The sequence below is a fragment of the Malaclemys terrapin genome, chromosome 4 (genome assembly GCF_027887155.1).
Source record: "Malaclemys terrapin pileata isolate rMalTer1 chromosome 4, rMalTer1.hap1, whole genome shotgun sequence".
NCBI classification, from domain to species: domain Eukaryota; kingdom Metazoa; phylum Chordata; order Testudines; family Emydidae; genus Malaclemys; species Malaclemys terrapin.
In genome coordinates this window covers 149,067,554-149,139,642 of record NC_071508.1, presented here as the reverse complement: position 1 = coordinate 149,139,642, position 72,089 = coordinate 149,067,554, and positions in this window count along the sequence as shown.

Below are 72,089 nucleotides of genomic sequence, written 5' to 3'. Positions count from 1 at the left end.
GGTAGGGGAACCCAGGCCCACCCACTACTCCGGGTTCCAGTCCAGCAGTTCATGGCTTTCCTTTCCCAGCCCTCACTGCTCCTTCCCTGGGCTGCTTCCTACCACTCCCGGTTCCCCTCCTTGCTCTGGCTGTACTAGCTCCAAACCCTCCTCCCTCTTCCCAGGCAGTGACTGCAGCCTTCAAACACTTCTCCCTCTTCCCGGGAAGTGACTGCCCTTTCCCAGCAACAGCTACATTCTGTTGCCAGCTTTCTGGCTTTATAGGTCCCACCTGTTCTTGCCCAGATGAACCTGCTTTCAATTAGCTCCCTATTCCCTGGCTTCTCCTCCAGCTGCAGCCTGTGGAAATAATTGGCCTACGGGCCATCTTAACCCCTGTCAATCCCGTGTGGGCTGGACACCCCATTAAAGGGAGTCAACAAGCATGTGGACAAAGGGGATTCAGCTGATATAGTGCACTTGGACGCACCAAAGGCTCTTAAGCAAAGTATGCAGTCATGGGATAAGAAGGAAGGTCCTTTCATGGATCACTAATTGGTTAAAAGGCAGGAAACAAATGGTAGGAATAAATGGTCAGTTTTCACAGTGGACAGAAAGTAAATAGTGGGTCCCCCAATGATCTGTACTGGGACCAGTAGTGTTCAGCATATTCATAGATGATCTGGAAAAAGGGATGAACAGTGAGGTGAAGACGATACACGTTATTCAAGATAAGAATATAAAAATGGCCATATGGGGTCAGACCAATGGTCCATCTAGCCCAGTATCCTGTCTTCCAACAGTGGCCAGTGCCAGGTACCCCAGAGGGAATGAACAGAACAGGTAATCATCAAGTGATCCATCCCTTGTCGCCCATTCCCAGCTTCTTGCAAACAGAGGCTAGGGCCACCATCCCTGCCCATCATGGCTAATAGCCATTGATAGACCTATCCTCTATGAATTTATCTAGTTTTTTTTTTAACCCAGGCACTGTCTCTTACTATGTGTACGTACATTGCCTAGAGCGACAGGGCCCTGATCTCCGCTGGGGCTGCTAAGTGTTACTGCAATAAATGAATGATAATAGAATAAATCTGAACAAGGAATATGTACATTTTAAAATATAATATGCTATTCATAGCCTATGAACTAGAATCTACTTTGCTGAGGCCAGGTAAATCTCGGCTGCATAATTTTCATTTACACAAGGGAGATAAGTCAAGCAAACTCTGCAGGTAGATTTATTTTCCCTTTGCCATGCAAATATGGATTCCTGACAAATATTTATAAAAGGACGCAGTCCTATAGATGGCGCCACAATGTATAAAAACTTAGATTACGGCTGCTAAATCACTACTGTAGCACTAGGAAACTTGAGAAAGAAAATCCAAGGGTTAGGATGAGGTCACCAAGCATTTGCACTCAGTTAAAGGAAATCAATGTGTCTTATGGATAAGTGTTTAAGATGCGTCTCTGTGAAACACAAGCCTCTTGTGTGGTATGCAAAGTAACTTCCAGATGCACAATGATTAGCCTGGCTTCTTTACCCACCTGTCTGTTGGATCCATAAGGGTCTTGACTCTGGCTTTGGCTGCAGTGATATGGCTGATACATTCAGGATTCAGACCCATAAAGGGAACATTTTGTGGGCTAGCTAGCTCTGCTCTGTGATGGGGATGACTGCTCCTTGTGGCCAGCATTAAACATATTGGTAAAGAGAGCAATGGGCTCCATTATTCATATGAACCAGCACCAGTGGGGTTTTGGGGTGTGTTTGTGTCTCTTAGGGTGCGTAAGGACAATGGAAACCCAATATGGTACAAGTTACTTCTACCATGCAAAGCTTTGGGATATTGGCAGATCTGTAGAGAGGCCAGGTGACTGTGCTTGACTCCAGACAGTGCCATCAAACATTCCATCCCTCATGTCCCATTATTTGAAGAAGGCACCTTTGCTGATACTACCGTCTCCCAGCTGAGATATTCCATTGAAATGTGAACAAAGTAGTCCACATTCCTAATCCTTTTATTGGTTTACAGGAAGAGATAGAGCTAAATCCTGAGCAAAATTCATTGGGGTCCTCCAGAAAATCAGAATTAATGTGATTAATTAATCTCACTGTTCCACGAATTACCATGTTTAAAGCAGATGATGAGAAGTGTAATGACACTATTTACTTGTCTATAGATTGTATTATAAAAATCACAGTGATACCTGCTATTAAACAGTGCTTTGCCTAACTGTTACAATAGTCTGTCTTTTTAATTGTGGCTTGAATTGTAATGATTTATCATTTTGATTTCTTTTTAATTCCACTCTTTGCCTGTTAATGCAACTCTGGAAAGTTTGATTAGAGGCTGAACCAAGTTCCCTTTTGTGCCTAGCTCTTTGCTAACCAGGTGCTCTAGTCTAGGGAGATAATGGGGGTGGAGACCAGGGAGAGTTATTTATAGACAGCCTGAATAATGGTCATGTGACCCGCTGCACCACAATGTTTAGTGGGCTTGTTCAGGTTATTTATTGCTGTCTTTCTCTAAGGCTGAGATTGGCCCTCAGCCATACTTGGCTGTGCAAGGGAGTAAGACCTTCCCAGGCCTTTTCTCCCTAACACTGCAGAGTAAAGGCTGCTCAGTTTGCAGCTCCAAGGGTTGCTTACTTGTTAATCCCTCTTGGGAACAAATGAAGGGGGTGTGGGATGAGCTCTGTCCCCACCCCTGCTATTCCTGTCTGCCGAACTATCTGACCAAGTGCACACTGGGAAGAAGTTACACCCTGAGAAGGGGTGAAATAAATTACTCCTGTGTCAGAGCAAGGAGGGAATAAGCAGGAGTCATGGTTGAGGCAAAATTCCTTCTCACAGCTCCTCCTGGGGTGGGGCAGGTACACGGTAGACTAGGCCTAGTGGCTCAGTCTATGCCTCAGTGCAGCGCTCTGTCCACATTCAGTGGTGGCTGGGCCACATACAGAGGTTGATGAGCCTCTTCCATTCTTGTCTAACAGAGCTGGGTCTTTTAGCTCCAACAATAGAGGCACAGCAGTACAGGTATCCCGTGTTTCCAAATGGCACCACGGAGTATACAGGCCATGGAACAGCTGGAAAAGAGATGGCAGTGGCCTAAAACATGGGGAACACCATGATGAGGAGAATGTGCCAAATGTTAACACAGAGGTGAAATACAATTGATACCATGGAAAGCTTCTAAGGATGTCTTAAAACTAAGACAAGAACAGAAGGAATCCTTATAAGAGCCCAGGAGGTTGTGTGGAGAGGACTTCTCATCATCTCTGGTATGGAGCCACAGTAGCAGAAGTGGTGGTGTTAGCACAAAAAGTCCTCGGAGCCAGTTCATGAGCAACATCCTCAGCTTGCGTAAATCAGCCTGGCCCTACCAGCGGGCCCACACACTCTCTCTCTCTCTGTCTAGACCACTGTAGTTGAATGACTGGACAGAGTTTTACAGGGTAAATTGTGTGGTCTGCTTGCGCTTGGAATCTTCCTCTCTCCAAAGTGTGAGAAAGGCATCTTGACATGGCCATGAGGGACAGCCAGGAAAAAAGTATCATACTTGCTTATAGAAATGAAATGATTTAGTGGGACACTGCAAGTAGTAACTCCAGCACACACAGATAGGACTCAAACTTCCTATAACATTCCTCCATAATCAGGCTCAACAACATAAATATCCTAGATCCCAAGGCCAGAAGGGATCACTGTGATCATCTAGTCTGACCTCCTGTATAACACAGTGCAGAGATCTTCCCCAAAATACTTTCTAGAGCAGATCTTTTAGAAAAACATTTGATCTTTATTTAAAAATTGTCAGTGATGGAGAATCCACCGTGACCCTTGCTAAGTTGTTCCAAGGGTTAATTACTCTCTCTCTTAAAAATGTACACCGTATTCCCAGTCTGAATTTGTCTAGCTTCAACTTCTAGACATCGGATAGTGTTTGTTATTCATTTCTCTGCTAGATTGAAAAGTTCATATTAAATATTTGCTCCCCATATAGGTATTATTAGACTGCAATCAAGTCATCCCTTAACCTTCTCTTTGTTAAAATAAATAGAACAAGCTCTTTGAGTCTATCACTATCAGGCATGTTTTCTAATCCTTCAATCATTCTGGTAGCTCTTCTCTGAACCCTCTCCAATTTATCAACATCCTCCTTGAATTGTGTGCCCCAGAACTGGACACAGGATTCCAGTAGCGGTCACACCAGTGCCAAATACAGAGGTAAGAGAACCTCCCTATTCCTACTCAAGCTTCTCCTGATTATGCATCCCAGGGTTACCCACAGTGTTGCACTGGGAGATCATGTCCATCTTATTATCCATCATGACCCGCCAAGCTTTTCAGAGTCACTGCTTCCCAGGATAGAATCCCCCATCCTGTAACTATGGCCAACAGTCTTTTATTCCTAATATATGATATCAAAACAAGATGACATCTTCGCACTAGGATAAAGATGCAGTGTCACCTATTGGGGGTGGTGCTGCCTGGATTGATCATTACAGTAACTTAGAGTTGATGGCTGGATCCTGCTGAGACCAGCGTTATGCTGACCAGGAAGAAGAGCTGAGCAGGAGAGCATTTCTCTGGGCCTCTCAACCAGGTATGTTTGCACCAGATTTTACCAGGCTACAACAATGACTAGTAGTAAAATAGCCACTGAAATGTATCCAAATTTCTCTGAACTGTGATATCCCATATTTGCTTAGAACTCTGAAATTCTTTGCCAGAGGATGTTGTGACGGCAAAGACTATAACAGGGTTCAAAAAAGAACCAGATAAATTCATGGAGGATAGGACCATCAATGGCTATTAGCCAGGATGGGCAGGGACAGTGTCCTTAGCTTCTGTTTGCCAGAAGCTGGGAATGGTTAACAGGGGATGGATCACTTGATGATTCCCTGTTCTGTTCATTCCCTCTGGGGCAGCTGGCATTGGCCACTGTCGGAAGACAGGATACTGGGCTAGATGGACCTTTGGTCTGATCCAGTATGGCCACTGTTATGTAGAAAGCTGAGAAAACTGATGCACTCCATTAGTAACACTGCAGCGCAGTAGGAAATGATGAGCCATTCAATAAACAAGTAATCCTTGCAATACATTGGGTCAAAGGCAAAGAACACTTCATATTTGTGCAAATCCAGAGGCATTTGCAACTTTTGCATTAATTGGATTTTTTAATGGGTTGTAAAACTGACTCGATCTGTGAAGTACTCGATAATTACAGGGGATTATGGCCATGTTTTGAAGAGCTGATGCAGGAAGAACTTGAGCGAAGCAAACCCTGCTTTGGCCTAATTAACAGTGTGGGTCTGAATCTCCTTTCACACCAGTTTTACCCTGGAGCACGTCAAGGGAGTGACTCCTGATTTACACCAGCAGGTGTAAACGTGAGAAGGGAACCAGGCCCAATGGCTCTTTTTTAACTCTATTTTTAATGGTTATTAATAACATCTTTCGTTTCAGTCCCAACCCCCTCTAATGGAACTTGCCAGGGCTGACCCTTTGCAGAATGGCTTTGCTCCTCTGTGCAGTGAGGAAAATTTGAACTTTCCCTAAAGCACCAGTCAGCTGAAATAACAAACAAACCTAGACATAACCACACATTTACCAAACTCTCCCAAAAGATGCAATTATTGTTCACTCTTCTTCCAACACTATGGCTCTGGCCTCGCAGCTTGGCTTTCCCGTGCAGGAGAAATCAGCAATGAGCATATTGTAATTGTAACTTCATTTACATGTGTATATAAGTCCTGGAGCAGCGGTGGGCAAACAGCACCCAAAAAATCCCGTCTTTCTAGAATCTCAGCCCAACTCCAATGCCCAGGCCACAGGGAGGAACTCTACTTCAAGAATTCACAGAGACCAGTGCAAAAGGCAAACTTTCATATTGCTCTCATTGATCCCTCTTTCTAGAAGCTGCCTCTCCAGAGAGCCTTGCCAAAGAAAACTGACATCAACAGAGCATGTCTTTTGAAGAGGGAATGGTCACTTGCAACCTAAGAAAAAAAACGTGGATGACTAAATGTAACAGCGCCACCTGGTGACACCTGCAGTTGTCCCACGAGAGAGGAAAGGGACAGATTCTATCTGTCTGTTCTGGCCCTTTGCACCACTCCGATGGCACAAAGGAGCTGGAATCTGACCCTAAGTGCACCTCTAAGGGCAGGTTTCACTACGTGGGGGGTCAATTTAAGATACGCAAATTCATCTACGCGAATAGTGTAGCTGAATTCGACGTATCGCAGCCGACTTACTCCGCTGTGAGGACGGCGGCAAAATCGACCTCCGTGACTCCCCGTCGACGGCGCTTACTCCTACCTCCGCTGGTGGAGTAAGAGCATCGATTCGGGGATCGATTGCCGCGTCCCGACGAGACGCGATAATTCGATCCCCGAGAGATCGATTTCTACCCGCCGATTCAGGTGGGTAGTGTAGACCTAGCCTAAGAATTCCCTTGGTGTTGGTTCCCAGCTGATGAAAAGCCATCATAGAGGGCAGCTGCACTGTGCCAGTTCTCAGCAGGTCCCTCAAGGACCATAGCCAGCTGGTGAAAGTAAAAACTGCCTCTAGGCTGCTCTAATCTATGACAGAGCTAAGGTTGGAGCAAATGTGGCTGGTGAATCAAGGAGCCATAATCACGTTCTGGATAATATGCCCTCCTGCACATACTGGATCTTGATGCAGGAGAGTACATGGCCAAAGTGTTTATAGAAGTGCAGGACAAATTTTCTGTTTACATGCTTTACTAATTGTTAGCTTTAGGCAGGAAATGGTTGTATTAACAGAGTTTCAAACAAGTTAAGTGTATAAACATGCATGCAAAATATGTGCACACAACTGCGACAATTGAATGTGCAAACTGTGAAATGTTATCCACACATATGCCGGATTAGCTATTTATGTGTGCAATTGCTGGATTTTAGTGTGCACACACCTTAATTACGCGAGCAAATTAGGGGCATAATTGCACATGCAAGTGTGCATACCTCTTTTTTCCCCCCAGGACTTTACAAACACACTGGTGTTAGCATTGGTGAGAAAGGCAGACGGCAGCTGGGGTTAGATTTCGTTTTTCTTCATTTTTAGGAATAACGATAAGCAAACTTGTAATAATGGGTAGGCTGGGCCCAGATCCTCCAGTGCAACCAAGGAATGATCTGTGCAGCTATCTAGAGATGGTGCCAGAGTGGTCCCACAGTATAAACTGAAACAGTATCAGAGTTCTCTAACAAGGGCTTGCGGCCAACATGCAGTACATACTGTTGCTGTTGCGGGCGACCGTTAGTGTTAGGGATTGCCTAGCCATGCAATCTTTCATCTGGCCATGCCATTGGGAGCTAGCAGCTATGACAGGGGGTGTGATCAAAGCAGTAGGGTAGCTCTCTAGCACTGGAAGGTCCCACCACACTAGAGCGAGCATTCCACGGCCCCCTATCCCAGCTTCCGGTTTGCTTTGTGCTGCTGCATTATCTCTACATAAGAATTTGTTTTTCTTAACTAGCACTTAGGATGAGATTATAAAAAGCCAAACTGAATCCTGTGCCTATTACTTAGACCTCAGGCCTGTTCCCTTCCCTGCTCTGAAATTCTGCCTCCGACGGATGGCTATTGAAAAGTTTGGGGTTCCCAGGTTGTTGTTGTTTTCCCCCCTCCGATTCTGTTTGAGGTTTCTATGTTTCACTTTAAAGCTTAGGCACGGATCTGCCGAGGGGTTATTTTGTGGTTTTTTTTTTTTGTAATAAATTCATTTTATTTTGTTTTCCTAAATCTAGGGCTGAAAAACGAAGATGGAGATTATAAAGCTGGATTTTTCTCAGGAGAGGATTATATTTTTTGTCGTTGCTCGTTGTCGGAACAGATTGGAACACTGTACATTGCGGGACTCAATTGAAAATGGCCCACATCTGCGCCCTAGTGAAATTGCTTTCTATTGCTGAGTGGCTTTTGTCTGGAGCGCCGTGACTCCCTCTACCTCACTTCGCACGCAGTGTGCTGCGCTTCCAGCCACTCCAGCTGCATCAGTGTTTGGGAAGTGCAGCGTCCACGGAGGAGTCATTTATTAAAAGCTCATTCCAGAGAGCTTTCAGATCTGGAAACCTATTTAAAAAAAAGTTTGGAGATAAAACAGAGCTAGTGCCTGCTCTCTAGCTGAACCTGAGCGATCAGATGAAAGATATATCCTGGCACTCTTGCTGATGAGGGTCACTGAAATTACTACCCTGGTGACCGGAAAAAAAACAGCGGGAAGAACTATTCTTTAATTTCCTTCAGTTCAAGTGGGTTGAGGGGACACAGGCCCTATATTTATTCACAGCAACTGGAACAACTCAGCTATGAAGCTCATATTTTTCTTTTCAGAATGAAAGGGAAAGTAGAGGAATGACTTTCACACCATAAAGACTGGTAGCAAACTTTGAAACAAAGGCGTGAGAGCAAGAATCTATCTCCTGATATAGATATTGATATATATATTGATATCTCCTAGGTTCCTGGCCTCTCTGTCTTTGCTCAAGCTGTCAGGACACTTGGCCTGTCATGCCAGCAACAGTACTTAGATCTTCCTGGAGTGGCTTTAAAGCTGCAAATCACTGCTGGGTTTGGTAATCAGTTGTTAGACTGGGATTTTGAAGGTGGACCATACAAATTAAAGGGAGAATACGAGAAGTTTTTCTGCCCTGGTTGCACCTAGGGATTGGCCAAAACATGTTGAGTTGAGACTTCAAAAGAGCCATCTTACAATTGCTGGTTCTAGCCTTTAGAAATTAACGAGCTATGGTCCCTTTTAACTGCATCCCCGTTAACCAAAACTGAGCTGAACTTCACCCAACTCTGGGGTTACACGCCACCGGATTTACCGTGCCTCTCCTCTGGCACCCACTTGTTTCATGGACTGTGTTCTGGGTAATAACAGGAGAGGACACCATGTTTCTAAACTGGTGCTTTGTTAAGAGAACTAGTTACAGCGGTGCTGCAGCTGCAACCAGCTTCCTACCCACATGCACACAGATTGACTTCCTCTTGCCTCTTCCAAACTCTTCCTCACTGCAACCTGTGCTCCTTCCTCCAAGTTCCATGCAGGTTGCTACACTTCTTACGTCATGCCAGGACCAAATGCCAAGAAGTGCAGCATGGAATTTTCAAAAGCTCTTAGCATTCGCCTAATTTTGCTCCGGTTGAAGTCACTGGTTAAACTCCCATGGACTTCACTGGGAGCAGAATTAGGCCAGTGTTGCATGTATCTGGAAATCCCACCCTCAGAGAAGGCCAGCCTTGGGGAGCAGACATCACTGCACTCAGGGTTCCACAAGCTTGGCTTGCAGCTGTCATTTCTGGGTTGGTGGCCTTGGGGAAGATGTTTTTAACTGGAGCATTAGTTCAATGGGCTTTGAAAGCTGTGCCCCAATCATCCAAGCCTCCAGTTATCCAAAGGTTTCAAGACCTCTCCAGAAATGAGGATAATCCATGCTCTGGTATACGTTCTGTAGCTGTGTGATGTGTAGTTTGCTAGGAGTTTCAGATGAGCCCATTACTCCCTTGGATGCATGTACAGTAACGGGCTTGATATCCTGGGGTGGCGGGTGGGGGGGGTGTCTCTCATCTCGCTCTCTCGCACTAATAATTATATGAGAACTCTTAACAAGAGGTTAATGGCATTTGTAAGTGGATATTTCTGCAAAGGTGGATAAAGCCAATTTGACTAAGTCACTGTTTCCCCACTCTATAGAGAACTCAAGCACGTACAAGGATTAGAGAAGTAGTTAACTGGCATTTTAAATCCCAGGCTAAGGGCAGTTTAATTTAAAGGTAATTTTGGTGTGTTGTACAGCAATAACAAACAGGAGACGAGCCCAAGAGCCCATGTCTCTTGCTGTTTTCTATGAAGGCTGGGGAAGGAAATTCTCATTTGGTTACTGGGTAGAAGCGACGTGCAGAGCAAGGCACAAGAGCAAGACATAAATCCCTAGCTGCGCCAAGTAGCACGTGACACCCTACAGGGCCCCTGGAATGCTGGGCCAGTCCCAAGGCACAGGTTAGAGTGGCCAAGAGGTTGCTGGGCCAGCTTTAACAGCACGTGGGGATTGCCATGGTTCAGGGAAGCCTTGGCCACACGCTCCTTCCCCCAGCTGTGTCCCCTATCATAGAATATCAGGGTTGGAAGAGACCTCAGGAGGTCATCTAGTGCAACCTCCTGCTCAAAGCAGGACCAACACCAACTATGCGGTTGCCAGGGAGGAGTGGGGAAGGAAATCACACTAGGCAGGAGAGATTCTCCGAAAGACACATGCACCAGGTCCATGGCCATGTTGCCCACAGGGCTGGGTGTTTGACCCCTTTGCATTAGGTGGTGAGGGATAGCTCAGTGGTTTGAGCATTGGCCTGTTAAACTCAGGGTTATGAGTTCAATCCTTGAGGTGGCCATTTAGGGATCTGGGGAAAAAATCTGTCAGGGCTGGTATTTGGTCCTGCTGTGAAGGCAGAGGACTGGATTCAATGACTCTTCAAGGTCCCTTCCAGTTCTTATTTAAAAAAAAAAACACACCTGTAAGGGATATGAACTCTTGCGGCATAAACAATAGGATAGAGGAACAAACCTCCCCTCGGGACAGCTTACTCTACAATTATCCACTAAGGGGGGGTCTTTTCACCTTGCTCTGAAGCATCTCATAGCAGCTACGGCCAAAGTCAGGCCATTGGACTAGATATCCCACTGGGCTGATCTTGTACAGAAGCTCCTATGTTGCTATTGAGGAATCCAAAAAATTCAACCCATGAACAAAACATAATGTACTTGGCTAATTGCTCTGCACTTAAACCACAGGTGGGATGCCTTCCTAGAACCAGTCTGGGATGGGTTTATGCCTCAAAACAGTAGGATTGACCTTATAATTGACATTTTCACTCTTTTAAAAAGTGTCATTCAGGAGCTGCTACTTCTCAAATGGCACCGAGACCACGACTGCACATGTTGCTGAACCAGACTCCCAAGAACTGGTCCCACATTTGTTCTCCAATAGAAGACCGGTGTCCAGCCCAGCACATTAACCTCCAGTGGACAATGGGTCTTCTGATTCTAGCCACTCCATAGAAGCAGCACTAGGAGTTGTGTTTTCAGTTTAAAAACTCCAGGCTTCAGTAAACTGTATTTGGTCAGACTTTATATTAACATTCTGTTTCTAAAGGTGGAGGGATAGCTCAGTGGTTTGAGCTCTTGGTCTGCTAAACCCAGGATTGTGAGTTTAATCCTTAAAGGGGCCACTTAGGGATCTGGGGCAAAATCAGTACTTGGTCTTGCTAGTGAAGGCAGGGGGCTGGACTCCATGACCCTTCAGGATCCCTTCCAGTTCTACAAGATAGGTAGGTCTCAATTAATTTATTATTAAGAGATGTTTTCATATATGGTTAATTTATTATTATGGATTCCAACATGTGTATGCATGGGGATCTATAACCCCTTCTGCTGATGCACTTCTAACTACCTATAATAAATAATCATGTCTATAATATTTATCAATATTTCTATCAGTAAATAGAACTTTCATATAATGTATGACACAGTGTTTGTCCTTAGCTCACTGGTTATGATAATAAGGGCTTCAAATTTCTTCTTATGACACCAATTGAAGAAAAAAGTAAAGTGTCAGAAAAAGGTCTCTGCCTATCAATCACTATGTTTATTGCTTCCAGTCCAGAAAGCCATCTGACCGTTGTTGGCGATGGTCACATGCCCACAGCATGGAAGCCCCCATATGCATATTTACAGTGTCCAACAACGTATGATGGACACAAGGGCATTTTGAAAAGCTGCAAATCATTTCCACGCTGCTTTAATATTGCCAGGCAGCAAGTGGCATGGATCATGCAACACAGAGGCCTTCAAACAAGGTTTTGCATTATTTAGGGGTCTCACAGAATTTCTGTGTGTTACTTGCATGAGCCCTGAAGTTTCAGACAGCATATTTATCTAATACTTTCTGCAACTTCTGGATTTGAACTGATATGCCTTTGAATATATTGATGAGTTGGATTTTCTGTGGTATTGTTATTGTGGGTTTTTAATCTGTTTGTTTGTTTTTGCTGGGGGGATACTATTGGTTAACAAAATTCCCAAACTTTAAATATAATTAGAGATATAGCTATGACACATATGCATTTGTGAATGACTTCATAAGGATTCCTAGTTAAGGTTGGTTATTGCAATGCATATGGTACATTTCATATCAATGCCTTCATCAACTGAAAATGGGACTACAAGAGTAATAAAATATTTCTGTAAGTTGACTGAAATGGTCATTTCCATCCTCTTAACAATCAGTGGGTTTTTTTAATTGTAATTTTCTTGTTAAGTATTTTGTTTAAGGGTTTTATCATTTACTCTGGGACCCTTAACTGCTAATTGCCAGAGGTCTTTTTGGGAGGGAATTTATTATGTATATAAGCAGGCCTGAAATTTGAAATCCAGCTGGCGTACTAAACATTTCTAGGCTGGCTGTACAAAGTGTTGCAGCTGCTTATTTACTGTCAAACCCAAGACATAAAAAACTTACTCCTGATTAGAATGTAGCGTCAATCCAACGCTGAGGAAGTAAACTGGATTATGTTGCAAGTCAGGCATGAGCACCAGAAATGTTAATGAAGTGCCAAGGTGTGAAATGCCCATAAGTAATGATGGCATGAGAGCCAGAAGAAATACAGCTTGACTTTCTGAGTCAGAGAAAAAACATTTTTGGAACTTGCAAACGGAACAAGCTTGGACTAGAAGTCATTGCTAGAGTTTTACAGTCACTTCAGTCACTTTTTGGGTATAAATGCACTTTGAGAGAATAGAGTTCCCTTGAGTAGCTTCAGAACCCACCTTAGCAGGAACATGGGAAGACAGAACTAAACGGTATAATCATCCTTTGTGTTAACGTACTTCTGCTTTGTACACTGCTTCTTTATAGGCCTTCAGTCAATGGTCCTAGAAGGAGACTAGTTTAACTAAATACACAGGATGGACATACAAAGCAATCCTCGCAAGTAGAATGGGATGCCTTGTCTAAAATATTTTTGATTGTGCTTATTTTGATTCCTGTCCTACTTGAGCACTGGTATTTGTACATAGCTCAGCGATTCTCTCCATGAAAGAGATATGACTTGGGGGTTTGATTCAAATACATTGTTGTGGTAAATGAGTGACCAATGCGGGAAAGGCATATTTATGGTGTTCTTAAAAATATAACTGTAGGCCTAAGGTTCTTAGTGGTTGAGTGCTGCTAAATACAAGGAATATTCCAGAGCATAACAGATGATTTAATATAAGACTACAGGAAGACAATGTTTTGGAGAAAAAACACCACCACCACAACAAACTATTGTCGGATGCCGTTCTTCCCGAAGTAACAGCTTTTCTAGCAGATTTAGTCTTTATAATTCAAAATAGATTATTTAGATTTTATGTGACACGAACCTCATCTTGAATAAATGGGCCTTGAAAATGGATTCTGTTCAACACATTTCCAAAAATCAATCATACATGAAATTGATAGCGCTCAGACAACAGCCATGAAAGCACAATGTTAGCGACTCCATGATATAGATCTTTATTGTAGCATTTGCGGCTAATGCATCCACTTTCAGACCTTGCAGAGTTTATAGTGCTGTTCAGAGGTCTAAAGTCAAATAAACATTTCTTGTTAGTCTTCCTAAATGATGCCTACTCAGGTATTTGCTTTCCGAAATGCTGTGGGAAATCAAAAAGGACACACACAGTAGATGAATGTGTTTACTGCTCATCAGATATACTGTGGAACAACATGTTCCTTCATTAGATGCTGCTGCATATAAAATCGCTTTTTTAAATCTCAGATGGGTAATTTTGCAGAAAATATTATTCAGTGCATCTAAAAAGAAAAAGCCGAAATTTCCACCTGTGTGGCAAACACCCAGCAAAATCAACATGTGCAATAAAGATGTGAACCACTGGACATATACAGCAACTAACCACCTGGAATTGGTGCATTTGACACAGCAAAAATAAATGAAGAAAAATGCATCATGGTAAAGAAATAAGTAGGTTTTCCTAAAATTATTCAGACCTTATTCTCCTTTCGTGGAGGATGGGTCCATCCAGGGCTATTAGCCGAGATGGTCAGGGATACAACCACCTGCTCCTGAGGCGGGAATTGGATGATGAGGGATGGATCACTTGAAATTGCCCTCTTCTGGTTCATTTCTTCTGAACCACCTGGCATTGGCCACTGTCAGAAGACGGGATACTGGGCCAGCTGGACCATTGGTCTGACCCATCATGGCCAGTCTTGTGTTCTATGTTCTTGTGTTCACTTGCACAGGGGCTATTTTGATGTAACTCAGTTGACCAGCATGCTCCACATTAACTAGTACAAGCAAGAGGGGAATCCAGCGCACTGTCTCCAGAGTGGACTGAGGCCAAACATTCCAAAAATAGAGGCTGAGTGTTGCCCACCTTAAAAAAAAAAAAAAGACGTACAAAAGCACCCACATTTGTGTGCATCAACTGGGGGCTTGCACATGCTAATCCCCCTTTGTGTTTGCGATTGTTCATTTGCATGTGCAAATGTCAGGGAACACATTCAGACTTGGTGAGTTTAAGTCAGTACCCACTTTCGGTAAAAGACACTGAGATGAGAATATGGCCTGATGAAGAATTTTAGGGAAACCTGCTAGTTTCTGCTTCTGATCTGCTGTGTGAGCTGGGGTAGTCTTTGTATCTCCTCCCACCCTTTGTTTTATCTATTTATACTGCACGCTTCTTGGGGCAGTGAGTCTTTTACTAGGCATGGGAATAGTGCCTAGTGAGTCTTTTACTAGGCATGGGAATAGTGCCTAGCATAGTGGGGTCTTGATCTATATAGGGGCTTCTAAGCATTACTATAACACAAATAATAAGTGACTATTGGATGATGCACTATATGATCCCACCTCCTCTCTCTCCTAGGTTCACAAATAGAGCTGTGGCATGACTTGCAAACTTTATTTTGTGTCAAGCAAAGACGTCCATTTTAAGAAATAAACGATGTCAATTATTTGGTACTGGGGTTGCCGATGTTCCTTTTTAGATTTTTAGTGGTTTTACACCTTCACGTGGAGTTGAGATATTTATACTCTTTTGATCAAGTTATTTACCAGTGGGCTATTGGAAATGAACTTTGTACTGCCTGCTAGCTTTGCATTAGTAATCTTTTGCTTTGTTTTTCCAGTGTTTCTGTACTGATCTTATTAAAAGTGTTTTAAAAGTCAAGTCTCGCTCTCTTCCCCCAAACCCCCTACAGCCTCCAGGAGCACCTTTCCTGCTCTAGACTTCTCCCCGTACTTGCAGAGGATGAAAGGGCAGGAAGGTAGGTCTGAGATTTGGCTAAGAATGAAGGGCAGGTACAGTACGCTGAGCTAGTCAGAGTCAGTGTTTTTCTTTTCCTAAGATCTTATGTGCTTACAGAACAAATGATGCTCTTATGTTCTTACCTGGACCAGGTTCTTTAGGAATGGAATCAAAGCTTCAGAGATAATCCAGCCATTGTAAAAAAGGGAAGGATTTAAAAATAACGTTAACCCTCAAGCCACGGTCTGTTGTGATTGGGAAAGCTAGTTCAAACATGAGGATGATCCTCTGTTTAAACAGCAGTGACGCTAATCTCCTCCTAGGGAAAAGTTTGCCCTCGCTTGTTTAAACAGTAGCATTTCTTCCCCAAAAATCCATTGTTATTGCCCACCCAACAGAGCCTTCTTCAGAGCTGTGCAACGCTTTCAGTGCACACTTGCGGAGCCAGCCTGTTTTCAAGTTTGTATACACATAGGAGACTTGTGAAGATTTAGTCAAGTGATTTCTGACCCTGGATACCTCCCTTTGAAACTGGGGGAAAGGCCATGGCTCTGGCTGGAGAGATGAAAATTCTACAGCCCAAGGCCAAGATTTTCAAACTTGCTGCTGGGATTTTCTGAGTAAAATAAGAGCACTACATGCCCAAATCTCTTGAGTTGACGCCTAATTCTCTTTTGGGGGGGGGCTCCCACAATTTAGACGGGCTATATGAACCCCCAAAATCAAAGGTGTTACCATGACCCTGAACCTGTCCAACATTAAACAGTTTTAAACAAGTTTTAAACAAGGTTTGGGGTTCAGTATACAGAGACCTCAGCCTGCTTAGCACCATGGCAAATGCACCACTGAAAATTCTTGTAACGTTTGATGAAAGAAACAGAAAAAAAGAAGGAAAATCAGTTAAAGTGTGTAAAGACTGAAATAAGGCTTTCATTGAAACAACGTCTCTTGCTCCCTTTCCCCAGAGAGAGTTTTTAGAAAGAAACCCCCTTTATTAACAAAAAGAACAGGAGTACTTGTGGCACCTTAGAGACTAACAAATTTATTAGAGCATAAGCTTTCGTGGACTACAGCCCACTTCTTCGGATGCAGTTCGATTTTTTCTTTTTTTTGCGGATACAGACTAACACGGCTGCTACTCTGAAACCTTTATTAACACTCTTTTAGATGGTAAAAACTTCTTTCTTGGGGTGGCGGGGGGAGAAACAATGAGCAGAGATGGGCTGCAGCTGTGTTGTTGCTGTTGTTGTTAAAGTCTGATCCTGTTTCCTAGAAGACAAAACAACACAAACAAACACAAAGGGGGAGCGAAAAGAACAGCAAAGACAGAACAGGCAGCTTCTGCCTCTCACTGCTGGAAAGACACAGGCACAGTTCACGGTCTGATTAGCCACCCCGAGACCTGCCAAACTTGTACCAGCAGCAGCATCAGGCTGTTCGACGCATTGCTTTTAGCTGCCTCTTTCTGGTCACAGGTTTACAGCAGTGTTGCAAGCTTGGCCAGTTAAGCCAGACTCTTATTAGACAGAAGGCAAAAAGAGAATGATAGGAAAGAAAAAAAAATAGGTAGCTACGGAAAAGGACACCTGGGGGAGTTGGGAAGAGTGTGTGAAAGAGAGAGACAAAGGCACTTTTGAAACTGTTACCCATAATCTAGAAAGATTAGAATACCAAAGCAACATGGGGACAGATCCGGAGCCCAGAGAAGTCAATGCAAGTCTTTGCATGACTTCAATGGGCTTTGGGTCAGGTTTGTGCTTTCCTCTTTATTATTCCCTAAACAGTTTTTTATTGTTAGAAGAGACACTGCCTAGAGCAGGCACAATTAAAGTTCACTCCAGTTTTAGAGATCGTAAAGGTACCAACAATTGCATTCCCCATATTTGAAATAGGATCAATCTCTAGAACTAGTAATGGCTCTAAAGCCAGAATGAACTTCATGGGAGTGCCTAGTGTTTGCACACAGAACACCAGAAAACCAGCAAAGCAAACGGGTAGGAGCCAACCACTGGTTAAAGCTTGTACTCCACTGTGTAGCAAAGCACCACCCGAAACAGAATTCACTAGGGCAGATCCTGAGCATCCCATCTCAGAGCTGTACAAAGAAGGGGACAGTCCTGCTGAATTAGTGGAAGAAGAGAAGGGAACATTAATACACAGGTCAAGGAAAATTCAGATATGGATCTTTAGTCATTTAAATAATAAGGTTAATCCGAAGACCGTATCACAAATGATTCGCTACAATTCCAAATTTAATTGTATTTAGCTTCTTAACTAATCTTATTACCTTCACGAGCAATATCTTACTGGTTCAGTGAAAGTATGTATTGATCCTGCATCAAACCACAGATTCCGTTATTCAGTTATGGAAAAAATATGAAATGAAACATTGGCTTGGAAATGAACAATTCCACAGGGAACAGGGAGTGAAAAGGCAAAAATGTTTCCTCCCATAAGGGGCCAGATTCGAACACCTCACACAACAGAGAGCACCGGTGCTCCACAAGCTGCTGGAGCTGCGTGATATTTTTCCAATTAGATATTTTGTCATGAGAAAAATGTCGATTTTTCAAAACTGAAATCATTCCTGGAAGGGGTTGGTTTCAACCAATCCTCCCATGGGAATTCTTTTCTGAACAATAAGAGTTTCATTGTTTTTATTCCAAACAATGTTGTTTTTCAAAATTGTGGTTAATTGATGCTAAAAGCAAATTTAAAATGGTCACAATTGAAACCAAACCTTTCGATTGGCCCAGTCCACATTTGTGTTTTGGATTCCGGGTTCACAAATACATGCACAATGTCAAGTTTTCATCCGTACCCGGCCCACCTCACCTGTTGACCTCCACAGGATCACCCCTGGACTAAGATGCTAGTCAACATGAGTAATGGTGTCAGATTCCAGCCCACTGAACTTTACCATGGTATGGGAGTCAGTGTTAAGATTATGAGGTATAATGTCAATGTTCGATCAGGTTGCAAAACATGTGCTATACAAAGGATACATAATTTGGGCCCCTGGAGTCTTGGATTGTAGAAGATAAGGCAAATGGTGTTATAAGGATCACTGAATTGAAGCAATAAGAAGTTTATGCCTCGCTTGCCCTGTGTATATACCGTAGCTACTTCCATTTTGGATGTGTGTAAATATGGGATATATGCAGGGCTTAAACTCTTATAGAATATTTCCCAGAGCTCAACACCCTCCCCCCCCCATTCCACGCGGGGGGCGCCCTGGGGCTCAGGGATCCAGGCTTCAGCCACAGGACTCCACAGACCACCTGAAACCAGCTCCCATCCCCCTGCAGAGGGCCGTGGACCCCCCGGTTGAGAACCACAACAGCATCATGCTGGAGTCAAGGTTTGAAAAATATTTACTGGAGCTCCGCTCCGGACAGCGCCAGCTGAATTTAAGCCCTGGATATAGGATACAATCACTTGCAAGACATGGGCTTGTAACCAACCTACGTAGCTGACAGACACCCTATTCTGACTTGCCATTCCACAGACTTATTAAACTTCAACATCACTTTGCCAATTTCAGAAAAGACGTGTAGTAGTTGCCAGTTCAATGGGTCAGTACACGAGTGTCTACATGTTAGTTTAGTAACGGCACTCATGGGTTTCTGCTCTGACAGACGAGGCTCACCTTGCTAGAGATGTTTTCTATTGACTGTCTTATACCGTTATTTAGATGCACTCGAATCTCTGTCACTGACATCAGGAAATACGCAGACCCTGAGCCAAATTCAGCTCTCGTTTACAACCTTTAACCCCTCTGCCTTTTAAAAAAGGACTTGGACTCCGTTCCTTATTTAAGGCCCGGATCTACAAATGTTACTCACATTACCTGCAATGGGACTGCTCACGGGACTGAGAACTACTCCCAGCCAGTGAGCACGTAGCTTGTTCTGCTCCTGGGATAAGCAGCTAAACCACCACAGGTTGGTTAAGGTCTTTGGTTCCATTAAAAAAACATGGACTAAGGGGAGGATTTATTTTAAAGTGATTCTGAACAATTGCCTTTAATTCAGTCAGTTACATGCTGCCCCATCGAAGATCCCGATCACTCCTGCACTGATGTCAGTACTGATTGTGAGAGTGGGGCACTGAATGCTCACATGGGTGAGCATTATAAGGGTGCCACTACCGAGCCCCTGAGTCCCTGGCTTTCCTTTCCTGTAGAGCGTGCAGTACTAGGAAGAGGCACCTCGTGGTGTGGGAGGTTATCCACTGGAATGCCAACAGGGAACAAGCCAGGGGCAAACCTTGCCGCTGCAGAGAGACTGCTGCTGCATTACACTGCTGGAGTGCAGGGCTGGGGAGTTTGCTGAAACAGTGACTTTTCCACGGTCAGCTCCAGCGGCTGCCTCCGTTAGTTTCCTCCATGCTGGTTGAGTAGTTTAGCTCCTAAGTTAAATTGGCAGCTCCACCCATTTCAAAGCCTCCATCCCTTGGTGCAGTGCTCACCCACTTTGGTCCACGAGCTCACAGGCAGTCCTCTATCCCACTAACAACTTCCACCTCTCTGGGGTTCCCTGCGCTCCGGTCTGCCTCAGGGGCCCTGTCACGGGCTTCCTCGCAGTTCCCTCTCAGCTGAGGGCCCCACCACAGATCTTGCCTAGCCACTGGCCAGGCCCATAGTAAGCAAAGGCAGGTTCCTTACAGTCCTAGCCCGTCTCCCAGAATGCTTCACTGTCAGACCCACAGTACAACCCAGCCCTGGGTACCAGAAGTCCCAGAATGCCTTGCCTGTGGGCTGAACTAGGCCACAGCCTCTCTGAAAGGGGCATTCCCCTGGCTCTCTAGCTGCCTTCAAGGGTGTGAGGACTGAGAGAAGCACCTGTTTCTTCCCCTCCCCCCCATCTTTGGTAATGTAAAGTTTGCTGTGCTATGATGCCAGCTTCTGGTCCTCACATGGGATAGCCGCTTACTTCAGGAGTCGCCCTTTTGACTTGAATGGCTCTACTTGTGGAACAAGGAGATAAGACTCTGCCCCACGACATACATTACTGCTCCAATAGGAAAACAGCAATGGCATACCCCATCCGTACCTGCAGCCGCCAATCCAGCCACTGTCGTCTATCCTTGTTTTACAACATTTTCAAACACCAGTTGGATGTTTTATTTTGTGTTTTGCTTCCTTGAATGCTGCGGTCACAACTTTTCCTTGGTGTCAGACACTGGGGCTTAGCGTCCACAGCAAGTGGTGTGCTGTGAAGTAACTCTGCGATCAGAGCGGCGCTGCAGAATTGCTGCGAAAACAAAGCTGATTATCTTAACTGTTCTTCCCTTCAAACAATCCTCCGCTTTCTTGTTTCAAGCACACAGTGTTGACTGCAAGGCGACAGCACCGTGCACGGGAGAGGGGCGGACAATAGACACCCAAAAGCTTTCAGATCCTAGTGTAGTTGAATTATCTCCATCATTGGCTTTTCCCCCTGGGTCTTCTGCTGTGGATGCATTGGCCGTGCAGTAATCGAGAAAAAATAAGCAAGGTCATGGCTCAGCTACCCTGCATCTCAGCTATGCAAACCCCCCAGTGCAGCTATAACTCTGAATTCCTTTCTTGCTTACTGGGAGAGCTCTCCATGGCCCACTGCCATATGCTTGTGTTTGATACAAGTGAACGATGCATGAGAGGGATGGATTTGCCCCTCAGGGCTAAACCTGACAAAGCAGAAGTGGATGACTATGTGCAAAACTGAGCATGCACGTCCTATGCACACGGAGAGGAACTCAGAAGACTTGCATACTCGCCAGGGACTCAGAAGACTTGGGCTCATTTTGCAGCTCCGCCAAAAACTCCTCGTCCATCCTTGGGCAAGACCTTTAATCTCTGTGTGCCTCAGTCCCCTGCCTGTAAACCAGGGACAATCACCCCCCCTCTGTCTTTGGATTTTCAGGGCTTGTTTCTAACCAGGTTTACATCAAGCACGATGGGAGCCTGATCTCACGTGAGGCCTCTGGGTAATCCTGTCCCACAGAGATGACTAACATTGCATTTGTGTGCACAGTTAACAGAATTGCATGTGCCCTCGCCCTTTTTTGTGCATGGCTCTTAGCCTCCACTTTTAAAAACGTGCCCAGGAGTGTGCATTTGGGGTAAATTTCCAGGGGTTTATGTTTGAAAGAAACACATTCCTCTTCTTTTCACAACCAACAACATATGACAACAGGTAGGCAGGTATGTTGAGACCACTACTTATCATGCTGACCGGTATTATCATATTGTTTCCTTGCTGTCTGGCTCACTTGCTCTCCTGTCTTATACTTCATTTGTGCCCTTTTGGGGGCAGGGAGTGTCTTTTTGTTCTGTCTTTGTACAGCACCTTGCACAATGGGGTTCTGGTTCACAACTGGGTGCTGCTGCAAGACAAATCAATGAATAATAAAATAAACCAGAGAGTGCAGCCCCTGCTAAGAGACCACCTCAAAGTTGTTGCTCCAACTGGTGCTGACAAAACCAGATGAGTGAAAGAAAAAAACCAAGCAAATGAATTGTATTGAAAAATGGACACTTGGTCGAATAAACATCATGTCTCCCTTTCCCGCTGCACTACTACAAGGAACCTTAGCATGTTCTGGAGATTATTGAATGGTGTCTGGCCTCAATAAACAAGCAATTGAGAGCCTTGGGGGGCGGGGGAAGTCTATAAAGCAATTTGAAGTTTTGTCCGTTTGTTTTAGATTTTGACTGATGGAGCAAAATCTGCTTTTTCCCATTCATGCATTACAGAATATGTTATACACCTAGGGACACTAAGAATACTAGCCCCCTTCAAACAATGACCAATTTTGAACCATGGTGTAGTGGGGTGGCTGCCCCCCTCCCTGAGAGTGTGGGCTGCAGCAGGCCACTGCGCCTGCACAGTCAGGCAGCCAATTAAAGAAGGGCTTATTGGGAGCCAATCGGGGCCCAGATTGGAGACATCCAATCAGGGCCAGGCTCAGCCCTATAAAAAGGCTGCTCAGGGAGAGGAGAGTCTGTCTGTCCCAGGCCTTTGAGAGGGGAAGGTCAGTCTCCAGAGCTGGGAGACTAGCACTGTGGACAGCGCAGTACTGGCCAGGCTCGGGGAGCAGAAGGGAGCTCTAGTCCAAAGCCTGCCAGGCTCCAGGCCCTGAAGGGAAGGGCCTAGTGGGTGCAAGGAGCCATAGGGGAAGCGGCCCAGGGAAGTGGACAGATGAGGGGAGAGAAGGAGGACAGTGAGGATGCCGCCAGAGGCTCCCTGGGCCAGGATCCAGAGTAGAGGGCGGGCCTGGGTCTTCCTCTTCCCCCCTTGCGGTACACCCAGCCATCGGCCGTGGGGAGCGGCCATCACAGACTACGCCAGATCCCTGACAGGAGGGATCACACTTTGGGGTGTGTGGTTGGACATGGTGGCTGGGGTGCAGAGAGACTGCTGATCAACCACCACTGGAAGGGGGTGTGGATGGGCTGAGGGGCACTGCCGGAGGGCAGTGGTCCTGAAGAGGATGCCGTGAGCTGGAGAGTGATGCGGGCTCAGACACCAACCAAGGGCGAGACAATGGGCTGGACACCACCAGGAGAGGGCGCTCCACTGGACTGAGCTAATTCCTGGAGGTGACCAGTAGGAGGCACTACGGTGGTGAGTCCCAACCTTGTCACACATGGTATAATCATCGGAACACAATTAGTGATGATGTATGTGGTGGAGGAAGGTTTACGTAACGTGTACACGCAGCAGAACATAGGTGTAAGTGGAAAAGTAACATAAGTTGCTTAGATCTCAAGGAGTAGCACTATAGCTTGGGGTGCTTGCAGGCAAAAACTAAGGGGGTCTCTGGAAACCCCAACCCTCACAAATTGCCCTGTATTCAGACAACTCGCATGTGTTGATTGCAAGGGGTGAATAAATTTTCTACGCTAGGCTGAGGCTCTGTTACAAAGTGTCATGGGCCCCTGGGAGGCTACTTCCACCCGCCGAGGATCAGCCCTGGTGATTTAAAAAAAATAATAATGAATTTGCCGTCATGAAACAAATCAAAACTTCGGGTGCAAGCCGAAGTGTTCTTCAAACAGCAGATGCGACTCTCCCCTTATGACGTTGCATTTGTAGTCAAGTAGCATCGAGAAGCCCTAATGGAGATAGGGGTTCCACTGTGCTAGGGCTGTAGGGCATGAGCTACTACAACCTGAACTAAAGAGCCAATGCGCCATAGCGGGGGCTGTAACAGACTCAGGTAGATCCGGCCCAGCTGGGGACCTACAACCCTAATCCACACTGGGCTCCACACGCTCCTCCGTAGCCTTTCGTAAAGAATTCCCAGGCTGACTTCTTCTGGGTAGGTGTGAGCAGATTCTGCAGTTTGCTGAGCTCAGCGTGTCTGTCCAAAGCTGCTCCAGGCCACCGGGGGAGCAATCCGAAGACACTGTTTGCCTAAGACACGAGTGAAGGACGTGAGAGCTCCAGCCACCGGAATACTGCCCCGCTGTATCGTTAAAGTAGGATAATTACGGTACTCTCACATCGGACTGTACAGTGCTGAAAGTCCAGCCTGAAATGGTATCTTCCTGTCAGGCTCAGATGCAGCTCGGGTCGCAGTTCAACACAACGCAGATGGCAGTAGCTTTTCCTGTATCGTTGCATCTGACAGGCCACTTAACTTGTTTTTCACTGGAACAGACATTGATCAACAGGGGGTTCTTATGCGTCTTTTATGAACGTGGGACAGAGAACACCTTTTCTTGACAGCCCTTGACCTCTAATTATTGAAGGTGACTCTCCTGCAGGTTCCTCAAGTGGCATGCTTTAAACATTTGCTTTGTACCCTCCTCTGAATTTACATGTGGGACGTCAGCATCCCTGGGGTGTTGGTTTCTTCTTGCTGCTGTCCCTTCATCTGCTTTAAAGCCTGATCCAGTGCTCAGGGATGTCAGATGCTTTCCATTCCCTTCCACTAGTGTTGGCCTGGGGGCCTAGCCAATATGGAGCTGCCTGTATATTCAGCACAATGGCAACTCTGTGGTCCACAGAATCCATCAAACACAAACACCAGACATGCATGGAAATTCTCTGCAATCTACAGGGGATGGTACACTCTTACCATTTAGAAGTGGGGTGCTTTTGCAGAATAAGCAATAGCCCCTTCAACTCCCGGCAACTCACTTGCTTCTGGAGTCTTACTGACCCTCTGCAGCATGATAGAGACAGGGCTGTACATTGTAGGGCTGGAAGGGACGTCAAGAAGTGATTTGGGCTGAGGCAGGATTAAGGATGCCTAGACCATCCCTGATAGATATTTGTCTAATATACATTCTCTTACCCTCTGGACTGCCATTATTCCACCTCCAACCTCATTCCTGCTTGGCTCCAGCATGCCATCATGCCTATCTCGGGTGTCCAATTGGGATAAGGTGGTTTTGTGATAATTGGGCCTATCAGTTTACTTTAATTGTGAGCTCAACTGTAAAAGTGTGTGAAAGCTCAGAAGATGTCACAATAGGCTAAAATAACCAATGTTGATGAGAAAAGGTATGAAAGAGAGAGAAAAACGGAATGAGTCCAAAACCGGAAGGCCAATTGCTATAGTGCAAGGACTAGGTTAAAATCATGCTTGGTAAAAACAGAAAATGTGGAATTGGAAATTAATGAACCAAAATTGGTGTGTTGGAAAATAGACCTAAGTGGTGGAGAAAGTAACCAGGGGACAGCCTACTCCACTCACCATTCCCTTTGTGGGGCCTAAAAAAGAGAGACTTTGGTGAGGAGAAGTAGAGAACAATGGATGGGAGCTACTGGAGCGAACTTTACCATCATGTCTTCTACCCCCACTATCTCCTGGAACCCTGGGCCTTTGCCATCCTAATCCTGAGAGATGTCCTGAGCAGACCAATCCAGTGAGAGGGATCCACATGACATCACCACCCATACAAGCTCCGGCTGAAACCCAAACACCATCTGAGATGACATGGGATTGGACTTTAACAACAGCACCAACAACGTCTCCAGCCCATCTCAAGTAACTTCTTCTCTTTTCCCCCCACAAGGACAGTCATTATCATCTAAGAGACTGTCAAACAAGGGGGCTTTCCTTTTACAACTCTCTCCAGCTAAAGGGAACAAGAAATATTGTTAAAATCAAAGCCTTACTTAATACCTTACATTTCTAACGTTTCACTGTTTTTCCTGCTTTTCAGTATCTTTAATAAAAGGTATAAAGGATTTGTAACGGTTTGTTTGCCAGTGTACTAAGCTGGCTAAGGTCTCTGTATGCCGAACACCGGACCTTGTTTGACAGTGATTAATGTTCGACAGACACCGAGTTGTGTTACGACCTTTGGGTCGTTTACTCCACCTAAATTAATACAACATATTGTAATACATATTTTATCCATAGTGGAATCTAAACCTCATTTCCTAGGCACAGCAAATCTTTTGTAAGGAGACAAAGTCCCCCAAATACACTAAGTACGAAATGGCAGTTAAAGTCCCAAAGGGACTGGAGCATTTCTCCAGTTAGAAGCTTAATAGAAAACAATCCAGCATGAAGCATACCAGGCAAGGTGGGAAATAAAATCATTTGAACTTCAGTTTCCTAGAAAAAATAATATTTTTAAGCCTTTCACCGCGGATTGTTTGCTTTTATATATTTTTTTTCCTTTTTTTTTTTTTTTTTTTTAAGAGAATACTTCACAATGTACATGTTTTCCTTTCAGCACTTTTAACTTAAGGCACACCGTTTTGTCTTGACTCTTAGATCATCTGTTATGTTGATTATGGAACACTAGATCTGAAGCTAACCTGGAGTATTTAATCGTGAAATGCCACAAATAGGTTCAACAATTTGTTTTAAAGCTGTAAACCAAGATTTACCACTTTTCTACACCTGTTGCTATTTCTAAGCTTCACCCAGATTCAGATGGAGCAAACTACTAGTGCTGCAATATTTATGGAATAAAACGTGTTTCGATAGTCCTTGTAGTGAGGGTTGCAGATAACATGAGCTTAAGTGAGAGACTACAGGGCAAAGTTTCCAAAACTAGGCACCCAACCTGCACCCATCAACACTTCATTTGTATATGTGCTGCTTTCTTTTGCACCTGCAAAACCTACCTTGGAGAGCAAACAGGTGCTTGCATGTTCAAGTGTGTGTGTATATTTTTGTGGGAGTAAATGGGCCTTACATTTTTCAAAAACGTATCTGTTTTTTTCTGATTAACGGTCCTGGTATTGTGTTACCTCGCTCAAAGGGTTAGCCTTCCAAATGAGGACCCTTATCTTCTTAGGTTACACTTGAGAAGCAGTGGAGAAAGTTTAGGTGGTGTTTTTCCCCAATTGCACCCAAAAGCATTTTAAAGCATTGCCTGTCATAATACCCAAAATGGTGGAGAAATGAAAAATCAGGGTGAAAACATTCACAATGTCACCAGAACTGGGGAAAACTGGAGACTCCGTCCCCCGCCACTAATATTTGTCCCAAATTTGTTTTGCATGGTTTGAGTCATCATGCCCGGTAAAATTTCAAGGCCACCAAAAGTTTCTGGTGGATCATTTTTGCCAGATCAACTCTTGCTCAAAAATTTCATCTGCTCATCATTTTGCATGGAAGTGTCTGGCAATCTTGGCTTGTGGCGAGAAGCGAGGTATGGGGTCCAGCAATGCGGTGAGTCTCACACACCCATTTCCAATGGATTCGGAATGCGGGCAGCTCCTGGGACACAATCGGTAAGAGGGGATCAGGGCCAATGGAGACAGTGCAGACCCTATAGCCTCTCCCTCAGCCTGCCTCCAAATTCCCTTGGGCCTGAGTCTGTTTCAGCTCCGCAGCTTGCAAGGAGTGCGGTGGATGTCCTATGTGCTGGTCTGGCTGTAGTTTAATGAGCTGACGCTTCATATCAGGAGCAGTTTGCACCCAAACAGCTGTATCCATCCTTAGGACAGCACTAGAGTTGGCTCCGGGGCCAAGTTTTTTTTTTTTTTAATTAATACATTTCAGAATATCAAGGTTGGAAGGGACCTCAGGAGATCATCTAGTCCAACATGCTGCTCAAGGCAGGACCAATCCCCAAGTAAATCATCCAACAGATTTTTGCCCCATATTTCTAAATGGCCCCCTCAAGGATTGAACTCACAACCCTGGGTTTAGCAGGCCAATGCGCAAACCACTGAGCTATCCCTCCCCAATTCCAGGGCTTCGGAGTGTGATTGGCCGTGATGCAGGCTGGGGTAACCCTGAAAGCTGCCGAAGTTGTGCACTAGCTGCCATGACCCCTAAATTGGAGGTGGACTGTTCACAATTAAAATAGGGTAACCAGCGAGTATGTGACTAGATTAATAGCTAATATGGGAACTGGGAACTAAATAGGTATGACGAAATCCTAGCCCCATTGCAGTCAATGGGAGCTTTGTCATTAACTTGTATGGGAGAATGCTGCTTCAGTTCCTTGCTGCATCAGGTCCTGACTATGTATATTTGTCCAGCTCAGGTGCTTGGCAGTGACAAAATGCTCAACTTTACCAATGGATAATTATGTGTACAATACAACAAACCTTTCAGGGTCTAAGACTAGGCATACACAGTCCATTCACCACTCAACCAGTTTTGTTTTCCCCTCGCTCCTACCTTTAAGCAGAGCTGATATAATCATTCATTGTGGAGTTTGTACTGTCCAATATTCTCAGTAATTTGGTTTGCCAGATGGACGCTTCCAAGTCATTAATCATCTGTTCTGCATGCGGCCTGGTTTAATATTTAATAGAAGAATACATTTATTTGTTTGTTTACCTACAATGTGGACAAACAACTCTGGGATCAGTTCAGTCTAGACTGGAATGATTAAAACACTATCTAAAAAATGGATGCATCTCTAAATATAGACGAGCCAACAGAATGCAATCTGCAGTCCAGGATAAATCAAATCAGGTTACGTTTGATATAGTCATATTGCAGGAATGAGGAAAGCAAGAAAAGAAAGCACTTTGCATTGAAAAGGCCCATAATCTTTGTTTAAGGGAAATACTGGTTTTGTCTGTACCGGTACCATGATCCTACTGGATAATTAGCTATGGTTTATTGTAAAAATGTAACATAGCCACAGGTGACACAACAGTTGAAGTTCTATGCATGGCTTAGTTACTCTTCGATGTTTTTCCTTCTAATCTCACACCACTTTGTTCTCGCTCTTGTCCACATGGGCAAAATATGCAATGAATGTGTTCTTCTCTGCAGCACAACATGCTAGGGAGGCAGTGTGATGCATGAAATAGGGCACAGGATTGGGGCTCAGGAATCCTGGGTTGTTTTCTGCCACAGACTTGCTGTGTGTTCTTGAGCACTTTACTTAACCTCCATGGACATCACAATGGCGAATGCATTGCAGCTTGTGAGGTACTCAAGAGATGAGAAAGTGTTAAATGCTAAGTAAGATTATGCAAATTCTAATCATTACTAATTAGGAGGTGGAATAATAGTCTTTTTCTGTTTAAAAAAAACAACACAGAATTAGATATGCCATTTAGTTTGTGCTGTCCTTTATGCATTGGAGGAGCTCCTGTCAAAATCCACAAAGTCCACATTGTTCACCTTTACATCTCCTTAAAACTCCATAACGTAATGCAGAGAGCATTGGTGCAGTGAGGCCAATGCTCATGATTTAATCACAAGGCTTGTGCTATTTGGTGGTTTCCTCCAAGCCCCAGCTCTGAGAGCCAATTGATTGCATCAGAATCTCAACTTCAGTTAAAACAAAGTACATTTCTTGTCTTCATTTGTGAAGAGAAAAGCTTGGAACTATGACCAAAGTGCCCCTTCAGAAGGCAATCCCCATCCCCACCAAAAAGTGTACTATTAAAAAAAGTCCTCATGATTAGGGGGCACTGTTTGATGAGATTTGAACACTTGGGATTGCCCATACTGCTGGTGAATAATGTGCTGGTTTGGTACATTGTCATGGTCTCTGCTTTACACACTAAGATAGGGTCAGTGAAAGAGGGAGTTGCTCTTTACCTGAGAGATCCTTTTGGAAGCCTAGAACTCCCTGTAATGGGGCCAAGAAGGTTGGGGATCTTATTCCGGGTTGTGTACATTTAACATGGCCTTCTGGGAAATGTAGTTTTGTTACTACAGAATGGCCATTTTGCGGTAGGCATTTTTTGCTAGTTAAATTAAAGATTGTTGTGCGATTTTTTTTATTTTATTTTTTTATTTAAAAAAAAAAAAAGGTTGATGGGTTACCTGGTCTGTTTGCAGTGCATGTGAGTTAACTGGTGGTGTCTTTTGAATGAAGAGAGAGATTTTAATATTTGGGGGGTGAAAGATAATTGCAGGGGTAATTGCGTCTAACAGAGGATGAGTTGAGAGAGTGGGGGAGACCTTTTTCAGAAGCATTTAAGCCCTGCTAAAGATAATGTAGAACCAGGCAGAATCAGCAATAGGGTCTCGGCGAGGCTTTCTAATTAGAACTGGTCAACAACATTTTTTTGAATAAAAAATAGCATTGTGACCAAAAAACATTTTCTGTTCATTTTCTTTTTTTGCTAAATATTGAAAAGCCAGAATCCAGACACCCAACATTTTTCATGACACATTTCCCATTTTCAGCCAAAATTTTCAGTTGTTCATTTTTCAACACTTTGCAAATGTTGACTGCAAACCAATTTTAAAAAAAAATGGTTTGAAAACTTCAAAACTGAAACTCAACATTTCTGTTTTTCATTTAAAAAAAAAAAGGGGACATTCCCACAAAAAAATTATTGTATTTTGGCTATCTCTACTATTAATGCTTGAATAAATTAGCAGATAAGACACTTAATTCAGTGGCAGGGATTTTGTTGGTTGCTTTTGTAATTTTGTCCATTGGTTTCTTCTCAGTTTAATATTTAAAATATAAAAATGTCTGGGTTTTTTCAAACCCCTCCCCCACATGCTTAATTTGAAAGCGGTGCCAGGACTAAGCAATTAGGTGCTGGGGGTCAAGCAATTTTTTTACATTCAAAACGGATGCAGCAAGCCCAGAAGTGCAGCTGTGAACCGCCAAGCCTAGAGGTGCCAGTGCTCAGCCCTGGCAAGTCCTGGCACAAATTAAGCACAGCTCCTTCTTCTGTAGAGCTCCCATCCTTTCTTGGAGACTGTCCCTTCACGAGGTGGGCTGGCCTATGTATTCCAGTGTCTCAAAGCTATGCTAGCTGCAGCTTCAATTCCTGCTAGGGCCACCCAAGCAGGACAGCTCAAAGCGTAGGGACCGGGTGGAAATGCAGCCCGCTGGTTCTCCAGTTTGGGGGTTGAGCAATAGGCCAACAACTTATGTTATTCAAAAACAGCAAGGTAGACCTGTTTGTGCCTTAAGGGTAGGTCTACACTGCAGTTCGACACCTGCGGCTGGCCAGTGCCAGCCGACTCGGGCTCCCGGGGCCTGGCTCCCAGGGGCTGTTTCATTGCAGTGTAGACGTTCAGGCTTGGGCTCCAGCCTGATCACTGGGACCTTCCCACCTTGCAGGGTCCTAGAGCTTGGGCTCCAGCCTGAGCCTGAATGTGTACACTGCTGTTCAACAGTCCCTTGGCCTGAGTCCCACAAGCCTATGGGCCAGCCGCTGTTTTTTAAATACAGTGGAGACGTATCCTAAGTAACATTTGATGGTGCAGAAAAAATTCAAATTGAGTCCAGTACAATGGGGTCCTGATGCTCAGTTATATTATAGGACTACCTCAGAACCTCAAATAATACCGAACAATTATAATTCCCTGGTTCTCCAGTGAACTATCCGAAACACTCACCCTCATAACCATCTGCTCTGTGTCTAGTAAAGTTCTCTTGCCATCTTCTGTAGTGGTTTAACATTCACTTATACAATTATTCTTTATTATTTGTACTGCACAAGCACTCAGAAGCCCCAAGCAGCCACTGGGGCTAAGAACTGAATGAACACTTACCCAAAAATATGGTATGAAAAACGCAGAGTTGGTGACACTGACATGTTTTACAAATGTGTCAGTGTCACTGAATTGTTCGTCTACAAAAGAAAAACAAACAAGAAATCCAAACAAATGGAAATGTTTCCCATTGACATTTTCAAAACAAAACATTTTGATTTTTTCAGATTGACGCGATGTTTTGCTTCAAAATGTCCTTTAATTTTATTTTTAACAAGTTCAAAAAAGAAAATTAAGTGTTCAATATTTTATTTTATTCCACCAGAATTTTTTTTTTGTGATTCACCAAAATTTTTAAAAATTTTCATGTTTTGTCTGACCCAAAATGATTTGTTTGAGTTTATGAAATTGCCAACAAAATGAAAAATAACTTATTGGCCCAACTCTACTCAGGACCCCATTATACTAAGTGCTGTACATTTGTGTAATAAGCATCTCCAACTATTCCATTTTTTCACAGTTTATTTGTGCACAGTACCTTCCCCTCGGCTCAAATTCATCTTTAAAAGCCATTCATGCTGTGTTCTGGGTTTCTGCTTCCCCAACAACATAAAATCCTTCTTAAAAAGTGTAAGAAGGAGACAAGAAACTAGGAGGAGGAACTCAACAGTTGAAGATCAATTCTATTAAACTTCCCAAATGTTATATGCATCCGAAGAAGTGGGCTGTAGTCCACGAAAGCTTATGCTCTAATAAATTTGTTAGTCTCTAAGGTGCCACAAGTACTCCTGTTCTTCTTTTTGCGGATACAGACTAACACGGCTGTTACTCTGAAACCTGTCATAGATAGATATTCATTCGAGGTGTATGTTTCACAATGCCGTTGAAAACATAGAGGAATGAATTTAACTTGTGTGCCATTATCTAGGACTGTTAGATTCATGCAGAATAAATGGATTCATCCATTCTCATTAGAAGAAAAGCTTCTTCTAATGAAATAGACCACCTGTTACATCAATACAAATCACATTAATAATTTTAGGCCCTTTGCTCCACATAGACATACTGTTCATAGGATTATCAACGTCATTCCTCGCCATCTTCCTCTTGGTTTGGATTTTAGCCACAAGTGCTGTATGAGAAATCTTTTTTTTTTTATACTACTTGTGTCTTGTAGTGGCACTAAAATAGCCGTAACTAGTTACTGAGGCCATATCAGCAATGAACAATGGTTGCCAGATTATGATACACTTAATAATGCTGAATCATATCTAACGCCACAGGTAGTCCACTGAAATCAACGGATTGTTTGTAGAAAACAATACTACTCAGCATAAGGGTATCACGGTCTGTCCCTGACTGGGAATGAATGAATACCCCAATCACCTCCCAATGTATCCAATAAATAACTAGCCAAAAGGTATTGTTTATTAATGTATATGATTTATGTTTGGAAACTAGAACCATGATTAAAATTTAGCAGAGGGAGAGCGTTTAATAAGAAAGGTTGCTAAGTAGTGTTGCACATATTGATTAGGAACACAATGACAAAGTATACTATTTACTCAATCACAGCAGATGGCAAATACTCAGGCAAACAAAAAACATTAAACTGGATTGAAATTGGGTTTAAAGTTTCTGGGCGGGGAAGAGAAATGCAAAAAGCATTTATGGAACAAGAAGCAGGCGGCAGCGGGAAGAAGGAGATGAAAAGAAACAGCATAGTGGGAAAATGGAGTTATTAATCAATTATCTTTCACCCAAATGAAAAGGAAATCATCTAAAGTTCAGCTTGAAACATGGAGCCTGGAAACCAATTGACAAAGGAATCCTCATGCCGTTCCAAGAATCCATGCAGCTAGGGAGCTGTAGTTTGCGAGAGCACATCTCTATCTACAATCTAGCCAAGCAAAGATGCTTTTCTTATACAGGCGATAAGAACAGACTGAGCTACATTTAAAACCATGTAACAACCTGCCTACACCCACCTTAATCATTCCAGCAGCTTTTCCAGCCCTGTGGAGCAAAACAAAGATTTGAGAGAGATGTTACTCAAAGGATTAAGGAGCTGATCCAAAGCCCAGTGAAGTCAATGGGAAAAGTCGCACGGCTTTCAAAGTGCTTTGGATTAGACACAAAACCCACCCGGGACAGGAAACAGTGTCACAAGAACGTATATTGTAGCATCCGAGCTTGTAAGAGCTTTGGGGAAGGTGCCATCTTTTTGTCCAATGTTTGTACAGCCCCTAGCACAACAGGGTCTTGCCCTATGATTAGGCACTGCTGCAATAAACACATGATTTATATTACAGCCTGGTACAAATATGTAATATTAAGTGAGTGCCAATTCCAGTAGAAAAGGCTCAAGGTCTCTGCACAAATAAACCACCCTATAGCATAGAATGGCAGTTACACACCCAGATCCCTAGGCTGTAGGAGACGGTAAGAAACTCTGGCAGGCTACAGTGTTGTCAGAATGCATTTTCATTACACTAAAAGCTTAGGAAACTAATGCCAAAGCCAAAGAGGGTTAAACAGGATTAGACGTAGTCTTTTCTTCATAACAAATAATTGAATTGTTATTAAAAAAGAGAGGATACTGTTTAAAACATCAACCTTGCGTTCCCTAGGTTTCTTACCTACCGGACGTACTAATCTCCTGGCTATCAGGTTCCCTACCATGCCTAGGTAGGTCTCTGTATTGCCTGAAGAGGAACAGATAAGACAGCATTTTAATGGAGAGATAGGGGACCTAATTCTGGTTTCACTTACACCACTGGAGATCAGAGGTAATGGCGTTGAAGGCAATGGGGCTGCCCCCATACAAAGCCCGTCCGAGACAGCAAAACTTTTCACTAGCACGCGTGACAGCATTGTGCCTCAGGCAGTGATGGACTTGCCCCTGTGTGCAGTAGCTCAGGAGATCTCTTTGATTTCTATTATCTGGTGTTTATAATGATTTGCACCCTTTTGTCATTTGTGGGGAGTGGTTCAGGTTTTTGTCTTGCACACAAGAAAAGGAGAGAGAATAATTAGCTGCTCTGCCGTTAATAATCATAGCTGGGAAAAATAAATGTGTTGATATTAACACTAGTGCCTGGAGCTCCAGTCAGGGATTAGGGTCCCATTGTTCTAGGCTTTGTACATTCATATTGTAAAGAGACAATTCCCGCCTGAGTTTTCAGTCTAGCAGTGAACTACTTGCATGTGTAAGTTTCAGCCCAGGGTCCTATATGCTGTTTTTCACTCCCACTGACAGCCCTGCTCCTATTAACTGGGTCAGCACTCGGAGACCGGTAACAGCATCATTTCAAATTCAGTTCTGACATTTCAGCAAATCAAGGATCGACTGATTAACCAGCAGATAAGAAAGCAACATACCTGCCACTTAATGATGCTCAGTGTTACTTGACTTTGTGGGCCTGTGACTGTCTTTATTCCAGCTGTATTTTTTCCAAAGCATTATTGGTGCTATTCCATCAGGTTTTCTGAGTGTAAGTAACAGAAAAATGCATTAATTGTGAAATATCCACCACAAGCAGTCAGACAGCTGTGGGAGAAGTGGTCTTTCAGCTCTTGGATGAAGGGGTTGCAGTTGAAATGGGGCTGAGAAGAATTCCCTTGTCTTCCTTTCCTGTCTAAGATTTCAGTCTCCCCTAAAGAACTGAGTGATGTTGCCTGAGGGCATCTACCAGGCAGTCTGACAAAGAGGCTTCAGGGAGCAGGTTACTAGTTATGTCTACATGGGAGGTTGAAGTCAAATGATAAAGCAGGCTAAGTCCCCACTGAGTGGATGTTTGTGCATTTTTTCTTCAGGGGAGTCTAGCATAATTTATTATTTGGACTTGCAGTTTTTGCCCACCACAGACAGGGACACTGAAGAAGCTAGTCCATAAAAAAATAATTCTCTTTCATGCTGCGTTAAGAAGGGAGTGTTGTACAAAGATTACTGCTGGGGGCTGGATGTTAAGTCTTGAATAGTCGTCTTGGCACTCCTGCTTCCTGTACAACATTCTACAAGTCACTGAGACACTGCATCTTAGTTTTCCCCTCTGCAAAAGGCTTTTATGATACAACCTGCAAAGAGGAGTTGAGGGGACAGAATAAATGAAGCTGCAAACTAACACTCCTCTCTCTAATTAGTAGTGCTCATGGAAGTCAGGTGCATAATGTTACACATGCTAAATGTTTGCAGCACGGGGCCTTGGTTTGTAAAGCTTTTGGATGAAATGTATTATTATGATTATATCAGCTTTACTGGGGGGAAATCACAGCCCAAGAATACACACGTTGTGATGCACAGTCTTACAACCAACTTCTCTCCTGCTCAGCAAGAAGATTTATCTGAACACGGGATGCGACTTAGACAAAGACCACAAACACAGAGGCAGTCAAAATGTGAACTGCTCACGTTCTCTTCATGACAGTGATGTGACACTAACATACCTAGCTAGTCAACAATCCAAAGGAACAGATCATCCCACCGACAGACTATCAGCTAGGTCCTTCCACAGCTCCCCTCACCTTAGTGCCTTAGCATCCATGTAACTGTGCATTCTCATGTGGGCACCCACTTGTCTCTGGCTGCAGCTCTCAGAGGATCCTCATTTCTGACACTCCCTATTGGGCTTTCCCTTAGCCCCGCGATGGCCTTTCCCAGCATTCATCTTCTCGCCACTCCCACTCCAGGTATTCTGTAGCTTGGCCCTCTGGACAAATCAGAGGAAAGCCTGTCCCCTCCCCCAAGGTAACACTAACAAGTCCAAAGGAAAGTCCAAACAAATCTTCAAACTTCTGTGGCCTATCCCTCTCAGACTTCACCATCGTTCCTTTGTTGGTCCTACCTACCCCGCGGAGGCCTAACCTGGGCCTGTACAGTTCTGCCTTCCACAAAAACCAAGAGGTCTACTGCTTGCCAGGAGCTAGGATACACGATGTGATGGAGAGACTGCCGAGACTCATCAAGCCCTCGGATCGCTACCCCTTCCTGCTTCTCCACGTGGGCACCAAAGATACTGCCAAGAATGACCTTGAGCGGATCACTGCAGACTACGTGGCTCTGGGAAGAAGGATAAAGGAGTTTGAGGCGCAAGTGGTGTTCTTGTCCATCCTCCCTGTGCAAGGAAAAGGCCGGGGTAGAGACCGTCGAATCGTGGAAGTCAACGAATGGCTACGCAGGTGGTGTCGGAGAGAAGGCTTTGGATTCTTCGACCATGGGATGGTGTTCCAAGAAGAAGGAGTGCTAGGCAGAGACGGGCTCCACCTAACGAAGAGAGGGAAGAGCATCTTCGCCAGCAGGCTGGCTAACCTAGTGAGGAGGGCTTTAAACTAGGTTCACCGGGGGAAGGAGACCAAAGCCCTGAGGTAAGTGGGGAAATGGGATCCTGGGAGGAAGCACAAGCAGGAGAGCGCAAGAGGGGAGGACTCCTGTCTCATGCTGAGAAAGAGGGACCATCAATGAGTTATCTTAAGTGCCTATACACAAATGCAAGAAGCCTGGGAAACAAGCAGGGAGAACTGGAAGTCCTGGCACAGTCAGGGAACTATGATGTGATTGGAATAACAGAGACTTGGTGGGATAACTCACATGACTGGAGTACTGTCATGGATGGATATAAACTGTTCAGGAAGGACAGGCAGGGCAGAAAAGGTGGGGGAGTTGCATTGTATGTAAGAGAGGAGTATGACTGCTCAGAGCTCCAGTATGAAACTGCAGAAAAACCTGAGAGTCTCTGGATAAAGTTGAGAAGTGTGAGCAACAAGGGTGATGTCGTGGTTGGAGTCTGCTATAGACCGCCAGACCAGGGGGATGAGGTGGACGAGGCTTTCTTCTGGCAGCTAGCAGAAGTTGCTAGATCGCAGGCCCTGGTTCTCATGGGAGACTTTAATCACCCTGATATCTGCTGGGAAAGCAATACAGCGGTGCACAGGCAATCCAGGAAATTTTTGGATAGTGTAGGGGACAATTTCCTGGTGCAAGTGCTGGAGGAACCAACTAGGGGCAAAGCTTTTCTTGACCTGCTACTCACAAACAGGGAAGAACTAGTAGGGGAAGCAAAAGTGGATGGGAACCTGGGAGGCAGTGACCATGAGATGGTCGAGTTCAGGATCCTGACACAAGGAAGAAAGGAGAGCAGCAGAATACGGACCCTGGACTTCAGAAAAGCAGACTTTGACTCCCTCAGGGAACAGATGGGCAGGATCCCCTGGGAGAATAACATGAAGGGCAAAGGGGTCCAGGAGAGCTGGCTGTATTTTAAAGAATCCTTATTGAGGTTGCAGGAACAAACCATCCCGATGTGTAGAAAGAATAGTAAATATGGCAGGCGACCAGCTTGGCTAAACAGTGAAATCCTTGCTGATCTTAAACGCAAAAAAGAAGCTTACAAGAAGTGGAAGATTGGACAAATGACCAGGGAGGAGTATAAAAATATTGCTCAGGCGTGCAGGAGTGAAATCAGGAAGGCCATATCACACTTGGAGTTGCAGTTAGCAAGAGATGTTAAGAGTAACAAGAAGGGTTTCTTCAGGTATGTTAGCAACAAGAAGAAAATCAAGGAAAGTGTGGGCCCCTTACTGAATGAGGGAGGCAACCTAGTGACTGAGGATGTGGAAAAAGCTAATGTACTCAATGATTTTTTTGCCTCTGTCTTCACACACAAGGTCAGCTCCCAGATTGCTGCACTGGGCAGTACAGCATGGGGAGAAGGTTACCAACCCTCTGTGGAGAAAGAAGTGGTTCGGGACTATTTAGAAAAACTGGACGTGCACAAGTCCATGGGGCCGGATGCGCTGCATCCGAGGGTGCTAAAGGAGTTGGCGGGTGAGATTGCAGAGCCATTAGCCATTATTTTTGAAAACTCATGGCGATCGGGGGAGGTCCCAGATGACTGGAAAAAGGCTAATGTAGTGCCCATCTTTAAAAAAGGGAAGAAGGAGGATCCGGGGAACTACAGGCCAGTCAGCCTCACCTCAGTCCCTGGAAAAATCATGGAGCAGGTCCTCAAGGAATCAATTATGAAACATTTAGAGGAGAGGAAAGTGATCAGGAACAGTCAGCATGGATTCACGAAGGGGAAGTCGTGCCTGACTAACCTAATTGCCTTCTATGATGAGATAACTGGCTCTGTGGATGAGGGGAAAGCAGTGGATGTGTCATTCCTTGACTTTAGCAAAGCTTTTGATACGGTCTCCCACAGTATTCTTGCCGCCAAGTTAAAGAAGTATGGGCTGGATGAATGGACTGTAAGGTGGATAGAAAGCTGGCTAGATTGTCGGGCTCAACGGGTAGTGATCAATGGCTCCATGTCTAGTTGGCAGCCGGTTTCAAGCGGAGTGCCCCAAGGGTCGGTCCTGGGGCCGGTTTTGTTTAATATCTTTCTTAATGATCTGGAGGATGGTGTGGACTGGACTCTCAGCAAGTTTGCAGATGACACTAAACTAGGAGGTGTGGTAGATACACTAGAGGGTAGGGATCGGATACAGAGGGACCTAGACAAATTAGAGGATTGGGCCGAAAAAAACCTGATGAGGTTCAACAAGGACAAGTGCAGAGTCTTGCACTTAGGACGGAAGAATCCCATGCACTGCTACAGACTAGGGACCGAATGGCTAGGTAGCAGTTCTGCAGAAAAGGACCTAGGGGTCACAGTGGACGAGAAGCTGGATATGAGTCAACAGTATGCTCTTGTTGCCAAGAAGGCTAACAACATTTTGGGCTGTATAAGTAGGGGCATTGCCAGCAGATCGAGGAACGTGATCGTTCCCCTTTATTCGACATTGGGGAGGCCTCATCTGGAATACTGTGTCCAGTTTTGGGCCCCACACTACAAGAAGGATTTGGAAAAATTGGAAAGAGTCTAGCGGAGGGCAACAAAAATGATTAGGGGTCTGGAGCACATGACTTATGAGGAGAGACTGAGGGAACTGGGATTGTTTAGTCTCCAGAAGAGAAGAATGAGGGGGGATTTGATAGCAGCCTTCAACTACCTGAAGGGGGGTTCCAAAGAGGATGGAGCTCGGCTGTTCTCAGTGGTGGCAGGTGACAGAACAAGGAGCAATGGTCTCAAGTTGCAGTGGGAGAGGTCCAGGTTGGATATCAGGAAAAACTATTTCACTAGGAGGGTGGTGAAACACTGGAATGCGTTACCTAGGGAGGTGGTGGAGTCTCCTTCCTTGGAGGTTTTTAAGGCCCGGCTTGACAAAGCCCTGGCTGGGATGCTTTAGCTGGGAATTGGTCCTGCTTTGAGCAGGGGGTTGGACTAGATGACCTCTTGAAGTCCCTTCCAACTCTGATATTCTATGATTCTATGAACTCCTGTTTGTTCCACGGCTTCTCTCCACCAGAGACCTGTCACCTCTGCAGTCTTCCCCCATCTGAGCTTCCCTCAGTTCACTTCTAAGGCCTGCCTCCACCTTCACTGGCCAGGAGTCAATTAGCTAATGCCCCCACCTGTGCAGAGCACAACTAATTGGGGTTCTTTCCCTCGCCTGGCAGGTGATGCGTCGTAAGCCCGTCGCAACCTCACATAAATTGGCATCTCTTCATCGTGGCCCCGTGAGGTGGGGAAGTGTAGGTTTGTGGGCTGCTCGCTGATCTGGGGAATAACCAGCCATGCCCAAATCAATCCTTAGCCCTTGCCTCACGGCTTTGTTTATTCTTCCAAATGCAAAATGGAAATGACAGTGTAAAGCTGTAGGTTGTGACCTTCCTGGCCTCTGGCGGCCTACTGTCCAAGGTCTTACCTCGGCCCAGGCACCTCCCCAGGACCTCTCACCTCACCCCTGTTCCTGTTCTTTCCTTTGTTGCCCCATGCGCTCACTTGTGGGCTGGGCTTAGTGGTTCCTCCCTCTTCACTGACTAGGTGGGCCTATACCTGCCTGTCCCAGATCTGCAAATAGTCCACAGGACCTCTCACTCCACCATACTGTCAGTAGCTTGGGGTCACTGGATGCTTCCTAGTCCCTCTGGCCCGCAAAAGGGTAGAGCTGATGACATGAAATATTACTCCATCTTGAGATGTTGAACTGAGCCACACAGAAGTGTAGGGCCAGAGTCTCACAACTGCTCTGCACCCACATTTGGAGCTAGATTTTCATATGAGTTCAGCTCCCCATTTAGGGATCCAAATGAGAGGCCATGGCTTCAAAAGAGCTTGGCTTAATTTTGCTCCCCAAATGGGAGCTGAACTCTCCTGAAAATCTTGCCCCAAATGTGGGTGCTACACGTTTGAAAATCTGGTGCTGTGTGACTTCCTGAGGTCACCCAGGATGTCAATGGAAGAACTGGGAACACAACCCAGACCTCCTGTGTCCCAATGGAGTATCTTAGCCACAAGACCACACTCCTTTTCCATGTTTTGGAGGAGTCACGTCATGCTGACGGTCTCCCCACCCACAACCAATCCCCATAGGTTCATCTCTTGACATTTTCTATTGGCTGTCTGTAATGGGATGCACTCACCTCTCGTACGTGCCCCCTTGGCCGAGCACGTGTGCCTGCACTTTCTGTACGAGTCTTCAGCGACTCCGGTCGAGTCACGGACAGTCTGTACGGGAGCTATATCCCAGAAGGGGGTTGCTCCTTGCAACTTCTTTCTGATTGTCTGTGTTCCATACAGCTACTGTAGGCAGCTTGGTGGACCTTCTCCACCGCTCTTTTCTGGGGCGGGGTGTGGCAGAACCATGAAACCTCAGGGCCTTGTCCACCCCATCAGACTGTCTTAGGCTATGTTATAGCTCACAAGAATTGAGAGTCTTCTTTCTTTTTAAAATCAGATATCTGCATTTATTGTCAAGGTGCAGCTGGGTAGTCCTGTAATAAATGAGCTAAGGCAAGTCCCTCGTGGCCCTTATTAATGCAGTATTTATAAAAGTGTGAGCTTCCTGGCAGGACTGATTTCTTTCCTTTCTGAAACAGGCGATCAGCCTGTTATTCCAGAGCTCTACAGTGCCAGGTAGCCTCAGAGATGTTTCTAAGGTGATCATCATCAGTATACTGCTCATGTCTGGCTACATAGCTACTCTCCTCTCACGGTGTGACATTCTTCCCAGTAACAATGAAACAAGACAACCAGCAAGATGTCAGTGAGAGATGAAGCTTCTGCTGTGTAATTCTGGCGTGGGCATAGGTTATTTCAGAAAGACTGGCGAGACATTTTTTTAAAAAAACCCAACCTTACACACGTATTTGTAAGGTCTGCACTAGCATTTAACTGACACTTCCTGTTCAAGAAATATAATTAAAAAGTATCTTCATGTAGGGCTGAGTGATCACAGCGTGAAGTCCCCAAGTGCTTGACTGCCAGTCTCTAACCTTGTTGAGGAGTCAAATTCTCAGTCTAATAATACGAGATTTATTGGCAAAATAATGATCTCTAATTAAAACGCTCACACTTGAAGCCAATGTCATTTTACTCTTTTTTCCCCAATAGTCCTTTTTCATCTGCCCCCTCTGTAGCTCAGCTTTTATCCGTTCTGGTGCCGCAGGAGTTGGCTTTGATCAGATTCGCTTCTCCAGCTGCTCTCAGCAGGCGGAACTTTCCCTCTGAGTGACTCGAGCACATATTTGCCCAGATGGAAATAGTAATGTCAATGGTTTTACATTAGGGATGAACCTGGCCCAACAGAGTCTGGATGGTGCTCGATGCGCAAGGAAACTGCATCCCTTTGGGATTTGCCATGAGGATGACAAGTCTGGCCGGTGGGTCTCACCCACTTGCTCAGGGTCTAGTGATCACCATTTTCTGGGGAAGGGACTTCCCCTCAGATCAGATTGGCAGAGACCTTGAGGGGGTTTTCCCTTCCCCTATGGGATGGGGCACAGATCGCTTGCTGGGTCAAATGAGAGAAAATGATGGATTTTCTGTAAGTTGAAGACTTTACATCAAGGTTTGAGGACTTCAGTAACTCAGCCAAAGTTATGAGCCTACTACAGGAGTGGGTGGGTGAGGTTCTGTGGCCTCCAATGTGCAGGAGGTCAAACTACGAGATGGTCATGATGGTCCCTTCTGACCTTAAAGTCTATGAGTCTATAACGGTCCAATAGGGGATAGAGCAGTGTGTATTGGAGAGAGCACTAGACCAGGCATCAGGGTTCTAGTCCCAGCTTTGTCACGGACCTGCTGTGTGACTGTGGGCAAGGCACTACACTTCTGTGCCTCAATTTCCTCTCCCTCCCTTTGGCTATGGAGGTGATAGTTTCTTCAAGGCTTAGACTATGTCTATATGCTATGGGTCCTAAACTCCAGCTGCTACGGCAATGTTAATAAAAGTATGCTGGCAATGCTTGTTCTTCCAAAGATTGAAAATGAGACACCCATCATTTCCAAGACAAGGCCTGTCTCTTAGAGATGTGGTCCTGGAAAATAAGTACCTTTGCGAATTGGGGCTGTTCATATAGCCATGTTGCCAGTTGGCCCCTTTAGCACGTCCTTATATGCTTTTGTTAACCCTCCACTCCCCCCCCCAAAATAATATAGGGCCACATCCTCAGTTAGTGGAAATCAGCATCATCCTTTTCAGTCAATGGACCTACACCAGTTTCCAGGCCGTGAATTTGTACATCCACTATATGTCAGAGTGGTCAGCATATCATTATCATTGATAACACAGTAGGACCCAACGGAGATCAGGGCCCAACTGGCTAGGCACTGTATGGTGACATGTTCTTTGTCCCAAAGAGATGACACAGACTTTACAATCCTATGGCATTCCCTAAACCTCCCCTTTGACACAGTATAATACGCTTATTAAGTTTGCGGATGATACCAAACTGGGAGGGATTGCAACTACTTTGGAGGACAGGGTCATAATTCAAAATGATCTGGACAAATTGGAGAAATGGTCTGAGTTAAACAGGATGAAGTTTAACAAAGACAAATGCAAAGTGCTCCACTTAGGAAGGAAAAATCAATTTCACACATACAGAATGGGAAAAGACTGTCTAGGAAGGAGTACGGCAGAAAGGGATCTAGGGGTTATAGTGGACCACAAGCTAAATATGAGTCAACAGTGTGATGCTGTTGCAAAAAAAGCAAACATGATTCTGGGATGCATTAACAGGTGTGTTGTGAGCAAGACACGAGAAGTCATTCTTCCGCTCTACTCTGCTCTGGTTAGGCCTCAGCTGGAGTATTGTGTCCAGTTCTGGGCGCCGCATTTTAAAAAAGATGTGGAGAAACTGGAAAGGGTCCAAAGAAGAGCAACAAGAATGATTAAAGGTCTTGAGAACATGACCTATGAAGGAAGGCTGAAAGAATTGGGTTTGTTTAGTTTGGAAAAGAGAAGACTGAGAGGGGACATGATAGCAGTTTTCAGGTATATAAAAGGGTGTCATAAGGAGGAGGGAGAGAACTTGTTCACCTTAGCCTCTAAGGATAGAACCAGAAACAATGGGTTTAAACTGCAGCAAGGGAGGTCTAGATTGGACATTAGGAAAAAGTTCCTAACTGTCAGGGTGGTTAAACACTGGAACAAATTGCCTAGGGAGGTTGTGGAATCTCCGTCTCTGGAGATATTTAAGAGTAGGTTAGATAAATGTCTATTAGGGATGGTCTAGGCAGTATTTGGTCCTGCCATGCGGGCAGGGGACTGGACTCGATGACCTCTCGAGGTCCCTTCCAGTCCTATAATCTATGAATCTATGAATCTATAAGCTGGAGAAGAGTCATTTTTTGAGAGGAATGAACTTTTTTTTAACCTTAAAATATGTATGAAACTCTTATGTATATGTTTAATGCCATTTGAATCAGTAGATTTCTGTGGAACGCAAGCTGTCACATTTTGACCTTATGAACCTCCCTTCAGTCCCCTCGCTGGTAACGATGGGCTCTCTCCAAGCCCCTCCTCCCACCACCACTACCTTTGAGTTCAGGACACGAATGCTCTATTTTAAAACAAATCATTTAGGGTAGCTTTAGCATCAACCTCAATTCAAGGATATAAAACTGAACATAATTTCAATAGCCTCTTCTTATCTAACCCATCCTAGTCACCAGAGATAATCTTCTTATGAACTCAAGGTCAGATGGAGGCTGGAAAACAGCTGGCAACAAACCAAAGTAAACCCCAAACAAAGTCAACTTCTGCCCCAGTGATGTGGAAGTGTTCAAAGCCCCTGCTGGGCTACGGGTGCAAGAACAGAGCTGTGTTGTTGTAAGGGAGCTGGGCTGATGGTATCACCTCACGTAGGCGGAACATATTCAGTATCTGGCACCATATTTTAAATTCACATCCTGAAAGAAAAGAGGAGCTGATGAACTGGTTTGTTTTCCTTTTATGGAGCGATGCTTTAAAAGGGTGTACCTTGGGTGCCTATGTACACACAGACTTCGACCCAGCAAGGCAAAGGGTTTAATCAAGGGGGGGATTTCTTTTATATCATCAGAACAGCCAGATGGATATTTTGAGCGGTTCATGTAAGATCTTTTTAATCCTCTGGGGGCAAAGGAGAAGGCCTTTTGTTCTTCCTTGCTTTGTATCCAGTCTGCCCGCTCCATGTTGATGTCATTAGAGCGAGAAGGGACTAGTTTAATCCTACTGGAACCAACTGCCAGAGAAGTCGGCAAAAGTCCCTCCAAAACATGGACTAGGAATGTGAATGGACCCCTGTATTGGGCTTTGTATTCAGAGGCTGCACTTTTATTATTCATTATGTGTATTTCTGTAGCACAAGAATTGTGCCAGGTGCTGTACAAACACATAGGGAAGGGCAAACCCGGCCCAGAAGGATGTGAGGAGGCAAATAGACAAAGGGTGTGAGGAGCTGCCAAACTGTGCTGCCTCTGCCTTGGGGCTTTTGCTCAAATTCAGGCTGCCCTCGGACATCTCTTATCATTGGCCTTGCCTGGGTGAGGTGGGGAAAAAATGCAGTAGAAAAAAAAGCCACGGTCAGAGGAAAGAGGGCCCTCGCATCCCCACAGCTGAGCTCTTTCCAGGCCCGACCCCAATCAGCAGCATTCTTAGTAGAGTAAAATATTCCATTCGGTATCTGGCACCATATTTTAAATTCACATCCTGAATTTAAAATGGAATACATTCTGTACAGCCCAGCAGAGAAGGAAATATTAGGGTAGGTCTTCCCTGCAGAGTTAGCCTGGGCTCGTGCCAATGCCCCAAACGGCTATCCCAACCACACACAAACCTCTCACCCAAATTTAGTGGTGCTTTTACTCCAGGCTAGCTGGCCTGGCAGGGGTGTGGGTTAAAGCCTGGGATCTACTTTTACTTTGCACTGAAGACGCAGGCTAAATCATTTGAACGTTGACAGTCCTCTATTGCCTTGCTGCAATTCCCTCCAGGTGCCCAGGACAGCGCTCCCACAATGCACCGCGAAAGAATCAGAGGGATTCTCAGTTTACTGCAGTGCAAAGAATCCTGGGATATGCCCCAGAACTCCCAGTGATACATGTGGGGGAGCACAGCACCAGGACACAGTAACACAGGCAGGGCTTTGCCGTGTGGCTGCTCACACCTGGGCTAGGCTAAGCCAGGTGCGCAGACCTGGCTGCTGATCACCTGAGCTAACTCTGTCATGACAACAGACCCTTAGGGCAGGTACAGCAGCAAAACGTTGGGCGGGGTCTTTGGCTGGCAGAGTGGGGCTGATGTTTGCACAGAACAGGAGGATTGTGTAACGGACCATGGGAATGTGAACCATGGTACAGGCGGGTGCACAAAAGAGGATTTCATGGCCCCAAATTCAGGCAGTATCTTTTCCTTGGATGTTGGGCAGGTTCTGCTGTTAGCTCCTTCAGAGACTCTCCTCACTCTAAGACTTGAAAGCTTAGCTCCAGTGCTGATGACTGAATTTCTACACTTACGGAAAACGAGCACTGGAATGACCGCATCATGCTATTACACATACAGCTGCCAGACCCACCTCGCTGAGTCTGGAGTCTCTCTCGGGTGCCATGCAGTCCTGGCCCTCATTTTGAATTCTCTCCTTCTGAGGAACATTTCCCCACAGCTTCTTGCTAAGCTTCAAAATCCTCTTTCCCACTGACAAAGGCGTACTTCGTGTTGAACCCAGGCAATGCCTCCTTCTCTCCATTTCTCCCTTGCATTGTTACCTGTTACTTGCCATTTACTTTCTAAAACCCAAGGTTGTCTCACTGGTAAAAAAACACTCATGTCCAGATCCTCAAAACGTATTTAGGTTCCTAAATTCCCATGAAATCCAAGTGAGGTCAATGAAAGTTAGGAGCCTAAATACCTTTGAGGATCTGGGCCTTTGCTCCCATTAACATTTTCTCTCCCTGTAACAGATTCTGAGCCTGGAGATGCATATTTTCCTCACATGAAGGCGGATTTGCCTTTCCTTGAATTAAGAAATGGGGGGGAGGGGTTATCCAGTGAGAGAACCACCAGGGTGTATGTGCTGGGCCAGGAAAGTCCTGCCCATCCCATGTCTCCTAGCATCCCCCATCTGATCTCTCTGGGAAAAAGGTGAGCAGCCACCTCCAGGCCGCTCCATCCATCCCCGTGAGGAAGCACAAATGTGTCACCAAACCTCATGATCCTCTGTGTCCAAGTCAGCTGACAGCTCTACAAGAACCAGCCTGGCCACCTAATAATCATCTCCAGGAAGAGATCGTCAGCCAATACAGCCGCCTGAGGGTTATTCACGCCATAACCCTGCACACAACCTGACAAGGCAGCCAGAGGACTCCACACAGCTATTGTGCCGTTCCCCGCTCTTGGCTACAGCTGCTGGCTCAAGCCTTCCAAATACTGACAACCAAGACAGGGCACAAGAACCCCCTAACCCAAGCCGGGCTGCACCATCACCCAGAAACCCCACTGCCCTGACCCTGCTATAGACCTTCTCACTCTTCTGAACCCCTCATCTCTTACCTCCCTGATGCAAAACAACCCATCCCCTGGGAGCTCTCACAAGGACAAGTAAGTAATCTGAGGTCCCCTAGCCTTCCTCCCACAGCTGATGGGCAAATCAGTTAACATGCACTCACATAGTCGAGTCCAATCCTCCCCATCAGCATTCTCACTGATCACAAAGGAATGGGTGGTGACCCTTGGCCACTCTCTCATATTAGCCAGGGATAATGCGTGGAGCAACTCCAACCACTTGACTCACCAGATCCCTTCCCCATATTATAATTAATGACCATAGCTCCGAGGAGCCCTAGTCATGGACCAGGACCCCCTTGGGCTAGGCACTGTCCAAACACAGAACAAAAAGTCTCGCCTTGCCCCAATCTAAGTTTAAGACAAGAAACAATGAATGGATACAGACAAACGGAGGAGCACAAGGAAACAATATTGTTTGGCTGTGATGTGTGCACATCAACTGCCTAATTTCCCAGGAAAAAGCGAGATTAAGCAATTAGTACCCCTAGCTGTTCTCTTGAGATAATTTGTACTCAGACCCAGGCACCGAGACTCAGCATTGCCCTCTCTCTTCCTACCTTTTCTGCGTTCCCACACGCCCATTCATAATCCCACCACTATCTATCATTTACAGTTATGTATATATTCCTGGAGAGAAAGGATGGTCTTTGTAGCACCCTTCCGGGGAATGGATGGGAGTGCAGGTTGTAGAAGGGAAGAGTTTGGAAGATATACCAGAAAGTTAATCGGCATGCTCATGGCTGGAAAGCTCGCTGCACTTGCAGCACGCCTGTGCAGAGTCCCGTTAAATTTAAGCGCAGGAGCCGCTCATGTTATTACCGTACATGAAACAGCGTTGTGGTCTCAGGAGGTCTAGGTCCACAATTCTCACAATTCTGCCTCAGGTTTCCTGTGTGAACTTGGCCTTTCATTCACAGATTCCTGGAGTCCAGAGCCAGAAGGGACCATTGTGATCGTCTAGTCTGGCCTCCTGCACAGCACAGGCCAGAGACCGTCTCCAAAATAATGAGTCTCTCTGTGTTTCAGCTCCCCAGCTCTAAAATGATGATAATCATCCCTCTTTTCTCCCTCCCCCTGACTGTCTTGTCTATTTAGATTACAGGTTCTTACTGGTGGTGTCCTAGGCACTGAACAAACACAAAGTGGCCCTCTTCTCAGCATACCACTGTTATGCAAAGATAATAATTATCCCCTCTCTTCGAATTCTGTTCTCCTGGAAAAGTGTCTGATAAACTACTAGCTCTCTGCAAAAGCTAGAGTGATATTTTATTTTATGACAAAGACTCCTGACAGATATAATTTCCTACCTACAGTCTATTTCCATTAGGTCCCCTTCCCATTAATGGATTCTAATCACTCTTTATTTATCCTGTATTTAATTTAGACACAAAAGAGTCTAAATTCAAAGCTGTTTGTAATTATTCAATTAACATTCCCAGGACAGGTACTTGTCTGTCATGTCTAAGCCAAATGTTGATGTTGAGTTGACATGTACTGTGCTAATGCAAGACCATTTTGCTCGGATATAAATCATGCTGAATCCAGTAGTGATCTAATTTCTGTATTTTAAGGGATTATCCCTCATACATTGAAACAAATTTCACGTTTAGTAGACAAAAAGAATTCATTGCAATTTAAAATTTTGAAAAAATTGTGGTGGCTCCAGATTTGACGTGTGAGGGGAAAAGTTGGTTCAGTGATTGAGGCACTAGCCTGGGACTCGGGAGAAGTAGGTTCAATTCACTGCTTCACCCAGGCGCCCTCTCTGATGGTGGGCCCTGCTCCACAAACATGTTTAGGTGCCTAGGGTCCAGTTTTGGCTCCACTGCAATCCACAAAACTCCTGCTGGACTCTGTAGGTGACTAACTCGCTTGGCAGATAAGTTTCTCCCTCTGAGCATGCACGCTGCTGGCTCACTGTAAGCATCCGGGCACCTATCTCCCACCTAAGCCCCAGGGTGACCCAGGAACCAGGAGAAGATGGGTGCAGGAGCACCCAGCTCTCCCGTAGGCCCCAATCCGGTAAGCAGGCTGTACTCAGCCTGGCCAGAGGAGGTGGTACCACCCTTTAGCCCAGTGGTTAGAGCACTCACCTGAGAACTGGGAGACCCTAGTTCAATTCCTCCCTTAGCCTTCGGGGTTGCCTAGCTCTCAGGAGCGTGCGTCAACTACTGGGTTGTAGAACCGTCTGATGTGTGTGTGGCACTGTTAGTTTCTCTGCTTGAAGCTGTTCCTCTGTGGATAAACCAAAGTGATTGGAGCAGGGGGCCTGGGCCCTGGATCGTCCCCCTCTCCCCAAGGTGGTGTCCCAAGAGCCGGGCGACAGAGTCACTCTCTCTGGCCCAATGATTGATCCACATTGCAAGAGGGAGAGGGTGATGATGGGTACGGGTGAGAAGATAGCCACTTCCTCCCACTGTTTTCTGTGGAGTGAGGCAGGGACCTCGCTCATTCCCACGACACATACGTCAGGCATCTAGGCTGCCTGACTCCAGTAGACACGTCCCCATTCGTGGATCACTTGCAGAGACGAGCACCTCCTTGCAGCCCAGACTTCGGTGCCTATCTCCGAGAGGGGCAGGGCTTAGCACACACCTCTCTCCCATTGACTAGCTTAGGCAGCACCATGCCCACTGTGCTGGCTTTGGTGGATGCATTCTGAGGCACCTCTCTCCCCAGGCATGGCATAGGGAGCCTAGGCATTGGCCAGGGATGGGCCCTGGGCAGCCTGCATGCACCAGTCAGCTGCTAAGTTGCAGTCCGGAAATGAGTTGCAGGCTCAGGAATGAGCCAGGTCAGGCACCAAACCGCAGGCCGATAGCAGAGTCAGGGGTCAGGATATCAGGAAGTCAGGATCTGGCACCAGGTTATAGACAGCAAGCAAACAGCAAAGTCAAGAACAAAACCAGGGTCAGAAGCCAGCATCTGCAGAAAGCAGAGTGTGAGGCAGAAGCAGGTAGATAGTCTGTATTGCGGAGACAGCTCCCTGTGCTGGTTTCCTGGTTTAAATACTAGCATCAGCCAATCAGTGAGCTGTGAGTGGCCGCCACTCAGGATTTGGTGGGCGGTACTTCCTCCAGAGCCTACCTTCGGAGGGTCCTCCTGGGGGAAACCCACCTGAGCTTCCAGCGGGGATGTGGCAGTGTCAGCAGCCCGCACCGAGGCTGGTTTTGTACCACACGTTCTTACGGCCTCTAACTCAGGCTTCGTGGCTCATGGTGCTGTTCTTTGTAATTGTCTAGGGAGCTACAAGTTTTGTGTTGTAATACTCAGTAATGCAATGCTTACATCCATTCACTTTTATACTTCAATTCCCCATCTGTAAAATGGGGCTGCGAGCCCTGTGCCCCCAGCCTGGGAGGGTGGGAGGATAAACCATTTCTCAGGTGGGCTATAACATTTTAATGGGACTTTTTTTCAGTTGAAAAATGCACCTTTATAAAAATGGCAACGTTTCTCAGGAAGGTGTTCATTCCCACCCCACGTCAACCCAGCGAAGCCTGCATGAATCATTTCGACTTTCTTACTTCAATAATGGTCAAATGTTTCATTTGGACTCCATTGTTTTGATTCATTTGGTTTATTATATTATTTTCCATATGTTCATTTTATATATTATATTTAATAAAGGCAATATTAAATTGATTAAAATCAATCAAATCAAGAACATCTAAACAAAGCATTTTGCCTTATTGAAATGCCATGTTTTTACCTCCTTTACATGAAATGTTTCACCACCGTCTAAGTGAATTGAAATGAACTATTTTGATGGTCCCTGTCATAGGGTTACCCTGTCTAGGGCCCCCTCCAGTGGCAGTCCTGGCACAACAGGTGCATCCAGTCTCAGCTTCCCTTTTTGTCCAAACTATGATCAGAACATAATCTCTCAGTATCCAAAACAAAATGCACCTCTGGGTATAATTTATTCATAGACATCAGTGCAGTAGTTCCCTCAAAGCCTGGTAGTAAAACATTTCTCTGATTTCACAGTAAATGCAAACAGATCCAACAAGTTTTTCGGTTCCCAGGACCAAGGGACCCCATCGGAGAGTCAGTAGCAACACTAACAACAAGGAGTCCTTGTGGCACCAGAGAGACTAACACATTTATTTGGACATAAGCTTTCGTGGGCTAAAACCCATTTCATCGGATGCATGTGGGTTCTAGCCCATGAAAGCTTATGCCCAAATAAATGTGTTAGTCTCTCTGGTGCCACAAGGACTCCTCGTTGTTTCTGCTGATACAGACTAACACGGATACAACTCTGAAACTAGCAACACCGTGTTCCCAGTTCCTTTTGCCATGAACCATGGCTCCACTGCACATGCCGCTCTGCCTTTAAGCCCTGCCCTGCTCAGGGCACCTAAAGTCGACCCACTTGACTATGAGCTCAGCTTCCCTGCCCAAGTTGCTTCTTTCCCTTTTCCTCAAACCTTCCACTCCTCAGGGGTCCCCAGCTTTCCTCTGTTCTCACCAGCAGTTCTGTTCCAGTTGTCCTCAGAACTCAGCTCCCTCAACCAGGTCTCCTGCTGTTCTCTGCCATGCGACTTCTGCCAGCTCTCACCTGCTGCTTCCTGTTTCTCCAAGTCTTCTCAGGTGCAGACTGTCCAGATCTCTGTGTCTCCAGGCCTCAGGCAGCTCTCACCAGCCAGTCTCCTCCCTTGAGGGCCAGGTGCCATCTTTTAAACCCAATTGGGGATCAGTTGACCAGTCACATGTGCGCTGGCCTCTTCCCTCTTCAAGGGCCTTATTGAATTCTGGGAGACGGGCGGGCGGGAGGCCCCTTCCCCAGCCTTGTGGGAAGAGCCACTTGATCTGGGACCCAAATGACTACAGGGAACAACTAAGGAATAACAGGGCCTGGAGTGACGGGATCACAGATTTAAAATTGGGGATCCAGAGGGGGACACCGAGCAGCGCCCACTGCTCCTCAAAGCTGTATAGGGAGCCAGTGACCACCACCCGAAGGAACTCTGCCCGGATATGTGAGACCAGGGAGGAATGGAAATAGGCCCCACAGTCGCAGAGCATCTCCCTGTCCAGAATCCTCCCCCTAGTGCTGAAGACGGCCACTTTGGCCAGCGCCAGGTAGAGGTAGATGAGGAGGTCTCGCGACTTCATGGGGCCGCGGACAGGGTGTGCGTATATGAAAAGGTGTGGGGGAAAGTGCACCCAGAACCTCAGCAGGAGGTTCTGGAGGAGCTGGAATAGGGACTGCAACCGGGTGCATTTGAGATAAGCGTGTACCTGGGTCTCCCTCAAGCCGCAATAGGGACAGACATTGGGGATGGAGGGTGACCAGTGCCAGGTACACGGCTCCATGGAGGAGCCACCAACCGATATCCCCAGCGAGCTGTGGGACCAAGGTGGAGTACAGGCTGGCCCACCAGGGTTCCTTGCCCCCTGCGAGTGGTAAAAGGTATCCCGATGCCAAGTGGCGGGATATGAGGGTGAGGAAGTGGAACGTGTGAAGCACAAGTGTGTAGAGTTGTTCTCTAGGCACAGGTCAGAAATGAACCGGCTGCAGGGCACTCAGGTTGTGGAAAGGATGGGGCCGAGGGGGGAGGGGACTCGCGGGGCAGGAGCATGATGAAAAGGTTCGGAGGGCCAGGATGAGGGGCGGGCAGGGGGCATCCTCTCTCAGGAACCACTCAAGGAAAACCCAAGAGGTAGGCGACAAGGCTGCCCCCACCTCCTGGAGTACGCGCAAGGTGGAGAGTCCCATGTGCCAACCGAGCACCTGGGGATCCGCCCAGTCCCCCAGGTCGTAGTCCAGGAATTCTCCGACTCTAGTGCTTTCTGCCAGGACCAGCCTCTGGTGCACCGAGGGGGACTCCGCCACCTGCACACGAAGATGGGTGTTGTGTAGCAGGGGCTCTGTGAGCTCTTCGGGGGCTAGTGACGTGTTCCAACAGCTAATTCGGGGTCATTTTATTTTGCAGGAAGCTTTGAAATTTTTGGCTTCTCCTTCTGACTGGGAATGATTATCCCCCACACACACACCAAAAAAACCCATCAGAATTGCAACTGGAACAGAAATCCTGGCTTCCCACCAGCTCTCTCTAGGCACTGCTCACATACCTTCTTGATATTTATCTTCTCCTCCTGGTCGCACATTCTGCAGGCTCCGTTGGGCTCAGCTGGCCTGTGAGTGCATTGGGGGTATAGAGTGCAAGGACCTTCCCTTCCCCTCTTGTACAAGAGCTGGGCACAATGGAAGTGCAAAGACTGAGGGGCAGATTCTGATAGCTTCTTCCCCACTTGACTCCTCTAGAAGACCCATTGTCTTCACTGCTGTGTGTGCATAGGGGGAGTAAGAGCTTGCCCCATCCCCTAGGCACTACCATCAGCACTAGACAGCCTGGTAGGGTGTCAGTGGTCCCCTTCCTGTCTCCTCCAAAGGACCTCACACCTTCTGGGAGGGAATACACACAGCCACACTCCTGGCTGGTTCCTGAAGGTATTTTCCCTGCCCGAGGCTCTATGCCTCTAGGAGCTTTTGCTGGGACAGTACATCTGTGCACTCTTCTTTACAGTGGGCTGTGGTCTTAATGACACGATTAGCCTTTATTGCATACAAACGTACTTCCCAGTAAGTAGGAGCTGCATGACTAATGTATGTTTATTTAGCTCTTCAGCATCAAAGCTCCTATCGGAACACCAGGTAACGGTCCGTCTAATCTGGTCTTTGGTCCCCTACAAAGAAATGACTCAGATTAAGGCATTAAAAACCCCATAATGGAAATAACTCTGCAAACCATGCAGGATGCCTTCTGATCCCATCCGGCGACGAGCTTAAGCACAAGGATTTTATCCTAGTGCGTGAAACTGCAGATGTTATTCTTGCTCACATATGTCTCTTTGTTTCTGCCAACTCCCAAAGCTATTCTGTTCGCTCACCAGTATCTTGCAGCAGTGAATTCCACACATTAATTATTCATTGCATTAAAAAATTCCTTTGATCCTTTTTTCATTGATTGATAGGCTCCAATTCCAGAAGGGACCATTGGGATCATCTAGTCTGACTTCCTGTATAACACAGGACAGAAAACTCCCCCTGCCGCCTCCCCCTAAAAAAATTCACAGTGCATATCTTTTAGAAAAAAACATCCAATCCTTAAAGATTGTCAGTGATAGAGAATCCACCATGACCCTTGGTTCATTGTGCCATGGTTAATTACTCTCACTGTTAAAAAAAGATGCCTTATTTCCAGTCTTAATTTATCTAGCTTCAACACCCAGCCATTGGCTCGTGTTAGACTTTTCTCTGCTAGACTGAAGAGCCCATTATCCAATGTTTGGTCCCCCTGTAGGTACTTACAGACTGGGATCAAGTCACCCCTTAACCTTCTCTTTATTAAACTAAATAGATTGAGTTCCTTGAGTCTGTCACTAGCAGGCATGTTTTCTAATCCTTTAGTCATCCTTGTGGCTCTTCTCTGAACTCTCTTCACATCCTTTTGGATTTCGGCACCAGAACTGGACCCAGGATTCCAGAAATGGTCACACCAGGGCCAAATATGGAGGTAAAACAACCTCTCTGCTCTGACTCGAGAGTCCCCCATTTATGCATCCCAGGATCACATCTGCTTTTTTTTGCCACAGGGCCACATTGAGAGCTCATGTTCCGCTGATTACCCACCACAACCCCTAGATCTGTTTCAAAGTCCCCGCTTCCCAGGGTGGAGTCCCCCATCCTGTAAGGGTGGCCTGCGTTTTTTGCTCCTAGATGTCTATATTTACATGTAGCTGTACTAAGACGTGCATTGTTCACTTGTGCCCAATTGATCACTTTTACCATATGGTCTTTTTAACTTCTCTTCCCGTGGATTCTTGCATGCTGAGTATGAACCATACAGTCTGGCCCGGTACTATAGAAAATGACATCCTTTGGGCTGGAGCCAACTGCAAACAGCCTGTCAAGACTAATTCAGGCATTCTATAAAACATGGTTTATTAACAAATAAAATATACAGCTGGTGTACACGGAGTTCCAGTCCCCCAAGTGCACCCCTTTCAAGTGGCGGGTCCATGCCTTCACTTCCCCACAATCCAACCACTTCCTGACTGGGTCTCCAGGTTATACCCCTTGGTTGCCCGCCATGTTGCTTAGCAGGCTTAATGGAGTTTGCCTCTGGGCACAGTAGCCGTGCAAGGACACAGAATCAGCTTCTCCAACACAAAGGAAGGGCGTGTCTACACAGGGGTAACAACTCTAGTGTGCGCTTGTGTGTCACGCACTAATTGGCTGGTGTGGGCCCGGCTAGCATACACTGAACGGTTCCTGGTGCTCGTTAACGGGGTCCCCTTTCAAACGGTGCTACGTTAGCACGCACTAATGAATAGTCAGTGCGTGCCGGCAAGGCCACATGGGCCAGTTAGTGTACAAGCGTGTAGCCCCCACCTCGTAGCAAGGGGATGGTGCCCCAAAAGAAGAGACAGCCCTCTTGGGACCCTGTGAGTTCCACGGCAGAGCCCTGCGCTGGTGACTTCCCCCGGCAGCAGAAGGGAAGGGGAGAGGGACATGACCCCCCTAGTCTCCTGCAGTCACCAGTAGCCAACTAGAGGGCAGAGGACAGCCAGGCAAACGACAAGCAGATTCTGACCCTGTGCAGAGTCCCTGGATGCCCCGGAAAGCAGGAGAGAGGCTGTGGATAGCCCGGCTTTCCCTCCAGATGGCAGAGGTCTCCCTACAGCCAGCCAGCTCAGCAAGTCCTGGCCCAGCAACTGGCCTGTTTGTAAACCCAGCCTTCAGGAGAGCCTCTGGAGGGGACAACCCGCTCCTCCTGCCACCAGCCTGCCAGCAACAGGAGGAGACAAGCCGGATCTCCTGCTCCTGCCTGCAGCCTGCCTGCCCTGCCGCCAGCTCACACCAGATCTGGGAATTTGGATCCAGAGACCCGACCTGCTTGCAGATGACCCTGCAGCTTCCAAGCTTTAAAGGCTGGGTGGTTAGTCCCTCTCCAGTGATCCCCCGGGGGACCGCTTGCCCACACCAATCTCCTGACTACTCAGCCAGAAAAGGACCCTGAGTGAGTCCCCTCTGTTACAGTTAGATAGGTGATTAGAGTTTAATTTTGCACCATTAAGGGCTTTCATCTACCTGGATCACCAAGTCTTGCACGGCTAGCTCCCAGTAGAATAAAGAGTGTTTCTAACAGCATCTCCTGCAACGTGTCCATGTTAGCACCAGCTGAGTACCCGAGACCTGGGGGGATGGACAGAGCCGAGGGGGAGACACGCCTGGTTAGAAACTTTGGGGTGGCGGTGGTCATGTGACCTAGTGTGCTTGCCGGCATAGCCTTTGGTAATTAAAAAGCATTGTTGATATCTCCAATCATTTGAATCACTGAATATTTATATTGATCGTATATTTCTCCTTAATCAAAGCCTTACGTACAGTTTATAGTTACTGGTTTAATTGGTTTGCTTGTGAGAGTCTGAATTATTTGCGAGTTCGTGGGTGGTAGCCACAGCCTCAGTGTGGTTAGCCCCTTGTCTCACTGTGGGCACTGCCATGTCGTTTATTCTTTGGCACACTAGACGAAGTCAGCCAACTACCAGCTGCACCATAGAATGAACCCGGGGGCCAGAAAGTCTGGAACTGTCCAAAGACTGAGGTGCCCTCTCCTATTCACACATCATACAAATGCTAAACCAGCGTTGAAAGGGGACCTCATGCATTAAAATGGATGCTCTTCTGGTGTGGGTGAATGCACTGTGTAGAGAAGCCCTATGGTATATTCTGCCAAAGGTACAAGGTACCCAGCACTTAGAGAAGGGGAATTAAAACAGCAAGGAGACTGCATACCTACTGTCTGACCCACGCTTGGCGTCCAGCCCCTGGGCAGACATGACTTAGCCCTGGTGTTCCCCATTCTCCTCTTGCTGCAAACCCTGGCTTTGACTCAGTCTTTGTGTCAGCCTCACAGCCGACTGTCCACTCCCCGCCCCCATCTTTCTGTCAGGGGGAACTTTTAACTGACCAGTGTCATGTAACTGCTCTCGGCCAAACAGCCCTGGTGCCAGCGTTGAAACTGAGGAGCCCCTCTTCATGGCTATAAACCTGGCGATTGTGTTGGAGGGGCTGCTCCTTCTCTAGGTCACTGTTTTACCTTTCCTGCCTGGTTTCTTTTGCTCTAACTCTCAGCATGCAGGGTACTATCACAAAGGCACACCCAGGGACATGGGACAGTTATAGAGAAATAACACAACTATTCCCATTTGCCCACAAGGGGCAAAAAGAGAGGCTCAAAGAAAACAGAAAAGGGCAGCTTGGATAATAAGGACCCTATTCTATCTTCTGCTCCGCAGTTAGGTTCCACAGCTGCAGAAGGGAGGAAAGGTAGAGTATATGTGGGTGGCAGCTGGTCCCTTTTGTCCCAAGTGAACGGTGTCATTGGACCTAAACCTTGCCATTCGTTGTGCACCTCAGACTTGCAGTGAGGTCAAGAGGCCTTCTGGGTGTACAACGCGTGCAGAAGCAGGCTGCTTCTCTAGGTCTATTTTGACCAAGCTCGAACTGAGGTTAGAACGTGCCAATGTCAAGTGCACTGGGGCAAGTCCCGCAGTTTAAACAAGGAAAGTAGGATGCAGGATAAGTGACAGAATTGCCCCTGTAATTTGTGCCCTAGGAAAAAGCAGATCTGGTTCTTTTATTTATCCTGGTGTTTGTACCACAAGCATTGCCATGGCCTCTCGGCACTTTGCCAGGCGATGAACTCAGTGAAGCAGGTGTGTTGTTGGTTCACGGGTCTCTTTGCCCTCAGGCCCAAGGAGAGGCAGGGCTTGTCCTGTGTGCAGGTGTGTTTTTAATTATTTTGTTGCATGCTGAGGTGCAGTTGCATTGCTCTGGTTTTAAAGATGCTGACTCCTAAAGACAGAAGTTAAAAGCGGTAACTGCACAATTTACAGAACTACAAAAGCCCATGCTGACGCCTATCCCCATTCAGCAAATCACTGAAGCATGTGCTTCAGTAAGTTAAGTATGTGCTTACACGCTTTCCTGAAAAGGAGTGGACTGCTGAATTGGGGCCTGAAAGAACAGAGGGGAGATTCTTTGCACTACTCTTAACTCTGCAGTATTCCACATGTCATGCTAACCATCGCTGTACCATTTGGGTCTCCTTTTCTCCAGCTTGGAAACACCTCAGCATAATATTTCTTGGTACATTTTTGTCAAACTTAGTTTTGAATAGTGAATGACTTGGTGGAAAGAGGAGATGCACATTTCAAACTGCCTTGAGCTCTGAAAACCCTGAGTTCAACTCGCAGCTTCTGACAAGGATGACAAAGAGCTTGCCGTGAGCAGCTCATCTGTTTTCATCTAATATGAGATTTCACATGTGGCATCAAAGCGGGAATTCTACCAGGAAGAGTGTCCCCGTGAAAATGCTATGCCCTTCGTAGCCAGAGTCAGTTTAAATGTTTGAAAAGCCATTCTTCTTATTATTATTCGACAACCATCTGGTGCATAAATCTCATCCATTCCTGATGGCTTTTCTTTCATGGAATATCACGTCAATTCAAGTCAGAAATGGGGAAAATAAGAAAATGTCAAGAAAAGGAAATGAATGTAGTTTATAATGTGCTGGTGTCAATTGACTTAGCTCCCTTGAAACCATGGGAGCTGATTCACAACAGCTGAGGCTTTGGTCCAATCAGTATTACAGCACAGGGCCTCATTCTATGATAACGAAGATGGCACCAAGCGCACTAGAAGAATTGTGATTAAGGCATTGCACCATAACTCAAGGAGATTATGATCCAGTTCCCAGCTCTGTCACCAACATCTAGAGTGGCCAGACAGCAAGTGTGAAAAATCAGGAAAGGGGGTGGGGGGCAATAGGCGCCTATATAAGATAAAGTCCCAAATATTGGGACTGTCCCTATAAAATCAGGACATCTGGTCACCCTACCAACATCCTTTATTACCTGGGGCAAGACACGTCTCTGTCCTTGTCTCAGTTTCCCATCTGTACAATGGGGATATTAGCATTGTCCTGTCTCCCACTCATTGTCTGCCTTGTCTAGTTAGATTGTAAGCTGTTTGGGACAGGGGGTGTTTCTATGTGTGTACATGAGCTTACCTAGCACAATAGGCATCTGGTATTAGGGCTCCAGGTGCTACTGTAATAGATGGATGATTAATAATAAAAGGAGTGCCCTCAAGAATGCGTTTGATCTGGTAGATATGCTCCAACTATTGCAAGCCTACACGGCCCCCCGCCAAACAACAGAAAACATTCATGACAAAGACTTGCAGATCAGTGCTGAAGGCTGAAGTCCCTAATTTATTAAAATAATGGCCTCGTTAAGATCACTGGAAGTTGGTGTTCCATATTCCCCATCGTTTTTGGACATTTCAATGTACATAAGCTTGAATGATCATTTACTTTTAAGAAACTAAGCTATCACTTTCCTGCTTTTAATTTACCTTTCACTTTTATCGTGAGACATTGAAACAAACAAAAGTAATAAATAGGTTTAAAGAAGGCAGCAGCCATTGGTCAGATCTGTTCTTTTCAGCTGGTGTTGGACGCAAGCTACTGGTAAGGGAAGTAGAGGTAATACAGTAACTCCCCACTTAACATCCTCTCGCTTAATGTTGTTTCGATCTTACATCCCTGCTCAATTACAGAACATGCTCCATTTAAAGTTGTGCAGTGCTTTGCTATAACGTCGTTTGGCTTTGTCCACAGCGGGCAGCCCCCCACACCGGCTCTCCTACACCCCCCACACACACACACAGCACCTCCCGCCCGCTGGCAGACCCCGCGGATCAGTGCCTTCCCCCTTCTCCCTCCGCGGCAATCAGCTGGCTTGCAACATTCAGGAGGCGGGGGGAGGAGCGAGGACTCGGCACGCAGAGTAAAGGGGGAGGAGGGGAAGAAAAGGCTGGTTAAGGATGGGCGCTTGGGGGAAAAGGGTGGCGTGGGCGGGCCGAGGGTTCAGCCCCTGACCCCGTGCTTGCAGAGTAGGGGAAGCTGCCACTGCTGCTGAGCAACGTGCTTCTCCTAGCCTACAGCACCTTCAGCCTCCTTGCCTGCCTCATCTCCAGTGCCAGTAGGCTGTGTCTGTAGGGGGGGGAGATGGAGGGAGAAGTGGGAGCACCTCCCAACTATAGTACTGTACGGCAAACATTTTTTCCCCTGGACCTACCCTCCACCCCACATTTACATTCATTCTTATGGGGAAATTGGATTCACTTAACATTGTTTCACTTAACGTTGTAGTTATGTTCCTGAAAAATTCGACTTTAAGTGAACTTTTATTGTAATTATTGTTGAAGAAATGGTGACCATTCTAATAGGCTTCTAGATGTATTGCAAATCCTAGCAAACATATCTTAAGAGCTGAGTCTTAAGGATAATAGCACAAACTTTTTCTTTCTGTGAAGGCGAGGAAAAAAATCTGCCTTATAGAAGAAACCTCCTCATTCCAGAAGCATACAGATAACTTCTCCACCATGAAATACGTATGAGAATGGGTCTCTGAGAGAGAGAAATCTGGATCCACTGGTAAACCTGGGCACAATCAAACATACATTTAAGTTAACCCAGCCAAATGCAAGGGCATAGACATCTTGGAACAAAGAATATAGGCCATTCTTAATGGATGGGGGAAACTGTATCCTGAAAGCACTGTATCCTGAGTGAACTTAGGAATCATTGTTGATAACCAGCTGCCCAGGAGTTCCCAGTATGATGCTGTGGCAAAAACACTAACATGATCCTTGGGTGTATAAATAAGAGAATGTGGAGCAGGAGCGGGGTGGTAATATTGACTCTGTATATGGCATTAAAGAAAGTATTAATGGAATAGTGTGTCCAGTTCTAGTTTCCACACTTGAAAAGTATGGTGAAAACCTGGAAAGGGTCAGAGGAGACGTACAAGAAGGAGGTGATGTCTGGAAAGAACTAGATAAATGCATGTGATGTCAAAAAAGAACTAGATCAATTCATGGAGAATAAATCTATCAAAGGTTTTTAGCCAGGATGGACAGGGATGGTGTCCCTAGCCTCTGTTTGCCAGAAGCTGGGAATGAGCAACAGGGAATGGATCACTTGATGATAACCTGTTCTGTTTATTCCCTCTAGGGCACCTGGCATTGGCCACTGTCGGCAGACAGGATACTGGGCTAGATGGACCTTTGGTCTGACCCAGTATGGCCGTTCTTATGTGTTTATGAAAACACTCCCTTCTGTGAGAGAGTAAATAAACTCAATCTAGTTACCAAAGCAAAGGTTAAGAGGCAGCTTGATCACAGTGTATAAGTCGGAAATGAGAGGGCACCTTAATTTCGTATAACAAGATCCAGTGGCTGGAAGTTGAAGTCAGCAAAGTTGCAACTGGAAATAAGTTGCAATGTTTTATCAGTGAGGGTAACTTCCCCATCATTCTGAGCCTTGAATGCAGGATTGGATGTCTTGCTAAAATATCTGCTGGAGTGGAACTACAAGTTATTGAGCCCGGTGAAGGAACAACTGGGTAAATTTCTCTGGCCTGTGCAATGCAGGAGGTCAGACTAGATGATCATAAAGGTACCTTGTGGCCTTAACATTTAATAATCTCTGAATCCTCTTGGCACCTGCAGTCCAGAATGTGAAAATGTCAACATGAGCTGGTTTTCTGGTTCATAATTTACATGAGGAATATGTTATAAACTGGCCTGATGATGGATGGGAGGAGGGGACAGTTGTTTGAAGCATGTTTACAGAGCCATTTGTAGAGTGTGTCATGCCCTTTTATAATCAGCTGTTTGGAATCATGTTCAAATTCTTTGCACGGATGCCTTTTTTTCCCACAATGGCTTGAAATTAGCTAAATTCCTCAATTCCTGAGCACTACAGCTGTGGAAAAACTGCCTTTGCAATGGTAGAGACCTTTTGGTCATGTCTGGCCAGGAAATAAATCCCTTGCTTCTCCCTACTGTAATTTTGCAGACACACATTGCGGGGTGTTGATTGGTGCTGTTTTCACTTTATTTTTAGAAAACATTTTCCTTGCCTGGGTTTTGAAAGACCTACACACCCACTGCAGCATCAGCAAAGCTGTCTCACATAAGGTGTGAATTAACATGGCTCGGTTAATGGTGTCCCTGTTGTTAGAAGGAGCAGAAGGCCAACAGGCTGTTGATGGCAGGGCACTTAAACCAAAAGCTCTTTACACTGTTAGAGTGGTGTAAAGGGATTATCTGAGAACCCTGAGATCTTTGAGGAAGGATTCTTTCTGTTCTGTGTCTGTTCAGTGCCTAGCACAATGGTCCATGACTGCTCCGAAGTGCTATCACAAAACTGGGGTCGGTCCTGGGTCCACTAAGCTGTGGGGAGAGGTAGATAGGCTGGAGGGTAGGGATAGGGTCCAGAGTGACCTAGACAAATTGGAGGATTGGGCCAAAAGAAACCTGATGAGGTTCAACAAGGACAAGTGCAGAGTCCTGCACTTAGGACGGAAGAATCCTATGCACTGCTACAGACTAGGGACCGAATGGCTAGGTAGCAGTTCTGCAGAAAAGGATCTAGGGGTCACAGTGGATGAGAAGCTGGATATGAGTCGACAGTTTGCTCTTGTTGCCAAGAAGGCTAATGACATTTTGGGCTGTATAAGTAGGGGCATTGCCAGCAGATCAAGGGATGTGATCATTCACCTTTATGCGACATTGGTGAGGCCTCATGTGGAGTACTGTGTCCAGTTTTCGGCCCCACACTACAAGAAGGATGTGAAAATATTGGAAAGAGTCCAGCAGAGGGCAACAAAAATGATTAGGGGTCTGGAGCACATAACTTATGAGGAGAGGCTGAGGGAACCGGGATTGTTTAGTCTCCAGAAGAGAAGAATGAGGGGGGATTTGATAGCTGCTTTCAACTACCTGAGGGGGGGTTCCAAAGAGGATGGAGCTCGGCTGTTCTCAGTAGTGGCAGATGACAGAACAAGGAGTAATGGTCTCAAGTTGCAGTGGGAGAGGTCTAGGTTGGATATTAGGAAACACTATTTCACTAGGAGGGTGGTGAAGCACTGGAATGGGTTCCCTAGGGAGGTGGTTGAATCTGCATCCCTAGTGGTTTTTAAGGCCCGGCTTGACAAAGCCTAAAATGCTTTAGTTGGGGATTGGTCCTGCTTTGAGAAGGGGGTTGGACTAGATGACCTCCTGAGATCTCTTCCAACCCTAATCTTCTATGATTTTATGAAATAAATAATACATAAATATGCATTTATAAGACAGCTGTACACAGGACCAGATTCATCTTTTATGGGCCCTGGCACCCAAACCATGGCCCCAACCCAGTGCTCCGCCCACGCTCTACCCTGAGCCGCAGCCCCCATTCTCTTCCTATGCTCCACCCCAAAGCCCAGCCCCAACTCGTCCTCTTCCCCCCGAGGCCCTGCCTACCACTCATATGGGGAGGAAGGTGGCAGAGAGGAGCAAGCACAGGAGAGGCTTTGGGGGGTGGGAGGAGAGGCCGAGCAGCAGGCAGGGCCTCAGGGCAGAGTGCAGGAGGCAGGGTCATGGTCCAGCCACTAGGGCCCCTTGTGAGTGTGGACCCGGCCCCACGGCGCCATTGGTGCCATTGTAAACCCAGTACTGGTTGTACAACAGCTATCTTTAACATTCCCAAGAGTCAGGGCCTGATGAAATCAGTGCTGAGACCCCTTCCCTCGGTGGGAGTGGCAGGTCCTTAGAAACCCTCAGGAGGCACCGAGCACTTTGAAGAACTGGGTCACAAGGGCAACACATCATAAAATAAAAACTATTTTCCTTTGCAAGTCCAGTGTCCCTTCCCCCTTCTTTTCGTCCTCAACATCTACATGCTTAAACAGCCCTGTGTGTGTCAGGGAAAGCAGAAATTCTAGGCAAAAGACAATCTCAGTTCTCAAATGTAGAAAAAAGTCACAGTATTAGAAGTAGTCCTATGCCAAATGTTGACAAAGTCCAGTGCCTGAATATAGCCCCTCAGCAAAAAAGATCAATTCCTATGCAGATGATTTACTGAATTATAAGAATAAAACTAAATCCAAAAATCTCATTAAAAGGTCATCGGAGGTCTAAGAGTAAAAGACAAGAAACCTGGAATCAAAGAGTTCTTCTGATCCATTAGTTGGGGGATTTGCAGTGTTTGATACACCTTGGTGCACAATGGGGTCAGCAGCAAAAATTCCCTTTTTAATCTCAGAAGGAATGTGGCTTGCTACGATTGTGTCAAACGGGTATTTTGGCTTTACTGTATATGTGAAGCCTCAATTTAGGAAGATAAAGAGAAGTAATAGCACCATTTCTTATGAATTCCTCCTTCAAACATACAAATTCATGAAGGTGTGATTGAGCGGTTTTAGCGGCTTCTGGAAATAATTGAATTCAGTACCCTTGAAAGGTCAATGCTTAGATCTGCATCTTCTTAGAAAGTCTGGGCTATAATTCTTCTCTCACACCACTTTTCCACTGGCATAACTCCACTGATTTCAGTAGAATTACTCCTGATTTACACTGGTGTAACTGAGAAGAGTATCAGATCCCACATCTCTTTGTGAAGGGAGGACTTTGCGAAGGCGCGTACTGCAAACCCTTAAGTACGTCCTGAATATGACCAGTGTGAGTAGTCCCACTGAAGTCAAGGGGTTTAATTAATAGAATATCAGGGTTGGAAGGGACCTCAGGAGATCATCAAGTCCAACCCCCTGCTCAAAGCAGGACCAATCCCCAACTAATTATGTGAGCAAAGTTAAACATGTGTGCCAGTGTGTGCAGAACGGGGCCTACGGAGGTAATCAGGATCAATATGTCTTGTATGTAGGGCCCTCAAGATTTTTTTTATACCATCATCCACCAGAGGGTATGGTGGATTCTCCATCACACCAAGACTGGGTGTCCTTTTCTAAGAGAGATACTGTACCTCTACCAAAAGTGATGGGTTTGATGTAGAAATCCCTGGATGAGGTTCTCTGGCCCATGCAATGCTTAAAATCTCCGACTCGCTTAGGTTTTTGGCAGTGCTGGTTGAAAAATGGAGAGGGGGGAAAGAATTCTGCTAAATGTTTGTTTCCATTTTTCATCAAAATTCTTAAAAATGTGTAGTAGTGTTTATTGGCCTGAATTATGATCTTAAGGCCCAGCCCCAAAGCTTCTTTCAGTACATTACTTCCAAACCCCACAAATATGAATCATTATGAATCTAGCCCGGCTGCCCGGAATCTTCACCATTCTCCCTGTTTCCCATGGTGTCACGCTAGAAAAGTATGCTCTCTTTCATCGTAGTATTTAATCCGGGTGGCAGCATAAAACCCAGGCACAAATTCTTCCATAGATTTATAGAGTTTAAGGCCGAAAGGATCTTTAATTTCCTTTAATCATTTAGTTCAAGGGTGGCCAACCTGAGCCTGAGAAGGAGCCAGAATTTACCAGAGTACATTGCCTAAGAGCCATAGTAATACATCAGCGGCCCCGCATCAGCTCCCCGCCAGCTCCCAGCGCCTCCCGCTCACCAGCTGATCAGTGCCTCCTGCTCCCTCCCGATCAGCTGTTTCATGGTGTGCAGGAGGCTCTAGGGTGGTGGGGGAGGAGCGAGGGTACGACAGGCTCAGGGAGGGGGTGGGAAGGGGTGGAGTGAGGGCAGGGCATGTGGCAGAGCCAGGGGTTGAGCAGTGAGCACCCCCTGGCACATTGGAAAGTTGGCACCTGTAGCTCCAGCCCCGGAGTCGGTGCCTATACAAGGAGCCGCATAATAACTTCTGAAGAGCCGCATGTGGCTCCGGAACCACAGGTTGGCCACCCCTGGTCTAGTTCAACCTTCTACATCACACGGGCCAGAGAAACTCACATAGTAATTCACGCCCCAAACTCCCATTTTGTGGACGAGGCAACCAGCCCACTAACAAAGACTCCAATAGCTCACAAACTTCCCCAAAACACTCATCCCGCAAAGCAATCTGCTTTAGAGCAAACTCCTCTCCGGTCCTACTCATTAGAATGGCAATTGAAAAACATGCCATTGATAGACAGTATTAGGTCCTGTCATGAGGGCAGGGGACTGGACTTGATGACCTCTCGAGGTCCCATCCAGTCCTAGAATCTATGAATCTATGCCACGACAGAAAAGATTGCTACAGCAGAACAGTCTGGTGCTGAAAAGCCAAAGGGAGTCAAGGACTCTCAGCTCCTGTCGGTGGGTGTTACAGACTTTGCAGGATGAGGCCTTTTTGCTCACCAAGGGCGGGTACCCAGCTCAGAGGAGGAACTGATGCTAACACTGGTTGTTGGCAATGCAAGCAGTTTAGCTTGTTAAGGATAATCCACTAGAACATCACAGAAGGTAGAGCCCAAAGTGAAATTCAAGACCTGCTCATGCATCACAGAAACCTTTGAAGACTCTTATTTTGAAAAAAAAAAACAACCACGCAGAGGATGCATCTTATCCTATGTTTTTATCTGTCCCCATTTTTATGATTTGGTTCATTTGCATCAGAACAATGGATTTAAATTTGATCTCACTTATGTCAGAGGAGATCAGAAGCAACTCATCAATTACAACAGTGTAAGCTTGTGTGAGATCAGAATTAGACCCAGTGTCTATATTACTTAGTCATTTATTGGGTCTTATTACCCGTTTCCTGTTTGAAGGCACTCATCATCCTGTATACCTGACACTGCAATTAGTTGATGTGGAAATGGTGATGATATGCACCCTGTTTTAAAAAAATATCTGTAGCAGAAAGTCATCAGGCAGGGCTCGGGAAGGATCGAGGCAGAAATTGCACAGGGAAGATGGACAGTGAAGAGAGAACATTGTTTTCATTATTCAAATAAGGTTCCCCGTTCAGTGTTAGAAGAAAGGGACCTGTTTTTGTAACTCTACCACTGTCAGGTGACAAGGTGATGAGGATGTCACAATCAGAGGATGAGGAATGAAAAGCAGGTCATTTTCATGCAATTGTCCTTACTAATTAAAAGAACTGTGAACAACTCATCAACCCACTAGAAATAGTTCTTTAGCCCTGGTAAAATGTTTGCAGTTGCAGCCTTTCCTCCATAGACCAGGCACAAAGGCAGTATAAGCATCCTTCTAGTACCTACAGGACACTGCCACATTTTGCTGTAACTAGAGCTGGTCAAAAATTGCCACATTTTGTTTAAAATTGATTTTTTGATGGAAAATGTCATCAGAAAATTGAAATCTGGAAAATTTTGACCAGGGGCAAACATTTCTAAAATGGTGAAGTGATTTAGGAACTTAAGACTTAACAGCCTCAGTGCCACTGACTTTCCACTTCCAAGTGCCTAAGTCACTTTTGTAAATGGGTCTTATGCTCCTAAATCCCTAGGAACTTTTGAAAATTTTACTCCAGCTCTAGTTATAATCCCAGATGGCTGGACTCCAAGGCCAGAAGGGACCATTTGAATCATCCAATCTGTACAACACAGGCCAATAGAACTTCCCCAAAATAATTCCTAGTGCAGATCTTTTAGAAAAACTTCCAAACTCGATTTAAAAATGGTCAGTGATGGAGAATCCACCACGAACCTTGGTAAATTGTTCCAATGGTTCATTACTCTCACTTGTTAAAAATTTACACCTTATATCCAGACTGAATCGGTCTAGCTTCAACTTCCAGTCATTGTATCATGTTATACCTTTCGCTGCTAGATTGAAGAGCCCATTATTAAATATTTGTTTCTTGTGCAGGTATTTAAAGATGGTAATCGAGTCACCCCTTAACCGTCTCTTTTTCACGCTAAATAGAGTGAGTCTGTCACTAGGAGGCAGTTTTCTAACCCTTTAATCATTCTTATGGCCCTTCTGACCCCTCTCCTATTTATCAAAATTCTTCTTGAAGTGTGGACACCAGAACTGGATACAGTATTCCGGCAATGGCTGCACCAATGACAAATACAGAGGTAAAATAATCTCTCTACCTTATTGGTGAACCTGACTCTGAAAGGCCAGCACTAGGGAAAGGGGAAGCCCTGCCTACTTACCCATTCAAGTTTTGGCCTCTCTGCTTAGACTCCCAACATGGGGTAGAATTCTCATGATGATTTGGGTGATGTGTAGACTCCTGTGCACAGGAACTAACCACACGATTAGTAATTAACATTACCTAGACCTATAGATTGTAATGATTTTGGCTTCTGGCAGTGCTGGATGGATATAGACATTCCAGTTTGTTTGTTTTTCCTTACTAATCCAGAAAGCTGTCTGTCTCTTTAAAATGTAGTAATATATCGGCTACATAGTGGGTTGGGTTATTTTTAGCCAAACTCTATCAGATTAAAATTTAAAAAATAATCTCAAGTGTGGGTGTGCACCTCCATTTCCACTAGCATTTCCCAGATCCCCTCCCACCTCTGCCCTTTGAGACTGTAAATAAAAAATGAAGAGAAGAATGGGCAGTGGGAGTTTGAAAACACAATGGCTTCTTGCCTAATCCCATATCACATCAATGTTTCATCTTGTAATTTGATTTGATTCCTGATAAAGTTCTAGGCAATGGTGCTGTTTCAGGGATATAATGTTTACAGCTCTGGTCCTTATGAGACAATAACTAAAAAAGACTTCCCTACTGGATTAAAAACCAAAGGAGAGAGAGAGACTAAATTATGCATAATAAAGATTTACTCTCAGGTAAGGAACCTAGAGCTTTCTTACTGTCTCGGGCCACTGCAGAAAAGTGATCAATCAACCTCTGTCCTAATCATCCAACCATAAATCAGATCCCAAATTGCCATTCTTTACTTTAAAAGACTTGGGAGAAACTAAAAACACGGCACCAGAACATCAGCTCATGCAAATCAGCATAGATCCAATGATTTCAATGGGACTATGCTGATTTTCATCCGCTGACGATCTGGCTCATCCTATCCAAACTGCTAACACATAACAACAGCATCTGAACTCAAGGAGTGAAATCCTGATCGCACTGAAGCCAAAGGCAAAACTCCTGTTAATTTCACTGGGTCAAGGGTTTCGCCCCAGGTGTTTAATACAGGGCACACAGCATCCTGAACTGGAGAACTGTTCTGGGCGGTAGATGAGGGGCCTGGAGGTGCTGATGGAATGCCAGCTGATGATCTCTGAATCAGGGGTTCTAAATCCATTCCTGGTTGATTGTCAACAGGGGTTTAAATTCCATCTCCTCACTCGTGGCCTCCGACAGACTGGGAGGCCAAGTACCCTAGAAGCCCCTTCTGCTGCGCACTGGGGCTAGTTCCTTTTGAGAATCTCTGCAGTCTGCTCGTTTGCCTCTTTGTGCAGCTGTCAGTACAGACTTCTCATCAGTGCTGCTCTGAGCACAGACAATATAGGTCACTGCTTACATAATTCACATTCTGCTGAGCCTTATTTCCTTACTGACCGTGAGCCAGAAAGAGAGATCCCTTTTGTTTGGGAATTTTTGATCTCACAAGGAACCTTCTTTTCATCCCTTGGACCTGCTAGTGGAATGTTCCCTGTAAAATGTAAAAGGCCCTTTCTAGTTATGGCCTGACGAGTTCCCCGCTGCCACAGACAATCGGGATAGGAACACAGTTATTATTAATTTTTGTTATCTAATCTTCCGAGGAACTGAAGACACACAGGGCCAGATCCCCAGCTGGTATAAATCGGCATCGCTCCAGTGAAGTCTCTCTCACCTATGTGAACTTATGCCAGATGAGGATATGGCCCAAATAGTGACAGATATAAAGAAACAAAGAGAGATCAAATGGGACTCCAGCCTGGAATACCCACCCGCATCTGCTGTGTCTGGATATAAAGAGCCAGAAATGCCCACTTGGAGCCAGATCAGGGGTTGGTAACCTACGGCACGCGTGCCAAACACAGCACGCAAGCCGATTTTGAGTGGCACACTGCTGCCTGCTGTGGTCCCCATCCTTCTGCCCTGACCCCTGAACGCCCCCACACACACCCAGCCTTCTGCCCTGAACTCCCCCACACCCCTCCCCCACATCCCCACTGCCCTCTGTCCTGATCCCTGAAACCCCCTCCCCAGGTCTGGGGTTCTGGCTGCAGGCCCCTTGCCAGCCGGCGTCCCAGCCGCAGGCCCCGCTCAGCCCACTGCCAGCCTCGGTGAACAGAACTCCAGGCTGGCAGCGTAAGATCAGCATTTTAATTTAATTTTAAATGAAGCTTCTTAAACATTTTGAAAACCTTGTTTACTTTACATACAACAATAGTTTAGTTATATTATATATAGACTTATAGAGAGAGACCTTCTAAAAAAACGTTAAAATGTATGACTGGCACACGAAACCTTCAATTAAAGTGAATAAATGAAGACTTGACACCACTTCTGAAAGGTTGCCGTCCCCTGAGCTAGAATGTTCCCTGTTCCCAAGTAGCAATAGAGTGGAGTAAGGAGAAGTAGGCCACCATGTGCAGCTGCGCAGGACCTGCCTGGGTCTGGGGTAGGATAATCTGATGCTATGTGACCAAATAGGTGGGGAAATGGCAGAGATAGAGAGCCAGAGCTGCAGACAAAATCTGCACACCACACTGTTGATGTACTCCCCCCGCCACGTATTAAAACTATTTTATTATATCATTTCTTCCACTCTTCTCAGAAGAAAAAAATGTTCCTTTTATTTCTTGGCTGCTATCCTGCTCCTTAGAAAGAGAATCCTATTAAATCTGGAAATATAGTCAAATAGACAAAGATCACTGGAGGTCTGAACTCTGTCCCGTGCTGCGTTCTTGTCACAGGGTCTACTCACCGCTAAAGTGCCTCCCCCGAGTTGCTGGGGTTTAGCTCCTCGCAGGTTTGATGCCCTGTTCTGTCGGTTCCCCTCCCCAGGCCCTCTCTCCTCCTCTGGGACTTGGGGTGCTCCTTCCTGACTCAGCCCTCTGGCCAGGTCACTATATTCCTTCCCTTCCAGGGTATCAAAGTCCCTCTATATGAAACAGCAGTCTTCCCTTCCCTGACTGTGTCACTCCTCCAGTGGCTGGCAGCAGAAGCCGGACCCACCCTCTCCTCTGGGTTCCCATCCAGTGATCCTCTCTCTAGCAACAGTGGCCTTCTCAGACCATGTTGCTTTTCTCCTGGACTCCTTCCTACATCTTCCTACTTCTCAGCTCTACCTTCTGCTCCCCCCAGCTCTGGGTGTACCAGCCCAAACTCCCTCCTCCCAGGTAGTAACTGCAGGTTACCTGGCCCTGTCACCCCAAACACAGCCACCTTCTCCCAGGGAGTGACTGCAGACTACTTCCCTGCAGCCCCTTTCTGCTGCCAACATCCTGTCTTCTTACCAGCCCCTCCCGTTCCTTCTCAGCTGGGTTTCTAGGTCTCCCTCAGTTCAGCCTTTTAAGTTAAGTGGCCCCCTTTTCACCATTGTTCATCCTTTTGAGGCTGGTAGGGAATAGATACCCCATCACACGTTCTCAAAGGGCATTTCCTAGTTCCCTGGTTAGAAAAATTGTGAAGACGTGGGCTTGCTGTATGTTTGCAGGAAGAGAGATATTCTCCGGTAATGTGCCTGTTTATAAATCAGAGCACCACAAATGAGAGTAGGTCCAGTCCTCAAGAGTGTAGATTGGTAGAGCCGCATTGATGTCAGTGGGGCTTTGCTAATTGACCTCAGCTGGCCCAGAGGTGGGGGGGGGGAAAAAAAAAAAACCACCACACAAGTCATCTCATCTTTCTCCCTCCCAGTCCAGGATTGGTTTCCCTCAAGACATTTTATTCAGTCTAGTTTTAAATGTCCCAAGCAATGGAACTCACCCCATTTCCACACTGACCCTTCTCACTTTTCTTGTGATGTTCACTTCTCACGAATCGGTCTGTGGCAGGGCTCTGCTTTTAGGTTACGTGGGGGGTGCACGCACCTGAGTCCATTTACTTCACCCCCATGCCAGCGGGTGCTATAGGACGTCTCTCTAGTGGGCTGGTGGTCACCTCCCGCCAGGACCTTTCAAATGTGTTGTCCCTCTTTGTGTCCCTGGTGAGCCACCAACAGCCCCTAGTCAGCAAAAGGGGTTAAACTAAAGAAAGATACAGAAAAAGCTGCAAGCAGCTCCCTTCAGGCTCTCAGCCTCTCTTATTGCAGAGGGGCCTGGGACTAGCAGTGTC